The sequence below is a fragment of the Ischnura elegans genome, chromosome 12, assembly GCF_921293095.1.
Source record: "Ischnura elegans chromosome 12, ioIscEleg1.1, whole genome shotgun sequence".
NCBI classification, from domain to species: Eukaryota; Metazoa; Arthropoda; class Insecta; order Odonata; family Coenagrionidae; genus Ischnura; species Ischnura elegans.
The window spans coordinates 43188255-43260343 of record NC_060257.1 but is presented as its reverse complement, the minus strand read 5'-3'; the positions used below and the strand labels follow the sequence as shown (position 1 = coordinate 43260343).

Here is a 72089-nt window from a genome sequence, read left to right as displayed (position 1 = left end):
GTTGTCGTTTTCATTTAAATTGTTGTCTTTGTCATAGAAATTGGTGTCCTTGTCATTTAAAATGCGGTCCTTTTCATTTAAATTTTTGTCGTTGTCATTTAAATTGTTATCGTTGTCATTTAAATTGTTGTCTGTCGTTATCTTTTAAATTGTTGTCTGTCGTTGTCATTTAAATTGTTGCCTTTGTCATTTAAATAGTTGTCGTGTTCATTTAAATTTTTGTCGTTTTCATTTAAGGTGTTATCGTTGTCATTGAAATTGTTGTCTTTTTTATTTAAATTGTTGTTAGTCGTTGTCATTTAAATTATTGTCTGTCGTTGTCATTTTAATTGATGTCTTTCGTTGTCATTTACATTGTTGTCGTTGTCATTTCAATTGTTGTCATTGTCATTTACATTGTTGTCGTTGTCATTTAAATTGTTGTCCTTGTCATTGAAATTGTTGTCGTTGTCATTTAAATTGTTGTCGTTGTGATTTAATTTGTTATTCTTTGTCATTTAAATTGTTGTCGTTGTCATTTAAATTATTGATGTTGTCATTTAAATTGTTGACGTTGTCATTAAAATTGTTGTCTTTGTCATTTAAATTGTTGTCGTTGTCGTTTAAATTGTAGTCGTTGACCTTTAAATTGTTCTCGTTTTCATTAAAATTGTTGTCGTTGTCATTTAAATTGTTGTCGTGTTCATTTAAATTGTTGTCGTGTTCATTAACATTGTTGTCGTTGTCATTTAAATTGTTGTCGCTGTCATTGAAATTGTTGTCGTTGTGATTTAAATTGTAGTCGTTGTCATTTCAATCGTAGTCGTTGTCATTTAAATTGTTGTCGATGTCATTTACATTGTTGTCGTTGTCATTTATATTTTTGTCGTTATCATTTAAATTGTTGTCGTTGTCATTTACATAGTTCTCGTTGTCATTAAAATTGTTGTTTGTCGTTGTCATTTAAATTGATGTCTGACGCTGTCATTTAAATTTTTCTCTGTAGTTGGTATTTAAACTGTTGTCGTTTTCATTTAAATTGTTATCGTTGTCATTTAAATTGTTGTCGTTTTCATTTAAATTGTTGTCGTTGTCGTTTAAATTGTGGTCGTTTTCATTTAAATTGTTGTCGATTTTATTTAAATTGTTGTCTTTGTCATTGAAATTGCTGTCCTTGTCATTTAAAATGTTGTACTTTTCATTTAAATTGTTGTCGTTGTCATTTAAATTGTTGTGCTTGTCATTTAAATTGTTGTCGTTGTCATTAAAATTGTTGTCGTTGTCATTTAAATTGTTATCTGTCATTATCATTTAAATTGTTGTCTGTCCTTGTCATTTAAAATGTTGTCCTTTTCATTTAAATTGTTGTCGTTGTCATTTAAATTGTTGTGCTTGTCATTTAAATTTTTGTCGTTGTCATTTAAATTGTTGTCGTTGTCATTTAAATTGTTGGTTGTCGTTATCATTTAAATTGTTGTCTGTCGTTGTCATTTAAATTGTTGCTTTTTTCATTTAAATAGTTGTCGTGATCATTTAAATTGTTGTCGTTTTCATTTAAGGTGTTGTCGTTGTCATTTAAATAATTGTCCTTTTTATTTATATTCTTGTTAGTCGTTGTCATTTAAATTATTGTCTGTCGTTGTCATTTAAATTGATGTCTTTCGTTGTCATTTAAATTGTTGTCGTTGTCATTGCAATTGTTGTCATTGTCATTTACATTGTTATCGTTGTCATTTAAACTGTTGTCCTTATCATTGAAATTATTGTCGTTGTCATTTAAATTGTTGTCGTTGTGATGTAATTTGTTATTCGTTGTCATTTAAATTGTTGTCGTTGTCATTTAAATTATTTACGTTGTCATTTAAATTGTTGACGTTGTCATTTAAATTGTAGTCTATGTCATTTAAATTGTTGTCGTTGTCATTGAAATTGTTGTCGTTGACCTTAAAATTGTTCTCGTTTTCATTTAAATTGTTGTCGTTATCCATTAAATATTGTTCGTTTCATTTAAATTGTTGTCCTTGTCATTTAAATTGTTGTCGTTGTCATTTAAATTGTTGTATTTGTCATTTAATTTTTTGACGTTGTCATTGAACTTGCCGTCACTGTCATTTAAATTGTTGACGATGTCATTTAAATTGTTGAAGTTGTCATTTAAATTGTTTTCGTTTTCATTTAAATTGTGGTCGTTTTCATTTAAATTGTTGTCGTTTTCATTTAAATTGTTGTCTTTGTCATAGAAATTGGTGTCCTTGTCATTTAAAATGCGGTCCTTTTCATTTAAATTTTTGTCGTTGTCATTTAAATTGTTATCGTTGTCATTTAAATTGTTGTCTGTCGTTATCTTTTAAATTGTTGTCTGTCGTTGTCATTTAAATTGTTGCCTTTGTCATTTAAATAGTTGTCGTGTTCATTTAAATTTTTGTCGTTTTCATTTAAGGTGTTATCGTTGTCATTTAAATTGTTGTCTTTTTTATTTAAATTGTTGTTAGTCGTTGTCATTTAAATTATTGTCTGTCGTTGTCATTTTAATTGATGTCTTTCGTTGTCATTTACATTGTTGTCGTTGTCATTTCAATTGTTGTCATTGTCATTTACATTGTTGTCGTTGTCATTTAAATTGTTGTCCTTGTCATTGAAATTGGGTTCGTTGTCATTTAAATTGTTGTCGTTGTGATTTAATTTGTTATTCTTTGTCATTTAAATTGTTGTCGTTGTCATTTAAATTATTGATGTTGTCATTTAAATTGTTGACGTTGTCATTAAAATTGTTGTCTTTGTCATTTAAATTGTTGTCGTTGTCGTTTAAATTGTTGTCGTTGACCTTTAAATTGTTCTCGTTTTCATTTCAATTGTTGTCGTTGTCATTTAAATTGTTGTCGTGTTCATTAACATTGTTGTCGTTGTCATTTAAATTGTTGTCGCTGTCATTGAAATTGCTGTCGTTGTCATTTAAATTGTAGTCGTTGTCATTTCAATCGTAGTCGTCGTCATTTAAATTGTTGTCGATGTCATTTACATTGTTGTCGTTGTCATTTATATTGTTGTCGTTATCATTTAAATTGTTGTCGTTGTCATTTTCATAGTTCTCGTTGCCATTAAAATTGTTGTCTGTCGTTGTCATTTAAATTGATGTCTGACGCTGTCATTTAAATTTTTCTCTGTAGTTGGTATTTAAACTGTTGTCGTTGTCATTTAAATTGTTATCGTTGTCATTTAAATTGTTGTCGTTTTCATTTAAATTGTTGTCGTTGTCGTTTAAATTGTGGTCGTTTTCATTTATATTGTTGTCGATTTCATTTAAATTGTTGTCTTTGTCATTGAAATTGCTGTCCTTGTGATTTAAAATGTTGTACTTTTCATTTAAATTGTTGTCGTTGTCATTTAAATTGTTGTGCTTGTCATTTAAATTGTTGTCGTTGTCATTTAAATTGTTGTCGTTGTCATTTAAATTGTTATCTGTTATTATCATTTAAATTGTTGTCTGTCCTTGTAATTTAAAATGTTGTCCTTTTCATTTAAATTGTTGTCGTTGTCATTCAAATTGTTGTGCTTGTCATTTAAATTGTTGTCGTTGTCATTTAAATTGTTGTCGTTGTCATTTAAATTGTTGTCTGTCGTTGTCATTTAAATTGTTGCTTTTTTCATTTAAATAGTTGTCGTGTTCATTTAAATTGTTGTCGTTTTCATTTAAGGTGTTGTCGTTGTCATTTAAATAATTGTCCTTTTTATTTATATTCTTGTTAGTCGTTGTCATTTAAATTATTGTCTGTCGTTGTCATTTAAATTGATGTCTTTCGTTGTCATTTAAATTGTTGTCGTTGTCATTGCAATTGTTGTCATTGTCATTTACATTGTTATCGTTGTCATTTAAACTGTTGTCCTTATCATTGAAATTATTGTCGTTGTCATTTAAATTGTTGTCGTTGTGATTTAATTTGTTATTCGTTGTCATTTAAATTGTTGTCGTTGTCATTTAAATTATTTACGTTGTCATTTAAATTGTTGACGTTGTCATTTAAATTGTAGTCTATGTCATTTAAATTGTTGTCGTTGTCATTTAAATTGTTGTCGTTGACCTTAAAATTGTTCTCGTTTTCATTTAAATTGTTGTCGTTATCCATTAAATATTGTTCGTTTCATTTAAATTGTTGTCCTTGTCATTTAAATTTTTGTCGTTTGATTTAAATTGTTGTCGTTGTCATTTAAATTGTGGTTGTTATCATTGGAATTGTTGTCCTTGTCATTTAAATTGTTGTCGTTTTCATTTTAATTGTTGTCGTTGTCACTTAAGTTGTTGTCGTTGTCATTTAGATTGTTGTCCTTGTCATTTAAATTGTTGTCGTTGTCATTTAAATTGTAGTCGTTGTCATAAAAATTGTTGTCGTTGTCATTTAAAATGTAGTCGTTGCCGTTTAAATTGTTGTCGTTGTCATTTAAATTGTTGTCGGTGTCATGTAAATTGTTGTCGTATTCATTTAAATTGTTGTCGTTGTGATTTAAATTGTTGTTGTGTTCATTTAAATTGTTGTCGTTGTCATTTAAATTGTTGTCGTGTTCATGTAAATGGTTGTCGCATTCATTTAAATTGTTGTCGTTGTAATTTAAATTGTTGTCGTATTCATTTAAATTGTTGTTGTGTTCATTTAAATAATTGTCGTTGTCATTTAATTGTTGTCTGTCGTTGTCATTTAAATTGCTATCTGTCTCTGTTATTTAAATTGTTGTCTGTCGTTGTCACTTAAATAGTTGTCGTTGTCATTAAAATGTTGTCGTTGTCATTTAATTTGTAGTCGTTGTCATTTATATTGTTGTCGTTGTTATCTAAATTGTTGACGTTGTCATTTAAATTGTTGTCGTTGTCATTGATATTGTTGTCGTATTCATTTAAATTGTTGTCGTGTTCATATAAATTGTTGCCGTTGTCATTTAAATTGTTGTCGTGTTCATTTAAATTGTTCACGTTGTCATGTAAGTTGTTGACGTTGTCATTTAAATTTTTGTCGTTGTCATTTAAATTGTTGTCGTTGTCATTTAAATTGTTGTCGTTGTCCTTTAAATTGTTGTCGTTGTCATTTAAATTGTTGTCGTTATCATTTAAATTGTTGTCGCTGTCATTTAAATTGTTGTCGTTGTCATTTAAAAATATTTTCGTTGTCATTTAAATTGTTGTCGTTGTCATTTAAATTGTTGTCGTTGTCATTTAAATTTTTGTCGTTGTCATTTAACTTACCGTCACTGTCATTTAAATTGTTGTCGTTGACATTTATATTGTCGACGATGTCATTTAAATTGTTGACGTTGTCATTTAAAATGTTTTCGTTTTCATTTAAATTGTGGTCGTTTTCATTTAAATTGTTGTCGTTTTCATTTAAATATTTGTCTTTGTCATTGAAATTGCTTTCCTTGTCATTTAAAATGTTGTCCTTTTCATTTAAATTGTTGTCGTTGTCATTTAAATTGTTGTGCTTGTCATTTAAATTGTTGTCGTTGTCATTTAAATTGTTGTCTGTCGTTATCATTTAAATTGTTGTCGTTTTCATTTAAATTGTTGTCTTTGTTATTGAAATTGCTGTCCTTGTCATTTAAAATGTTGTCCTTTTCATTTAAATTGTTGTCCTTGTCATTTAAATTGTTGTGCTTGTCATTTTAAGTGTTGTCGTTTTCATTTAAGTTGTTGTCGTTGTCATCTAAATTGTTGGCTTTTTTATTTAAATTGTTGTCAGTCGTTGTCATTTAAATTATTGTATGTCGTTGTCATTTAAATTGATGTCTTTCGTTGTCATTTAAATTGTTGTCGTTGTCATTTCAATTGTTGTCATTGTCATTTACATTGTTGTCGTTGTCATTTAAATTGTTGTCCTTGTCATTTAAATTGTTGTCGTTGTGATTTAATTTGTTATTCGTTGTCATTTAAATTGTTGTCGTTGTCATTTAAATTATTGACGTTGTCATTTAAATTGTTGTCGTGTTCATTTAAATTTTTGTCGTTTTCATTTAAGGTGTTGTCGTTGTCATTTAAATTGTTGTCTTTTTTATTTAAATTGTTGTTAGTCGTTGTCATTTAAATTATTGGCGGTCGTTGTCATTTAAATTGATGTCTTTCGTTGTCATTTAAATTGTTGTCGTTGTCATTTCAATTGTTTTCATTGTCATTTACATTGTTGTCGTTGTCATTTAAATTGTTGTCCCTTACATTGAAATTGTTGTCGTTGTCATTTAAATTGTTGTCATTGTGATTTAATTTGTTATTCGTTGTCATTTAAATTGTTGTCGTTGTCATTAAATTATTGACGTTGTCATTTAAATTGTTGGCGTTGTCATTTAAGATGTTGTTGTTATTTAAATTGTTGTCGTTGTCATTTAAATTGTTGTCGTTGACCTTTAAATTGTTCTCGTTTTCATTTAAATTGTTGTCGTTATCATTTAAATTTTTGTCGTTTCATTTAAAATGTTTTCCTTGTCATTTCAATTGTTTTCGATGTCATTAAAATTGTTGTCGTTGTCATTTTAATTATTGTGATGTTCATTTAAATTGTTGTCGTGTTCATTAATATTGTTGTCGATGTCATTTAAATTGTGTTCGCAGTTATTGAAATTGTTGTCGTTGTCATTTAAATAATAGTCGGTGTCATTTCAATTGTGTAGTAATTGCTATGCATTTTAGAAAATAGCATCTTCATCCTCACAGCAATATCCCAAGAATGTCACCATGCCATATGTTAAACCCACACTTAAGAATAAACAATACACGAGGGATTCCCATTGTTCCATATCTTAAATGAAACATCAACAGAAAAACACCAGGCATCTCTGCCAAGGATTAAGTGCACAACCTTCTAATTCTACTGCAAAATTGCATGTCTGCTTCACTACATTGTGGAGATTCATCATGGCTGTGAACCATGCTCACCATCAGAAGGTATTAACATGTTCCATCACAAGGTAATAAGAACAAATTGCCTGAAAATGAAGAAATTAAAAAAATTGTAATCACTCAAAATATTGACGATGAATTTACTAGCAGAGAACTTGGCAAGTTTCACGTAATCACCCAACAACATAAGTATGGGAACAACTGCCAAAGAATCCATCGATAATAGTTCCTCTATTAGATTAATATGCCCAAAACGGTACGGCTACTGCATGAGGAATGCAGATATGTGGTCAAACGGGCGTGGAAATGAACCATTTATGTGTCACCTGCTAAAAAATTAAGAAATTTCTATTACTCCATTAAACTGCATCAAATATAAAAATGACAATAAAAAAGGAATGAGATAGTCAATCAAGTACATTAACCAAAACAAATTGAATATCAACCAAATATGACAGGATAATGAATAAAATACAACCAAAGATTATGTATAAAGCTGTGCCTCCTAAGATTCTTCACCCAAAATGGTATAAAAGGCAGATTGTCGATGCAGAATAATCCTTATTGTGAATGTCTCCCACCAGCAAAAGAAACCAAACAGGATACATCACTCCGACACCGATAACTCCGCCTATTAACAAAGAAAAATATCTGTTACTACAGAATTAAGCTACACAATAACCAAGCAAGATAATGACAACTAAGGACCTACGGAGTTCTAAACCATCATCTCATGTAAACACACAAAAAACAGCAACATTAAAAAATAAGTAAGCTGTATCAATACCACTTTCCACTCCCTATGTTTAAGTCATGTAATTCTCAGCTACGATACCAGAAGAAAATCATCCTCACAGAGAATGTTGGCCACCAGAATCAGAAGAACGATGATCCAATCGTGAGGTCCTTACTTCACCACCTATTAATGAAGATGTAAAAAGTTTCTGTAAGTCCATACATATAAACTGTAAGGGTGGATATTGATAAATCACAGGAAGCACTCACCAAGATTAAAAACCACCACTATTAACAGGAACATCCACTGAGATGCCAATCAACCAGTTCCACTTTCCATATTTATTTATGATACCAAGTCAGAAGAGAAACGCCTTGCAATATTAACAAATGATTAGTATTTCCCCAACTGCACTGATTTATCGGTACAATAATTTACAACCCAATCATAGTTAAATGCTACTCATTGCAGGATCACATGAGCACTGCGTCTTAACCGATTAATCTGATTTGCACATTTGATTGAATTGAACGACCTAAGTTTGGTCGCCATCTCCTTTGCATTATGAATGATCAAAGTATTAAAATTTCTCGCGCGCTTACAAGCAAATATTGGCGCTATGTCAAACTACAAAATCAACTGACTACGTTAACATCAACAATGAACTGATAGTAACGAAATTAACGTAAAGTATGCGAAAATCATTTCGCGCACCCTATTTGTGAATAAACAGTGATAAATGAGCTGCCCTTATGATTCAGCCCTGAAGATGAGTGCCGAGACGGTACTTGAAACGTTGGCCGATATAAAAACATTAACCCGGAGGGAATCCCGAGAAAAGTTTACCCACAGTGATAAATGAGGTTTTTAATGAGGTAAATCAACAATCAAGGGGATAGTGAGCCTATGTCACTAAATTTTCAGAATTTTTTCGAATACTTTCCCCAAATTCACGGTAAATAACGCAGAAGACGAAATTCGAGTGCAAGAATGGGAATTTATTTTTCTTTCCAATGTTATATGCTCCAACTATGTGCAACCATTATCACTAATTTAAATATGCAAAAGATAAGGTTGCAGTCGTTCATAACGAACTTTACCCGTGTTTCTTACGGAAAATATTCAGAGCCCATTCCAAGGCCACATGGGCCCTACCTCATAATATACTCACCTTTTAAACCTTCCCTGAACTTTCACACACCAACATTTTAAAGTCAAAATGAGCCAAATCGGTTCTCGAGTATTAGGGAGACTAAAGGACATCAATTAATTATTATAATCTATATCAGTAAATGTGACAATGCACCTCGTGCCACACAACATGGCGGCTAGCCGAATATTAAACATATCAACTTTCATTAATTTTAATGTCTCAAAATAAATCTGCTGTTTACATTAATTTTCCTTATTATCGGGAATTCAACAAAACTTAATAATAGTCCACAGAGTAAATAATAGCGTCGGAAGGATAACGGCCATGTTTCGTGAATATTTTCGTCCCGCACGAGGCGATTTGGGATAAACACTAAGGTAGGTACATTAGATAACGAATATTATCCTTAATGAGGTTAATGAGTAACACATGAAAATACATGTAAAAGGCAACCATAAGCGAATCGAATACACTACCGAATAAATGACAAAATCTAAGTCCTTTGGGACACGTGAAGACAATATGATAATGCCATAAAAATTAGCAGGGATACAAATTAATCAGTACTTACCTCAAACCGGTGAAAATGTACGCAGTTGAAAAAGCGATTGCAAGAACCGGCAAGCTCCAACAATGAGGATAAACACGATAAACACGTGCGGTGATCGTAACTTCGAAGGCAGGAGCCTTTCAGATTCGAGTTCTGGCACAAAGTGAAAGAGACGAAGCGGATGTTGCAAGGGGGAGGAAGGGCTCTTTTCCGGTATCGGCGTAGTCAGTGATATAATTATACTAATTAATGTCTAATTCGTGTTATACTACGACGAATTACCAATATAAAATTAGAAAATAATCAAATATACTGCCATGATCACTCGGTATCCGCATAATGCCTCTTGAAGATAATGTAATTTCGGAAAGGCGAAGTGCTGACCTCGGAAAGAAGCGGAAGTGGGTGGGGGTGAACACCCGAAAATTGACGAACCAAGGGAGAAGGGGGAGAGGGCGGCCATCTCCTTGGGGTCTCTTACCTGTCGTCAAGAGACAGTCTCCTGTGTGCTTGTAGGGTTGGAAGGTAAGTTTCAATGATTTTATTTGTACGATTCTTTATCCACTTGTTAATGAGAGAATCCATTAATTATACTATTTTCAAAGCTGGTTAAGTTCATGCTTATCATCGATTATCGGTAAATATATCCATGTAAAATATTTAGGTGGAACACGTTTTGTAACGTGCCTTTGTTGTTATTCATGTTTCATTTCATTCATTCATCGTATCCTTATAAATTTGCTGTTATCGCATTTTAAATTATCTCCGCTAATATACACTATCTCGATCATATCTAGTACGTGTTCAAGCAGTGTTTTTATTATCTCGGGTTCACAAAACAGTTTTCCCTAAGATCATTCCCCAACAACACACATTTGGATATACATATGCATATATATTGTATTTTCATGGGTCACATACATATATATTTTTGTTATGTATTACATCTGTAGTACATACGTATTATTGAATGTATTTCCTTTGTATTCATACATATGTAAAAGTGGCACTTGTTACACGATAAATACATTTGTATTTTTTGTGTATTTTTGAAATTTGGATACTTATGTAAATGTGGTCAAAAATACACAAAAATAAAAATGTATTTATCGTGTAAAACGTACCACTTTTACATATGTATGAATACAGAGGAAATACATATGTAAATGAGGTCAAAAATACACAAAATATACATTATGTATATTTCCTGTAATACTTGGGAGGTAGATTTTCGTGGCGTCTTGCGAAATGTTCATAAACATTTTTTCCAGAAATAATATGTTCACAGCAAACGCCAGATTTCCCTATTATAATGATCATTCATCCATTCGAATTTATACTCAGAAAGCTTAAAAATAAATCATATACTGGTCGATGTGAGCAAGGGTAGTAAATATGGCGGCTATTTATGTTAATTTGTAAATGCACGCGAAATACAGACGTATTACATATGTAAAATTCAGTTTCTATCCGCGAAATATACACATGGAAAAATGTTTCACAATACATGAAAAATACAAAACATAGTACTTGCACAGATCAAAAGTAAAAGCGAAGTTTGATTTTTTAAATAATATTTTAATGTAACTGTTTAGACAAAAAATTAAATTCTCAATTCCGCGGCTCACTGTCGCTAGGGAAGTGAGTGGGAGTGATACAGTTATAATCTCATTGACAGTAAACCTCGGCATTTCGTTCGAGACTACGAGAACGTGCTGTAGGAGGAACTCCGGCATCTACGCTAATAAACAAAAGGAAATCCGTTATTAACCAGCTACTGATGTATAGTTAATTTTATATTTGTTTGTATTATTATGCTTATTGGAAGAATTGACATAGTGTTTTAATCCTCGATAACCGGTGCGTGTGGATGGTGTGCTCAACCCGAAGCTATGTTTTGCTGGAAATGTGCTTCAATCCCACACGTTATTGCGATTCGTGCAAGCCAGCTCCAGCAGTTTCCTGTCACTGGATTATTAAGGTAAGGTATGATTTATCTTTTATTGTATTGTACGCCTACATAGACTACATTAATTATGTTATTTGAGTATATTTGGATACAACTATTGGCGCAATGTGGCCAACACATTGCGCCAATAGAGGTAATTATTTTGTTTATGTTTGGATATTGTTTTCCTTTTTTGTTGAGTTATGTATCGAGGAGACTAGTGTCCATTGAAGTTATATGGTAAAACATAGTAATGTCAATCTCGTACGTATAAATTAATAGATTATGCGTCGTATAGTAATTCCGTGCTTCGCGGCTGAAGTTACAATTTTTTCTTCTCTTAATTAAGAGCAGAAAAATTGTTCAAAGGAATGTTTTCGTTCACGTGTATGTTGTCTTATCGCTGTTTATTACCACAACCTACTGTATTGTAGTTCTTGCATTCCTAGTTATCCTATGCTTTAGTCATAACATCTTTGACCGTAGACTTATCAGCGTAGCCTTGTCACTAATAGATTCCTCGAGGTTCCGAGCGGTTTTGCCCTCTACTTCTAATTATTTAACGAACAAGAAGTATACCCAGCAGGCGACGATGTTTGGCCTGGCCTGGACAAGAGGAGAATGGATTACGGAAAAGACGACGAAGCAAAGCCAGAAGACCAGGTGGAATTGTTAATACCGAGGTAAGCTTTGAGGGAATTTTTTTTACCATAATGGAGAGGTTTCTTAAAGTTAAGCCTGAAATTATCGGTTATGTATGAAATTTATTTGTTTGAAAATTTGATATCACAAGTTTATATTTTTTTCTGTGTGAGTCATCCGCTACTAAATCATGGTACTAATATATTAGTATCATGTAATAAATAAGCATACCAATGGATTCACGTTTTCCTAGTTAATTTATATTTAAAAGTAGTCATATGAGCTTTTCTCATGTTTCTCATTCTTCTTAAGAGAAAGGCTATTAATTTTGTGAAATGAAAGCATATCCCCAAAATATATGATTTCGCAAAGAACAAGGTCAAATCTGTGCTAGCTGGGACCTCGACATAATTGGTAAATGAAAAAATTTAAAAATTATGTCTGGAATCTATCAGAGAAGCCAAACTTTCATTTGCATTCAGAATACAGAATTAGTACTAAAATTACAGACTTCACAGAATACTGACTGCCTATATGAATTGATAAAAATAAAATTGAAAGGCCTTGAGCTCCTATTCAGATCTTACAAAAAGATATATTTTTGCATGACTTTTAAACTTGACTTCTTCTTTTCTCCTTTCAGAAAGTGACTAATTGTGCAGAGTTGGTTTCCTGAATTCAGGTCTCTTCTTGTGCAATGGGCCAACATTTTTTTCTATTTTCCAACTCAAACCATTGTTTTTACTTGATTTATCTTTGTGCCATTTTTTTTAGCTAAGTTTCACCTACTGTTTGCTGGCCCCTAATGCTTGTTAGCAATATTCATGGCCACACTTGTTATTTGTGTGTATTATTTTCTTTTTCTTTTTGAATAAATGTTTTATTATCTGTATGTTCTGGTTTCCTTATATTTATTCATCTGTTTGATCCATATTGATATTAAGTGGATGTGGGTCAGAAAATCAATATGTATAATTCGTGTACTAGAGCCTGCAGATACACATGTATATTACATGTAAGGATATTCAGATTTCCAATTTGTAATACGTATGTATACATACATCCTGAGGGACTTTTGAGCCACTTTTACGTGAAATATACAGACGTAATACGATTGTATTCCATTGTATACATATGTATAATTCATGTATGGGTATTCAGATTTCCAATTTGTAATACGCACGAATACATACATCCATAGGGACTTTTGAACCACTTCTACGTGAAATATACCGATGTAATACGATCGTATTCCATCTTATGCATATGTATTTGGTCACATATTTTTTGTGTATTATTGATGTAATAGAAATGCCGTGTTATCTGGGTTGAAGTTTATAAACTTCTCAGTTCTCAAAATCATGACGTAAACAAACAAAAGTGCTAACCGATTTATAATATGCTTGATTTCACTTCGTAATGTAACTTATGGAACGGTAAAGCATGGAAATAACGTTCACCATGTATTTAAGTTAACTTCTAACAGCATTCTAATGCAATAGTAATGTATTTAAGTGTAAGAGTTAATCAAAAGTAGTTCACTAATTCGGTTACTCCTAAAATTAACCAAGTTAAAACGGTCATCTTCGGTGCTAAAACCGGCCCTGGGAGTATTTAGGGACTGCTAATGAGATAAATAGTCTTTATCTGGTTTAGTTGATGTTATCATCTTATCAATTATAACTCTCAACAAACTTAAGTTCAATGTTTTTTTTCAGCCTCTCTTATGAAATGGAACCCGACATCAGCAAGTAGTGTCGCCTTGGAGAGAGTGGAGAGGCAGCGGCTGTATCAAGCGGAGACCGCGTAAAGTATGCGGAGAGGAAGAATTCAACAACTCGTGATGTTTGTGTATTGACTTAATATTATGAAGAATAAATTTATAAATATCATGAAGTTGTCTATTCCATTTTGTTTTTCTGCCGTATTTCCACCTATGGTTCTCATTAAATGTATTATTTTGCTTTATTTTAATTGGATACGTCGGGTACTTATGTCATCGGAGAGTTTTCTTAAATAAAGGTGCGTAAAGTATTTTGAAATCTTAATTAATGGGCTGGTAGGGGCCCCGGCGTTTTTTGTAGGCTATTTCAAAGCCATCTATCGGAATTATTACGAAGTGGGTAATTTTTCTGGTTCTCCAGGTAGTTCCATTATCACACACGTGGAGGCGCCACATTTGCGCCTATATCATATTGGAACTGTTATAGGAGTCCTATAAGACCTCTTGTATGAGCTCCTTCAGAGTCGTGTGAGACCGCGAAAAGAATTCCTATACGAGTGCATATGACCTCACGGAGACATCATTATGAGGCCATTTGGGACTCTTTTGTAGGAGTCCTACAAATTCATCAGACTTCTATATGACCTCATGCATGAGTCATACGTGTTTACTGGGTACTACCTGATTTTAAGTTGTTTAGATGCCTATAGTCTGCTCTCCTCTTCTATCTGCGTTGTGATGTACCTACTTACCTTTTAAATGAAGGAAATATAAAATCTAACAGCTCTCTGCAGGCTTTTACTCTGTTGGAATAAACTTTGTATGGTTCACTAATATATTTAAAATAGTACCAAGTATCACATATATGTAAAAAAACACCCTATGCTTGATAAACCATCAAGCATAGGGTGCTTTTTTTCATGTCCTCCTGCCTCATATTCATCTTGCTCTTCAGACATGGTTAGTAGCCTTTTCCGCAGATAATGTTTATACTTTCTTTGAGAAAATAGCGGGGATCTCTAACTTGTGACATTAATTAATTAAGTTTTCTCTGATTTGGCATCTCGGTTGGGCTTTTCATTGTCAATTTGTGAATTTTTTTTGAGGTGAAGAAGTATAATGGAGGATTGCCAATAACAACTAATTTACAGTAATGTTAGAATTCCATTAGGTTAAAAACTTTTTCAAGCAAACAATTCTCTGTATGGATCACTTACTGTAAAGTCTGAATCATACGAGCATTTCTTCCATCCCTTCCGAGGGACAGCTTCTGCAATTGCTCCAATGATAGCGGAAAAAATGACTACTTCACACGATAATTTTCCGCGATGGCTCGAGGGATGGAAATCCCATCCCTTTTTCCATCACTCGGTGCGACCTTATTCCACAGCAGAAACCATCGCTGACACCTTCCTTTATACAATCAGAGCGCACAGTCACTTACAGTGGTAGCAACTCCACACTTACAAGGAGACTTTGCCTAACTGATGTCAAGAAAGAAGATGAAACCTTTTTTATTTGAAAGTAGACACTTAGATAGGAAAACAGTTGAAGGGTTTTGTCCAAATACGCCCGGGTTTGAGAGAAAAAAGCATTTAAAAATTGAAAAATATGGTCACGTTGAATTTAATTTTAAAAATTTCGCCTATTGTTTAAAAGCGATTTGGCCAAGTGGTAGCGTGCCGCGCTTCTGGTGTGAAAGTTCAGGGTTCGAGACTCGGTGAGAGTAAATTTTTTCCACTCTGCCACCTCCTCCGTTTTTTGTAATCCGTTCCATCCTCTTCTAATTTGTTCATTTAGGACGTTTTACATTTTTTTACTTGACTGTTGTTTGAGAATAAGCCCGAAACTGACATTTTTGTCGCTAGCTAACCCTTACTTCGAATTATTCTTTCCGTGCCAAGATTCATGAAAGCATGCTCTCCTGCAGGAGTGGTAAAACTGTGGTGCTGGCTTCGAAGTGAAGGGAGCTCATTTCCAAAGCAAAAGATTTTAAGCATATTGTCTCTGGAGAGTCTCCCAGGTTCCTGCTGTTGTAGCATTTAGAATATACAACAATTTTCACTCGTCTACCTGTATGATCAATTTGGAGTATTCCAAGTGCTAAACGTCGCTATTGCTCTTCTGACTGTTGTTGCTCTCCTGTAGTCTATTTTATACCTTGGTAGTCGTCAGGAAAAGTCATTGCCCTTATAACTTAATTTATTTTGCTGAATAACTTTTGCCGCATGTATTTTGTTGCCAAGAACCTATTCAAGCGAATTCGATTTACCGGAGATATTGAGTTCAAAGTTAAAAGGCTAAACTTTTTGTGTATAATAGAATTTTGGAAATGAAGAAAGAAATTTTGTCCTCGACACCTGAATAGTTGAAGGGCAAGACGATTAGAACGAAGTTTTTTCAACACATAGTAACCTGGATAGGAGGTTTAAGTACCATCTATATTTTTTGTTGGAATAGTAAGTCTCCATAAAGCCATTTTTGGGCACCCTTGCCGACCATTATTCCCTACTCCTCTTGCCCTAACCGATCGATGTGCGAGGTATGCTTTCCTCCCACAAACTTACTCTCCTCTCATTGTCAGAGTTCTTATTTCCGCGTATTTAGGTGCCTAGAGATTTTAAACAAGCTGTATAAGCTGGGGAACGAATTGTCGTTACATGTGAACTTTTAATTACCTGGAATATACTACTCGGCCAACTTAAAATTGGTTCATGGCCTGCACCCGTTGAGGTCGATGTCCATATGATAGCAATGTTTTTAGTTTGGCTTGTCGGCTCGTCCCTTCCCTTTTCTTTTTTCATGGCCTCGGCAGACTCCCATTTTCCTACACTTATTTTTCTTTTTCCCGTAGCACGATATTATTCGGTTTTCTCTTGCTTTCATTAGATCTTATGCCCACGAGAAATCTCTGTCGCGTAAAGGACCATGAATTGGAGGAAATACCTCCATAATATAAAGCACAAATATATAAAGTTGAATAATCTGAAATTGCGACTGCCTTCTCCAATTTTTCATTAATTATTTATTACTTCGCCTCTTAACAGTAATTTGGATGATTATTGTAATAAAACAAGAAAAGCAATTAATTGAAAAGCACCATGCTCTTTCTATAAAACTTCTACCTGAGCATTCGCCATTGTGTTTCTTTATATCTTCAAGGAAACATATTCCCCTTAACTTTTTTAAACAATTCAATTCTCTACTAACTTCGAGGCATATCATGCATACCTCAGCATATCATTGAACGCTGGTTAGGACAACTGATGATGCACGATTGAATGGATTTTTAGTCCATCCTCATGTGAGAATATCTCTCTTTTCCCTTGAAGGAGGAAGGTGCAGTTCTGGTTTCGTGTAATAAACTGCTTTATTTTCTTGTAAAAATATACATAGCACGGTTGGCTTACGGATGTGCACTTCGGTGGTATAGTTTTTACGCTGTATATCGGTTCTCCTTCCCCTTCGATAAATAGTTCATCATAAATGGCACTATTTTTTTGTCCCCCACAAATCAATAAGCAATAAAAATGTATTGTTTTTAACACATGGCCGGAGAGTATTTTTAAAAAATTTGAAATACAACCCAATCGTAAGTTTTCCAGATTTAGAATACACAACAGAAGCATTTAAAAATTAACTCTCCAGTTTCCTCGCTCACTTGCGGACCAAAAACACCTCCAGGTTCTGATAAGCACAATAAAAACTTTAGGAAGCAGCTTTCCTGCGCTGTATATGAGTGTATTACTTTGATCACGCTCCCAAGAGCAACCTGAACAATATTCTCCCTTTCTTGATCGCGTTCTCTTTATATCCACCTCTACGGACACCAGGTCTGATCTGTATTAATTACGAAATCTATTGCATTTGGAGATTGGACTTTTTGTTTGCTTCTGAAACGTCATTGCCGATTGCAATATTTCTTCAGCACACGCTTGCTCGCCCGCTGATACATATTTTGTTAATTTACGTTGCACGATTCGGTGTCTCTTCTTAAAAGATGCAACCCATGAAGCACCAACAGGGAATTCAAATCCTGGAGATATGTGCTGAAATCACGCATAAATAGGATATTCTTGTAAAGTCCGAGTCATCAGCGGCTCATTGCTGTTCCTGGCTTCGACAAAGTGATCGTATACCCATCTGTCGATCATTTCAAGCTTGTCGAGTTTCGTTCCCCCTGATTTTATATCTTTCTCCCGTATGTAACCGGGGAGACTCTCCGGAGACAACATGCTTAAAATCTTTTGCTTTGGAAATGAGTTCCCTTCACTTCGAAGCCAGCACCACAGTTTTACCACTCCTGCAGGAGAGCATGCTTTCATGAATCTTGGCACGGAAAGAATAATTCGAAGTAAGGGTTAGCTAGCGACAAAAATGTCAGTTTAGGGCTTATTCTCAAACAACAGTCAAGTAAAAAAAATGTAAAACGTCCTAAATGAACAAATTAGAAGAGGATGGAACGGATTACAAAAAACGGAGGAGGTGGCAGAGTGGAAAAAATTTACTCTCACCGAGTCTCGAACCCTGAACTTTCACACCAGAAGCGCGGCACGCTACCACTTGGCCAAATCGCTTTTAAACAATAGGCGAAATTTTTAAAATTAAATTCAACGTGACCATATTTTTCAATTTTTAAATGCTTTTTTCTCTCAAACCCGGGCGTATTTGGACAAAACCCTTCAACTGTTTTCCTATCTAAGTGTCTACTTTCAAATAAAAAAGGTTTCATCTTCTTTCTTGACATCAGTTAGGCAAAGTCTCCTTGTTAGCTATTATTTGATTGACAGTTGTAAATATGGAAAGTGATGGAGTAAGCGATGGTGGAAATGACCATGTGAATCAGAAAATGACGGGTCGAGCGATCACACTTTTGGTCCCAGAAAACCTATCGTTGGAGCTATCATTCCGAGGGATGGAGAAAAATGATTGCTGGCTTAACAATATTCAATGGCTACCCATTCATTCACATTAAAATAGGGAAGCAAACACTGGTCGAGGTGAATGAATTCTGTTATATTGGAAGCAGAATCATTAGCGACGGGAGAAGCAGGAAATTAGCAGCATAATAGCCCAAGCGAAGAGAGCATTCCACTAAAAGAGAGACCTGCTTACAGCGGGAAATTTAAATATGGAAGTAAAGAAACAATTTATACCCTACCGGATTTTTTTTATGGAATACCCCTCAATAAAAGACCTCATCACGCTTGAATCCTCGGATTTTATTATCTTCTCAATTTTTCCTGAAATTACGAGGGGGAGCATGGTATCCTCCTCTAAAACGCTTCCCCAATTAACCATGAAGGCAAATGATGTCTTACAATTCCACACAAATATTTTAGAGTAAGATCTGGGATTCACAACGCCATACTAGCACGCAAATGAAGGCAATCGTAAAAAAATACAGCGGAACTTGATGAAATTTATACAAAAATTAGTTTGGGTGACCGATTTTGAACTATCGGGAAAATTATAGTGACATTTTAGGGATGCGCATTATCAAATTCAATTTTTTTCATGCCCTTAGCAACTGCAATCATCATCAGAAGTCAACAATCCCAAGATTGAGCTGACGCTGCTCTACACACCTCCCTCCTATCTACTAGCTTTTTCATAACGACATATTTCTTCTCTTTCACATCCTTTATAATCAGTCCTATACAACTCATTCGGGGCAGTCCCTTGACCTTCTTCCTTTACACCTGTATCTCAACCATTGTTTTCATCAGGCCATTATGTGGGACATGCGGGTCTCATCTGGCTATTGTGTCTCATTACTAGAGATTCGTAAAAATTGCAAATGCGATAAATGCGAATATAGATGCGATGTGCGCAAATAAATGCGACATAGATGCGATGACTGGACTTTTATGATATTTTTACACAAATTTGCCTTTTCGACGGCCAAATTCGTACATATTGTGCCGAGCGCAGTTTAAATGCTCCGCCGACGCTCACCGCTTAAAGCATGTGAGGGACTGGCCAGCTGAGAGTTGGCTGGGACTCTACGTGGCCGCGAACTACAAGTGGGCGCGGGCAAACTACACCTCCGCCACTATATGTGTTATTCCTTAATTTGTTATTGTTATACAACAAAATCATTTAAATTATTCTGTATTTTATCATATAACTGTGTTTCACTACATTTTATCGTTATCTGCCTCATTATGAAAATAAAAAATAGACGCTACAAAATACGATAGACTGTTATTAACCCTAGAGTGGTGACGTGAATTTTTTGTTCACGAGTGGTGACGTCGGTCTCCTGGACCGATGTGGTCTCTTATGCTGTTTGGAAGATTAATTGAGTTAAATTACCTTGAATTGGCTTCATAACACGATATTGTATTGCTAATTTTAAATATTTATTTGACATTTTCATTACATACACAATTTTTTTCAACTTTTATTCATTTTTATGTTGAAGAACAGGAAGAAATATTTATACATCGGCATCTTTTCAGTAGTGCACAAAAAAACTGACACACAGCATTAATAAACAATAGGGTTAATTTTAATTACATGCCATACATCAAAAACATATTCAAACATACATAATCAGGAATCTGAATTTTTGGCATAACACCTTTCACATAGCAAGGTTACGTGTTCAAGGCAGAGAAATGAGTTGCAAATTTTACAAGAGTATCGTGTTTTACGATTCCTCTTACTGTCACAATATTTGCAGCGCCCAATCTGCCCTTTAGTAGGATTAGGAGGGAATTCTGATGGCTTAATGGTTAGTAGTTCATTTACCCGTAAACGAGTGATTCGTGGTATGTTTTCCATAGATGCACGATTCCTAAGATGTTTTTCGATCAGGGAAAATGCAATTCCTTCAATAAATTTACGCCGTACAAGGCTTTCTTTATTATTGTTTATAGTGTATATTACTTGAGAGTTTATTGTTGATATATTTAATAATGAATAAAACACGACCATTTGCCAACGCCTTGTTGGTCTAGCGCAATTGTAGTTAGCACATAACCTATCCACTACATCTACTCCACCTTTTGTGCTGTTATAGGTCAAAATGATATCAGGTTTTTTAGTTATTGCATCCACTTGGTCATAGTCGTGCATGCTTGAAATCAAAAGAACATTTTTTCCTTTTCTGGGGACATACGAAACTAATGTACAATTTTTCCTAAAACCAAACAGACATGATTTCACTTTACGTCCCTTTTCTTGAACGAATTCTGGTGGTAAGCCGCGTTTATTTTTTCTGATTGTGCCCACTGAAGTCAGCTGATAGACATTCAGCAGTCTCTCAAGAAGCTCAATGCTAGTGAACCAGTTGTCCATGGTAACATTACGGTTAGTGTAATAAATTGGCTTACACAAGCGTTCAACCACGGCAAATGCTCTATTGTCCATTGAATACGGTCCTTCGGGTTGTTTTCCAACGTAAACCTCTAAGTTGGACGTGTAATGCATTTTTGCATTGCAGAGGGCAAATATTTTTATTCCATATTTGGCGGGTTTATTTGGTATATACTGACGAAACCCACAGCGACCTCTAAATGCCTCCAACTTCTCGTCTATGGTAACCTGGGCAGATAAGCTGAAATTATTTTTGCAGTTTTCAACAAACAAATCAAATATCTCTCGCACGGGGGCAAGCTTATCAACTTTACGTCTTTCATTTCTAGTTTCTTTGTCATCAAAAGTTAGATGACGCAACAGAAATCGGAAACGCTGAAGTGACATGACAAGACGAAATATTTCAATTGAATTGCCTTTGGTACTGAAGAGGTCTTCGGCGTTTTGGTGATTACTTTTATTGATACCACAAAGCAGCAGCAATCCCATTAGTGCTTCAATTTCATGAACATTAGTAGGTCTTGCGTACGTGCTACGCCCGTAATTAGGAGAAACCTTATCAATGACTTTGTTAGTACAATCGGTAATCATATTTATTATTGAACTATCAAAAAAACATCGCCATGATTCTATAGCACTTGTTATTCCTTTCGTTTTCCCTCTAGGCCCAGGTAATTGTGTAATTATATTTTTTGAACGCGTTCTTACGCTTTGTTTTGGTGCCTTCTTTCTCCATATGGTGGTCCCATCTTTCCCGGTGAAGATATCATCCTCTTTCATTGCTTCTCCGTCGTCCATGTCCCAGTCTTGCTCCGAGTCACTGCTCTCTTCTCGCACCTCCAAAAGATCTTCTTCGTCATCGTCATCAAAATGCAGGGACTCTTGTGGTTCTCTCTCTACTTCGGACAGCAACCGTGACACCCGCTGTTGTTCCTCTTCATAACTCATCACTCCTACTAATTTCAGTAATAAAAACATATTTAGAGGAAAATTGGATGCAACATATGGAAGAGTAATATACAGCATGAGGTATAAAAATTCAAAGGTAAAATAGCTGCGTAGCGTACTCACCAAGTTAGATAAGTGCAGTCTGAGCTGTCGCAAGAGTTGCAAAAGGAGATTCACAGAAAAGAGTAGATGGGCAGATTTTACCCTGTCGAGATGATGATAAAATTATAAGTTATTACATATAATGCCATTCATCTCGTTCAGTTATTATGAACCAGAGAAAAGTACTAACCAAAATAAATTAATTATTTGCGTGGAGATAATAAGCAATTTCCAATGAATGCACTTCAAAATATATAACGTACCTGTTAGTGTCGTTTTGCTTGGATGTTTTTCCTGGACAGCGGGGTCGTTCCACAAGCAGGTCTAACAACTGCGCGCACACAGTGACTGACTCGTGGAAAAAGGATTCCTTGGCCTTATATAGGGTACATGTAACTTCCAAGACTTGAAATTTGAATCCAAGGGATGGTGAAAGCGTCATCATTGTAATCTATTCTCATGATACATCAATGTTACACTTTCGGTCTGTGAGACCGGGCGTCACCACTCCGGCAACAAAGTAAAATTTCAGAGCATGAGTGGTGACGCGCGGTCTCGCAGACCGAAAGTAGCAATAAGTATCAAATTACTCTGACGAAGTGATTTTTTCGGTCATGTATCGGAAGAGCAGCGTGAAATAGGAAGCTACTGAAAAGCATTAACTGTAACATTATATACTTCGCTTGAGACACCGATGAGAATTAATCTTCGGTCTGTGAGACCGGGCGTCACCACTCTAGGGTTAAAAGTGCGATAAAATAAAAATGAAAGTGCGATTTTCACGTATCTCTACTCATTGCTAATTGTTAGTTATCCTTTGTTTTACTTAAGGTTTTTTGATGGGGTCTCCACTCTTCCCAGTACATCCGCATTACTTACTCGATCGATCCGTAATATAGTTTATTCTGAAAATGTGCTTTTTTGATTTTAAAGGAAAATTATAATAAGTTTGAATAGAAGTCGTTTTTATTTCTCCTAAATGGATTACATGTTTCAATATTTTTTCTTCATTGATCAAGTTTTTAAGGTTCTCTTCTACTTATGTCGCATTCGATTTAAGCAACAAGGGGTGGCGTTTTTAGAAAAAGTGATAAAATTAAATTAAAAATTGAGAATAACATTTTTTTTGTTTATTTTATATACGTTACATTACACGTCTTAATTTGGATTTAGCCGTGGCTCTTATTCTATGTGATATTTTATCCAATCAACGAAGGTGTACACTCTAGTATAACCATCGGGTCCAACGCCGCAACCACGGTTGTTGACGAAAGCGGATATTCCTGCCAAGGCTTGCTCCAAAGTAAACTCATCAACTTGGTAGAACGAAACAAGTGGTCCACCTGAGTCGCCCTGAATAAAAAGAAGAGAAAGTTTATCAATTCATCAAATCCAAGTCTTGCGAAATTGGCGAAATTTTGCCTTCATTGGCACTTAAAGGGACTATATTTTCAAATTTTATAAAAAATTCGATCAAATTCTTCGTTGATGTTTACAATAAGAGAATAAAAAAATCCAGAGTACCGAGAAATTTGGTATATGACGCGCCCATCGATTTTGATCAAGTGGTGACCTTTTTACTTCTTCATTTAACTGATATGATGTGATGTCTTTGCGTATATGTGGTGGCAGGGGCGGATCCAGGATTTCTTTCTGGGGGGGGGGGGGGGCACAAGCAAGGCCGTGTCCAGAATTTTGTTCTGGGGGGGGGGGGGCACAAGGATACCTCGTGATACAAAACGAACACAATGATATTGGGACTTTATTAAAATCTGCCATATTTTTTAAGGGTCTGGGGGGGGGGTTACGTGCCCCTGTCCCCCCCCCCTAGATCCGACTATGTGTGGTGGTTCATCTTTAGCGCAAGTGGAAACTGCCATGCTAATAGTAATATAAAAATATTCCGTAGCACAAATAAATCCATGTTTAATAGTCCATAGTAAAATTATTCATAAGTCTTTAGGACTAACCGTATAGATCAATGTTATTATTTCAATCTCTGTAGAGTTAAAATCTGGTTTCAGAATTTCAAGGGCAATTCCAGTTCAAGAATAATCCAATCCGCAATTTTGTGACTTGAAAGCAATCAAATATTTTCAAAATGTCTAGAACTTGTGAGCATTATAGTTAAAGTGTTATATTAAATTATAACACAAGGTAAAATTTATGTTTCATTAAAATCCTTCTATTACTCCTTTGTTACCTTAACTTTTATGTTATTCCAATAGTGCGTAATAAACCGCGTAGTAATGTTCCACAAAAGCTTTAATTGTTTCTATCCAGGGTTTTGACTCGCATATAGTCATTATCAAGGTGTCTGACTATACTGAAATTTTTGTGGAAGATTACAAAGTGATTTATTTCGCAATATACAAGGGCGGTTTCTTTTCAACCTCCGATCGCTCATCAATATCACCATACAAGTGACTGGCGGGTACTGCGCGGATAGGGCAACTGCACGTCCTCCGTACCACACGCTTAAGTCATTTCTGACCGTAAGTTGCTAGTTTAATGTTAGCAGCAACTCCTTTAACTACACTGCCTCATTTAATTCTCCCGCCAGGTGTGCACTGAGGAGAGACAGCCAGAAAACACGCCGAACGGCTTCAGCATTGACATGTCTTGATCTTAATGCCGATATAGGAGAATTTTTTTAATGCACTGTGGATAGGCAATGAAAAATTACGCCCATTCCCATTCAAAACAAAAGAAGAGACATGATGACTTCTTGAAATGTTCTGATCCATGATAACGCCCGTTATCTCACCGCTGATGCAGCCCAGCTGCTCCATAAGCAATTTCAATGGGACATTTTAAATCACCCGCCCTGCAATGCAGTCACCTTTACAGAAAAAGGCGTCCACATTCAGCATCCAACAACTACAACGTGAGTAAACCCTCTATTGACTCAGTGAATTCCCTTCGAATTTCCGCCAAAAAATGACTCGCACCTCCGCAGACCCTAGTATTCACGGGAGCGTCTGGAGCGAGGCGGGAAACGGGTGTGTGACGCTCGTCTGTGGCGCTCCGAAGCATTGGTAGCGTTCAATGGACCGCATCCAATGCCGAGTGACTTCCATCTTTACGCGGAAATGAAGAAGCGGCTAGGAGGGAACCGTTTTCAAACGGACAATGAGCTTGAGTAGAAAGGCAAAATTTATTGGCAGTCATTGGCGGCAACATCCTATGAAGAAGGTTATGTTTATCCACAGGCACGACCAATTCCTCAATCACCGAGACCATTATGTTGAAAGAATACCACAAGTGTGCTCAAAATTTGTCTGTAAAATAATTTTTAATCAATCACTTCGTCTTATATGTTCATGACCCTTCGGAGATTGAAAAAAAACGTCCTTCGTAAATCAATTTCTGTACCTAACTCAGTTATGAAAAAATCACTTGTAACCCTAGGCTTCTAAAATATTCACTAGAAGTAATGGAAATGGCAAAACAACGTTTGCCGGGTCAGCTGGTAATCTATAAATATTTTTTATATATTACTCTCATACAGTACCCCTACGAGCATGTTGTTATCCGGCTGAAATGAAACCGTAACTTTTCTCAGATCCCTGGTGATGCCAGGTTTTTAAACAAAAGTCGTGATATTTTACACAGGCTTCAAAATTGTACTTTTTTCTAATTGTATCGCAGATACAAACTATTTATGTACTCACATAGCAACTTCCCTCATCACCACCACGCGGCATTGTACAAAGAAGGGAGTCGGTAATCAAATCCCCGTAGACCGTTTTGCACTCATCATTTGCTATGAAGTTCACATCAGCGTAGCGAAGTATGGGCGACAATTCACCATCTACAACAAAGAAAATGAGTGTCTAATTAAATGGAATGAACCCAATTTTTGTTAGGAAATAGGCATTCTTTTTTTTTGGAGAAAAATTGTTAATATTTTAATTAGAGATGGGTCGAATAGCAGATTTCTCGAACTCGAATATCGAATTCGAATATTAAATCATTGCTCGAATATTCGAATACCTCGAATACTAAACGATGAATGCAGGAATGTTTGACTCGGTTGCCTATGCCATGAAATGCTTAAAAAAAGTCAGAAATGCGTCGCGTTTGGTCCTGTTCTTTTTTAAATTACGCGCACATTACTAATATTTCAATCCAACAAAGGTGTAATATCAATTGCCGAAAGTCATTGTTAGACACCTTTTTGGCTAATAGGTGATTCATGCGGCAGTTGGCCTCCAGAAACTGGAAACTTAGAAGCAGTTAGGCTGAAAAAGGTCAGAGGGTGAGAAAAGGGGGGGGGGGGGCGCGAAACTCATCTCTTTTGTTCTCGTGTAACTTGATATTTTTTTCGAAGCTAAGGTCTTCGTAATATGATCCCTGCGCGAGCTGGGACCTTTTTTATTTCGGAGAGGAGGAAAGCCTCAGAGGGGGGCTAGTGCTGAATGGAGGGGGATAGCAGATCTTGGGAAATGCGCTAATACAACTATCCCACGGTACTCATGCAGCAGTTGACCTCCAGAAATGGGGAACTTCGAAGCAGGTAGGCAGAAAAAGGTCAGTAGGCTAGAAAAGGGGGGCGTGAGACACGTCTTTATTGTTCTCGTGTGACTTGATATTTTTTTCGAAGCTGAGGTTTTCGTAATACGCTCCCTGCGCGAGCGAGGATCTTTTGTTTGATTTCGGGGAAGAGGAAAGCGTCAGAGTGGGTGAGGCGAGTGCTGAATGGAGGGGGATAGCAGATCGTGGGAAATGCGCCAATGTTACAATGTTACTATCCCACGGCACTGAGTTTCTCCCTATGGTAGTTTCATCTCCTGGAAAAGATTCAAACTAAGTGCCTGCCCTCATTAGCCATAAATGACACATGGTAAACACTTCGTCTCATTTATACGAGACCTGCGCGAGCTGGGGCCTTTTGTTTGATTTCGAAGAGGAGGAAAGCGTCGGAGGAGGGGCGGAGGGCTGATGGATAGAGGGGGAAGCGGATTTTGGGAATTGTGCTCCGTAGTTACTATCCCACGGCACTGAGGTTTTCCTGGTGGGGGAAACCAGGGATTTTCGGATTTTTTCACCCGGATAAATTTAGGTTCCCCACGTCGAACTCTTTTCACCGCTCTAACCCGCGAATTTGATGTAGTTCGTCAACTTGCCTAGAACGGCGCTGCATGCACTAAAATACTAGTGTTCTCTACATTTTTCCGAGTCAACTTCCAACGGCGTGCGTGCGACAGTGTACGACGCGAAATTCAAATTATTCGAGGCATTCGAGGCGGTACTTTTCGCATAACAATTCGAGACCTCGAATATCGAATACTTTCTAGTATTCGAGGTATTCGAGTATTCGCGGATACTATTCGCACATCTCTAATTTTAATGCATCACTTCATTAGCGTCTATGAGGACTAATGTACAAGGGCGTATAGAAAAGTTAAAGTCTATTAAAAGTCTATTTGGCAGATAGGGGAATGCTCGGCAGATATGCAGGGTAGGTGGGAAATAAAATACCACTCGCGGATCAAAACGGAACCCAAAATCCAGGCGTGTCTGTTCCCACATTGGCGACGTACTGGTCAGCGTCTGTTGTTTATGTGAGGACCGGCTGCATTATAAACCTGGGTGTAGGTATAAAAAGCTACACCCGTACGTTTTGGATATGGAGAATTTGGATTTGCCTCGGAAAGGGTCGCTGCCTGGGGTTCGCCAGGGCAGGTCTGGAGCTGGTGCTGGACCTGACAGCATACGGGCCACCAGTGATGAGAATGCGCTGTGGCAGGCGCTCATCGGGACACCCAAAAATACTACTGCCACCGAAATTGAGGGAAACCAACAACCACTTACCCCTCCTGCTGAAGGTGCTTTGCCTGATAGAACTCAAGTAACCACAAAAGCAGGTAGACCGAGGCAACGCATTGAATAGACTACTAGCCTCAATGAAGAAGTCATGCGTTGCTACTACATCAGTACTAAAATGGAGACCAATTTGATAAGATATAGATCCAGGATGCTACAGTTACAAACGCACCCTCGCAATTGGCCGGTAGAGTCTCGGAACGGAACCTAGCAGATAGGAGAAGAGCAATAGTTACGCGTAACCTTCTCTCCAATCTTGAGCTTAATAGAATCGAAGCACAAATCGAAAGAGATAACGCGAATCAGGAAAATGTGAGCACAACATAGGGTAACAACACCTTGATCGAATCGATCGATCGTCGGACACTAATGTTCCTCTGTTTTCAATATTTCAAAACCTATGGAGAATAAATCACCAAGACCAAATAATACCCCGTTTTGGAAATAAATAGTGATAAGTATAGCATTAAAGGTTATATTAACGAATACTAAAGCTATTTAAAGAATTCTATGGTTTTACGATGAGTGAGAATGATCAACAAATGTTGATTGTATGCAACCCGCGTGACACAAAAAATGTCTGCCTAGGGTATGGCGCGCTCACTCTTGGGGCCGTATCTCGGGAACCACTGGTCGCAATTGAAAAATATTTCAGGATAATCATGCCAATTGTCCATTGTATCGTTAGTTACCATAGAATATCAGTTGGAAAAACCAGCGCCTTCTTATTGTCATTCATATCCAAAAAACAGCCGAAAATACCAAAATTTCTAAACTTTTAGTGCGATGCGGCACGTTTTCCCGTGATCCAATTGCAATAATATTTTACAAACTTTATACTTCACGACCCCTTATTAAATAAAAAATATTTAATAAGGGGTCGTGAAATAAGGGGTCAATATTTAAAAAATAGGATCTCACAACAATAAGCATCAATTAAGACCAAAATTCAAATTTGTGCATTAGCAGATCATGCAATTACAAACAGTCACTCATTTCGTTTCGAAGAGGCCAAAATTTTAGATACAGAACGAGTTTTATCAAATCCCCTACTCCCTCTCAGTCCGCGCCCATCGCATCTGCAACAATTCATCATCTCTTCAAAGAGCCACACAGAACCTCCACCATGCTCTCCTCAAACGAGAGTATCCAGAATCCCTGCTTAAAAAGAAAATACTCTCTCCCTCCGAACAGTACACCCCACGCACCAAAAAAGAACAAACCAGAAAACTCAATCTCACCACCACATTCTTCCCTGGCACTCAAAAAATTAAAAAAATATTAAAAGATCTGTACCCCATCATCAGCAAAAACAAAACCACAGCTGCTCTTCTTCCATCCTGCCCCTCCATTGCCTACAGAAGAGCACCTAACTTAGGTAATATTTTAAAATCCACCCGCCCCCTCCTCCGACACACACTCCCCCCACTCTCTTCCCTTACTCCATGCAACCGCCCCCGTTGCAAGTGCTTCCCTCTGCTACGCAACACCACTTCACCTGTCATCAATAGATCCTCTTCCATACCGTCTTGTACTTCCTTCAACGTTGTCTACAAGCTACTTTGCAATTTTTGCCCCTCGTACTACATAGGAGAATGCACCACACCCATATCCATCCGAATGAACAACCACAGACACTCCTGCAAAACCCCCCCCTTTCATGAACCCGTCCCCATTAACACCGCCTCACACAATAGTTCCTTCGATAAATGCTTTTCCCTAACCATCATTGAAATTCTGCCAGAAAAGGCAACCATCATCGAGGTGAGAACGAGGGAAATGGCACATATTTGGGTTGAAAAGGCGTTTGAAACGCCCGGGCTAAACATTGCCCACTAATAGTCAAAGCAAACCCTACCCTCCCTTCCCCCCTCTCCCCTTCCCCTTCTTCCACCCCCACTACTTCACCAAGGAGAGCTTCTGGAGGATCGGCCTGCAGCAGTTCACCTTCAGCACTGACGATAGCGGGTCAACCCACTGAAACGTTTGCAAGCTTCTTTGTGAGTGTCCTTTTCTATGTGTTCCTATGTTTTTTATTAGTTGATTGAAGGTTTCGCGGCTCATGATGATTAAAAATAAGTTACATACGGGTGTATGCCGCGTGTCGTGATGGAGATAGCCCCGACGTTTCGCGACCGACTGCTGGTTACTCTTTCAAGGGAATAATGTTATTAAACAACATTTAACAACATGTTATTAAAGTTGTTAAACAACATGCTGTTACATCCTTATGAATCTTAGGCAGGCCATAAGGTCGTGGAGGTTTAGGAGCCGACTGGATTAATGATCGTCTCTCCTCTTGAGGTATTATCGAATGCTTCATGAGGTCCTTGATGTTCCTCTGGATTTTTGCCGTAGGATCTGAGTTAAGTTTTTGTAGGTCTTTTTAGGTTTTTTTGTAGGTCTAAGTCTTTTTATATAAGGATCGCAGATCTGCACATCATTTGGACCCGAAGACGAGAGCTGGAACGGGCCCATGTAGATCCATGAAGATCCACCTGCAGGAGCACAAGAGGGCCACACAGAACAAGAAATTCGACCTCTCAGCAGTTGCCGAGCATGAATGGAGTGAGCCTGGGCATAATATATTATTTGACGAAGCGAAAATTATCGCAAAGGAAAAGAGGTATTACACCAGGCTGATAAGGGAGGCAATAGAGATCATCATAACGTCCAAAAATTTCAATAGAGAAGACGGATACAATATAACCAACGCTTGGAAGAAAGCAGCACTTCGACCTGAAGACGCCTGGTGGAAGCCTGGCGAAACTGTCGTCACCTCTGACAACGAAACGCGGCGATAACCCGGAAAATGGAGAAATCCACAAAATCTTTTCACTCTCACGTATTTCACTCCCTTTCACATATTTCTTTAACAATTACATGTATATTATTCGTAGTTTTCCTATTCCATTCTTGCCATTTACTCGTCCTTTGCAGGTAATATATTAATTTAATTAAATACATGTTTTATGCTTCTGATAGTAAGATAATCTCTAAACACCACCCGTATTGCAGAGAAGTTTCTCGGGTTTTCCACCGGTTGATGTTGTCCATGTCTCCCTACATTTCGAGCAGCGACTTGCTGATCTTCCGAAGACCCCCTGAGGAATGAGATCATTCGGAAGATCCCCTGAGGATGATCAGCATGTCGCTGCTCGAAACGCCGGAAGACATGGTCAACATCAACCGGTTGAAAACCCGAGAAACCTTTCTGCACCTGAGATGCCTGGAAAACCTAAGACCGTACACCACCCGTATTGATTTGATATTCGTCACTGGTCAGCCTTCCTAAGATTGGTTTGGCGCAGCTCTCCACTCAATTATCCTATGAGCTTTTCTTTTCACACCTACGCATTCATTCTCTTTCACATCGTTCTATCTGCTCCATATATTTTGTTCTTCCCTTTCCGTTCTTGCCATCCAATTGTCCCTCGACGATTGTCCTCATCACTCAATCATCAGGGCCACGGTCTTAGAATATGAGAAGGTCTGGAAACTACCTTCTCTATGTCAATTCACCAGGCTGTTATGTCTCATTAGGCAATTATGTCTCATTTTCCTCTGCAGTTCTGGAATATGTACAGTTATTTTTTGTTTAGTTTTTAATTTTAGTTATATTCTATTTAAGACCAAAATCTTAGGGCACATATGCTCACGATTTGCATTTTTAGATGTATTTACATTTCATAATGCCAACCAATAACCAATGATGAATTTTACTTTGAGAATTATGCACACGAATTAAGCTGATTTTTATGAAATATATGCTTTTCCATGGGATAATTGATAACAAAATTTCGGTGTGAGCAAAATGCATTACGCCAAAAATCCCCCTGAAGCATATTTCTGGCTACATGCCTAATTATCTTCATTTATCATTTTTCTTCGATGATACAGAAGTACGCATCGAAAAGCTCCGCCGTAATTTAGCTTATTCTAAGAATTTTCTTATTTTTTTTTGTTCTGAGTTTAAAACAATAATAAAAGAATTTATGGTAGAATTAGTTATTATTTCGCCAAATTGGATAAGATTTTTCAATAGGTTTGTTTCAGTGTTCAAGTGTTTAAGCTCCTCTTCAAGTCACGTAGCATTCCTATTCAGCTACAAAGGGTGGAATTTTAGAGAAAGTAATTAAAAAATAAAAAGAAATTTTTTATCTAATTTACATAGGTTACAGTACATGTAAGAATCTATATCTCGCCGTGGTTCTTATGTTAAGTGATTGTTTATCCAATCAACGAAGGTGGACACTCTGGTATATCCATCAGGTCCAACGCCGCAACCACGGTTGTTCACGAAAGAAGATATTCCTGCCAAGGCCTCGAATATCTGGTCACCAGAGCGGAAAGACGCAAGAAGTGGTCCACCTGAGTCGCCCTGAATAAAAAAAGAAAAAGTTTACTATCAATAGGGTAGTTTCCTTCATCAAAGAAAAAGAAATGCATTGATTGCTATTCGTTACCCACCATTAGGGTTTTTATAATATACAAATTATTTGCTTTTAGAAATACCAGTTTAAACGAATGGCGACGTCAAAAAGCAATTTGAAAAAAGGCCAGATTGGCGCCCATGCGATTCCACTCCACGTGACGTCACAGGGACCTAGAATCCACACGAAAGGAAAGGAGTTTTACATCGTCTGAGGTCACCAATGCATGCATGAGGCACAGAGCTCAGGGAACATGTCTTAATAATCACCTGCTAAAACTGCTTAGTTCGGAAAGTTTCCTTCGTTTGATAGGGTATTAATAATCCTTAATTTAGCCAAGTGCTACCTGCTAGCAGGGTAATCTGCTACCTGCTAGCAGCCTGCATAGTATCAGCGCTCAAAGCCTCGCCCCAAGGTCACCTCACACGGCGACAGCGGGAACCAGAGTGACATGACACTGGCTTTTCCCATCATTCCTACTTAGCCGTCGCGTTTTCGCGCGTTTGAAATTTTTCACTTTTCATTTAATCGCGAAAAATAGATATCGTCATTTAAGAATCTGAGAGCGTGAAATGCGTACCTCAGGAGTAATAATCTTTCGATTTAGGCAATAAAAAATGATAGGACACCACCCTATTCACTAATTCCTAGTCTGTAGATGGCGAAATTTTGCCTTCATTGGCACTTAATGGGACTATATTTTCAAATTTTATAAAAACTTCGATGAAATACTTCGTTAATGTTTAAAATAAGAGAATAAAAAAATCCAGAGTACCGAGAAATTTTGTATAAGATCTCGATTTTGTTCAAGTGGTGACATTTTTACTTCTTCATTTTATGGCGTATATATGGTGGTTCATCTTTAGTGGAAGTGGAATCTGCCATGATAATACTAATTAAGATATTTAAATAATGCGAAATAAATCACTTATTCATGCTATCACAAAAAAATTAATGCTCCGACCCAGGGTTTTGACTGGTGTACAGTCATCATCAAAGTATCTGACAATCTACTAGTCGAGAACCTCGGTTGGAACATTAAAATTTTTTGTGGGACATCAAAAAGTGATTTATTTCGCACTATAGATACGTGGTTTCACAAGCCTGAAAACTTAAATACATACAAGGTGTGATGAAAAAAAGACTGGACTGATTTTTTTTCTGCGCAAACCGTTCAACGAATCAAAGAGAAGGGAAGTGCGCCAGATTGCGACGTATCTGACGACTAAGACGAGAGGTGTTGCGTTTGTTTACGTAAAGTAGTTACTTAGCAACAGTGGAAACGAGACCCCAGGGCGGGCTCGCAAGATTACACTCCTTGGGTAGGGTCTATAAGCGCGAGCTTTTCACACCTGCACCCAGAAGGGTGAGGACGGGAAGGAGAAAGGAAGGAGGCGCCGCACAGTGCGCTGAAATCGAAAAAAGCTGGACAAAACCTCGAAAATGGTTTTTTTGAGAATGGAAGTTGAAACTTTGCGCAGTTGTTGCCAACACATTAGTGCATTTTTTGACGCAAAATATTTTTCATAGGCTAATTTTTTATATAAAATATATAGCCTCAAAGTTGAACAAATTTGGCGCAAATTGCCCGCTTTGAATTTTTTTCGAAATTCAGCATGTTTAAACTAATGTCACACCTTTAGTAATAATTCAATAGCAACAAAAATTTATACAATTGTTTAACGGTTTATTATCATCGATTATCATTAACTTTCACGACTTAGTTGTTGTATTTGTGACCAATACGATAGAAAATGGCGGACCCTGTTTTTCATCGAATTTTTGTGTTTATGTAGGATTTTAAAAAAAGGATCTCCGAGTTACCTCGAGATATTTACACCACATATACAAAAAAATATATAGATTATGATAACCGGAAGTACAGCTGCAACCTCCTGCGACGCCGAAATTAAGATCGATTTTTCGAGCGTGCGGCACCGCCCGGAGCTGGCTTCTGCCCACGGGAATTGCCGTACTCGACGGATGTTTGATAGTGAATCATTTTAAGCAAATTTATTGTATAAAAGCTATGATATATTATTACTACATTTATTTTCCTTTTGTTGTAACCTGATTTCTTTACTGTCTTGTAATATTTATCGTCGATGCAGTGCAAAATGTCGGACGCTAATTTCAGTAACATTTTTGCCCGAGTGTGGCTGTATAAAAAGGAGGACACCGAGTTGCTCTCAGATATTTACATCGTAATTGTATCAAGCCTTTCAGAGTCTTCATCCACAGAAATAATATGCGACCGTTCGCAACAAACTTTATAAAATCGATGTTTTTACCATGCCGCGCAGTCCGCGGCTGCTCCCTGGGCGCATGGAACGTTTTTTGTCTTTCACATCCACAGACCCCGACCATGCAAAATTGGTGTACGATTTGGTGCGGGAAAATCGCCGTTTAAATGTGAGGGAGGTAGCCAGAGAAGTAAACATTAGTTTTGGATCCTGTCTGATAACTTTAGAAGACATTTTGGGCATGACGTGCGACGCACTTTTCACGGATCCCTAGTGATGCCCAGTTTAAAAAACTTAAGTCGCCATATTTTACACAGGAAAAAATTGTTCTTTTTTCAAAGTGTACCGCAGATACAAACTATTTATATACTCACATAGCAACTTCCCTCCACATTACTATCCGGCAAAGTACAAAGAAGGGAGTCGGTAATCAAATCCCCGTAAACCGTTTTGCACTCATCATTTGTTATGACGTCCACAAAAGCATAGCGAAGTATGGGCGACAATTCACCATCTGTAACAAAGAAAATGGATTACTAATTTAATGGACAGAACCCAAATTTTGTGACTAAAGAGCAAGTTTTATTTTATTTATTTTTTTTCTGTAGAAACGTTGATTATATTTATTTAACAGTAATCTATTAGGGTATATGAGGATCCATGTAGTTCTTATTTGCCAATGAACTCGGGAAAGCAACACATCTTATCCATACTCCAATCCAAAAAGTATTTAGGAAACGCTCAGTATCATGACTAGCCAAAATTACCCTGAAAATAATATATATGACCACGCAAGATTATACATCCACTTAAAAATGATGCGTACACAACTAGTTCTATTTTTTTCTACTTGCCTCACATAAAATAATAACAATACTCATTATTATAGTATTCCACCGATTAAGGTAGGTCTCCATGGAGTAGGTACTAAGGAAGTAAACGGGGAGCCTCCCTTTCCTTCCAGCACTGCCTTCTTCAATTCACTATAAGGCCTACTCCCTTTCAATCTATCTAAAAATCCTATTCTCTTCCTTCTCATCTCTCGTTTACCTAACATTCTACCATCTAACACTGTTTTCAACATCCCCTCCCCGCTAAGTACTCCCTCCATCCATATCTTCTGTCTCCTCTTGTATCTCATCTAAAAGCTGCCTCTCCTCACCCACCGTGTCCAGCACTTCGTCGTTCCTCTTTCTCTCCGTCCATTTCACCTTCTCCATTCTTCTCCATACCCACATCTTGAAAGCCTCCAAATATGTTCTTTCGTCATCTTACTTTAGTGTCCACGTTTCCGCACCGTCGTGAGCTACACTCCAGATCAAACTCTTCACTAACCTTTTCTTTAAACTCTTACATAATGATCCTCTCAGAAGCTCCTTCCTGTTCATGAACGCCTCCTTTGCTAGTGCAATTCGCTTCCTCATGTCCTTGCTACTGTGTCCGTTTTCCTCTTCTGTGCTGTCCAAACAGATATGTATACCCTCCCGCTGCTATCCAATTCTTAACTCACTTGTGTATGAATTTTTTGTGGTTATATTCTGAAGAGTTTTTATGGACACTTATTACTTACCATCATAAGTGCGACCCCAACCACTAACAATTGCAGTTTTTTCGATTCCATCAGGAAATGGAGGAAGACCAATGCTCTGAATATTATCTGAAAATCGAAAAATCAACAATGGGAAACATTAAAAAAGTTTTCCAGAACTACCCTACAACCCATTTTGTACGTAATCATAAATTGACTTATTGGTTCTAAGAAAAGCATGTGGAATACCTCATGGAAGTTTATGTTCCGATTTGATTGAATTTGAACTTACCACCAAAAGTCAGGGAATACGGAAGACGGATCAGGGCAATGTCATAGCTGAAACCATTGTTATAATTCTCGTGAATGATGGCCTCGTTTGAAACCAGACTTTGCTTCGGACTTGCGTCCCTCTCCAGTCTAATGTCACCCACGTAAACGGTGTACGTCCTTCCACTAGAAAATAATTATCGTATGGATTAATCGTGTTTTTGGGAGTATCCACGGCAGAAAAAAATGCATAAGACCCATAAATGAATTGCGTATGAAAGAGGATTCAGATTAGGGTACTTCGAATGAGCTTTTTGAAATGAATCACGTATTATTGACAGTACATGTAGAACAAAACCTCAACCAATGATATTTTTGGTGTATAATAGAGGAATTAACATATTTTTGAAAAACTTTTTCTTTGAATGCAACTAACCCTATGTGCCGAAATGACGAGTCTAGCTTGTCATCAACTTCCAATGCCCAGCCGCGCAATGACGAGTATAGCTGAACATCATATTTTTATAATTTTAGAACTATTTAGGCGAATAATATCAATATTTCGAAAATTTAACAATGTTACAACATTAATAATGTACATAAAGAACCCATGTTTTATGAAGCATGATGCATTGGAAATAAAAAAAATAATTTTACACGAGTAGCGATAGCTGTGTTTTCGATGCATTTAACTGGATAATAAACAATGTGAAATAATGAAAATGTTAGCGGATAGGAGAGAGGAATGGAGAGCTGCGTCAAAGCAATCTTAGGATTGTTGACTTATGATGATGATGCTGGTGAAATAAACATCGCTTTTTATTTCAGTGTTCTACGTTGATTACAAACTACACAATATCATTGCACCAACAACCGTTCCGTTTTAAAAGAACCATAGGAAAAATAAATAGAGTATAGGCGCACGATATTCAGAAAATGAACCGAAGTGGAAGAGTTTAAAATCAGCTTGAATACACCTTTTAATTTTACAGAAGCAATGTATGGCGACTGGAAAGGAATCAGAAAGGAAGAAACGCTATTGCAAGAAGAGCGATGCCCGTTCATTCGGATGCACAGGGGAGTGGTGGATAGGCCGATGTAAAAAGCGGGACATTTCTGGTAAAACAGTATCTACACAATGTTTTTGTTGTGCAGGAAATGTCAGACACTGAGGGGAGAGGGAAGGCACGGAGGTTCTGGGTTCGAGTCCCAGTCAGGCCGCATTTTTACCCTCTGATTTCTGGATTTTTCCATCTACCACAGCACCGTTGTCCTCGTCCTTTTCCCATTATGTGTTCCTATCCCTTTCTTTCCTTACCTATGAATTTATTTGTAAAAGACGAAAAACTTTGTAAAATCCACACACAGCTCATTATTTAAAAAAATGTTTACTCACCTGTCTGCACATGTTGCTGTGGTGAGTACATAAGATTCGTGTATAATTGTTGCTCCGCAGAAATCCCTATTATCAATGTGCAACCCTGCCTGGTATGGGAATTGTCCAGGAGATGCCTCTAGGCCCCCAGAAATTTTTGGCCTGATGACTCTGTTCCCTATTAAGACAAAAATACGAATTCAGGGCAAAGCATGGAAAAGACAGAAAGATGAATTAACCGAGAGATGAAGTGGTCATTTAAGTCGCAACGATGCAAAAAAATCAATTTCGCCCGATTAATAGTTATAGCGGCATCGGATGAAATCAAGTGAAGTACTCGAGCTACCTATTGTGTACGCAAAATAATCGCCCAAAAATATTAAAAAAAAAGAAAAATTAATTAGAAATGAAATGTGAGCACAAGTTTGCACTTCAGCAGAATGAAACGTCAACAATGATTTTTTTAAAGATATTTACAATAGTCCACTTCACTAGTTTTAACACTGCTTCCAACCTTTGTACACTGAACTGTTGACGACACAGCTTGACTAAATATTAATAATAATAATAATAATAATAATAAAATGCCTTTATTCGGGCAAGGTTGAGACTGGAAAGTCCCCTCTTCCACCTAACCCATCGATAACGTCAATGCAAGCATATCATAAAATATTAGACAAACGTTTACAGTACCAAGAATATACAATATACACTGTTTGTGAAATGTCAAAAAAATATAAACAACTATACGTGACATTTTTGTGTAAAAAAGATTTAAGTTTGTGGGAAAAAACATGAGGATAAGGGTGTAATATCCTTCAGCGAAAAAACCCATTGCAAGAAAACGCCCACACAAGAAGGGGGCGTGAAAAACCTGCGAAAACCTACTGAGTGAAAGCTAATGTCATTTTACATGCAAAATACAACATGGTTCATGAGATACATAGGATACACAAATATTACACATGCAATTTACCGTGAAATGTTTCAATAACGACACATAAGAATCCATTTTTCTTTAGATAATTGAAAGTGCGTATTTCAAAGAATATGCCACCGAAGTTTCATCAATTTCTTGTATCTTTTATCGAGGCACTCTACTTTCAAACGTAATTTCAGCGTGTGGCGTAGATGGAAATTTTATTAAGGTGTTGAAGTAAATAGAAACAAAACCACCGGAGTACATTATAAATATCTTTGCGGCTATGAAGGAGGCACAACTTTTTTTTAATGCGAGGAAAATTAATAGTGAAGTTATTTCCTAATGCAAACATAATATTTATGTACTACTCACCGTTTTTCAGGCCCTCAACCTTGCCAAGTTTGTGCAGTGTGTTCAAACGCACTGGAGTTTCGAAGCTGTTTGCCTGTTGGAGGAAATTAGAGTCTCATGTAAATATTTTTATGTAAAGTATCATTTCATCTTGCACACTATTACAAAATGCGTAGAAAGAGAAGAAATACGTAGGTGTGGACAAAATAAGTTAAGAGAAGAATTGAGTTGAGAGCTGCGTAAAACCAATCTTAAGGCCGCTATGCACGGTGAATGATCATGCGCAGGATCATGCTGCATGATCATGCGAATGAAATCATACGCCGCGTATAGTGGAATAATTCACGAACATTCATGCATGATCATTGAGTGCAAAGTAGAACATGTTCTATTTTGCCCGCATGAACCTGCGAATGATCACGTGATCATTCAGAAGGATCATTCGCATGATCATTCACCATGCATAGCGGCCTTTAGAAAGTTGACCAGTGACGATTATCAAATCAATACGGGTGTTGTTTAGTGACAATCTTACTACTAGCAACATCAAATATCTACGTAATTAAATCCATATTTCACCCGCGAAGGACAAGTAGATTGCAGGAATGAAGTATGCAATCAGCGAAAAATGTATGCGGAACTGGTAAAGAAAGATGTGAAAGAGAAGAAATACGTAAGAGTGAAAAGATTAGCTGACGAGAGAATCCTTCAGAGAACTGCGTCAAATCAATCTTAGGAATTCCTGACCAGAGGAGATTATCAAGTCAACTGATTTTCTAACTATCAGCAACATTAAAAACGTATGTAATTAAAGTCAAACTTTACCTGCGTGCAGGCAAAGGCAGCGATGGCCAAAATTGCGAGCAATAGCTTCATGTCCACGGTGTTCAGTAGTTACTTCGGAAAGTATATCCGAAACTCCTCATGCAGAGCTTATATATGCGGAATGAGGTGATAAAAATGCATGAAGATTATTTTCGAAAGATCTGTTGATTGCTAAAAACTTATCAGGCCTTGATACTGTTGTTATTGGATCTGTAATTGATCTCCATTCCGAAACATCAATTCTCATGTGGTTGGGGGAAAATAAGGTCCTACAATGAGGATTTTTCCTCATCTGTAATCTTATCAAAAGTTCAAAATATCAATACGGATTAATTTATGGGATTATAAAATGGCATCATCGTGAAAAATTATTATCATTCCAATCAAGATTATCCTCTAATGATTGTGTGATATGTACGATTAGTGAAAAAATATTCGATGAAGCTTGTTTTAATATCTTAATTCTGGAGTGGAGACTGATTTTTCTCAAAACGGTGCGACTATTGTTTCTATAGACGCTAAGACCCGTAAGTCCCCGTAATTGATCTCATATAGTAGGGGAAAAATAAGATCTCGACTTGGGAAGATTCAACACTTCGTCAGGCGTAATATTGAAATCACTGAATTCACGCACAGATGAGAAAAAACATTATTAACTCTTAGTATGGCTCAGTGGCACACCTTTAAAGTTTAACGCACCATTATTAGTGTAGACCAGTGGTTCCCAAAGTGGGCGCTACCGCCTCCTGGGGGGCGTTGCTGTAGTTTATGGGGGCGAAAAGTGTCAAATGGGCGGCAGGGGGGCGCCGGAGGGTCCTCACAATGTGACAAATGCGAAGGTTCCGTAACCTTCATTTTTTCTTCGATTTCAAATTTCCCTTCTAAAGTTTACTTTGTTTCCCGCATCTGGAGTAATTAAAACCATGTGTTTTCTTACATTTTAAAGTAAGAACGGTTGAAAAATGTTTCTAAGGCTCTCTTGCACAAGGGAAACTAAACATATGTCGCCGAGAGCTTTATCAAATTCCCTCCCTGCTTGAACTAGAAGAGCAAGCTGGTTTATGCGATGATGATTTGAGCGTCTTTTACAACCATTTAGCTACCTTACATAAAAATATGACGCAAAGATGTGATGATCTTCTTTTGTTGGAAATTCCAGACTGGGGGATATATCCGTTTGTAGAAAGTTGGGTATTAGAGGAAGACTTAATTGGACTACAATCATCATCATCATCACTGGTCAACATTCCTAGGATTGGTTTGACGCAGCTCTCCACTCAGTTCTCCTATCAGCTAATTATTTTCACACCTACGTAATTCTTCTCTTTCACATCTCTCTTTACTTGTTCCATATATTTTGTCCGAGGTCTTCCTTTTCCATTCTTGCCTTCCACTTGCCCTTCGATGATTGTCTTCATCAGGCCATCATGTCTCAAGATGTGGCCTATAAGGTTGTTCCGTCTTCTTATTAAGGTTTTCATGAGGCTTCTCTTCTCTCCTACCCTTCTTAGGACTTCCTGGACTACAATCGAACATTGAATTGAAACCAAAGTTTAAGATAAATTATCAAGAGTTTTGGCTACGGAGGGAGATTTCCAATTGTTATCCTGCATTATGGATGGTGGTTAAAAACTCCTCCTTGCATTTCCTACTTCATATTTGATGGAACGTGGTAAAGTTAAAGGACAGTAAATGTTTTTAAACGACATTATAAAAAAAGACAACGTCACAGAGACATATATCGATAATCTAGGAGTTCGTTGTGTATTCCGACAATCTACCGATTCGATCGATGGATTTTTCTTCCTCATAGGAAAATCCACTAGGATTGGCAGTATATTAATTGCGTATGCTTGGTTTCGCTGTTAGTAGGGCTCGCCCGTCTTGTGACGGTGCGGGATTCCTCGTCCCTTCCCTTCCTTCCCTATCCCCTCCCCGAAGGCGTCGTCGGGCTCTCATCGCGGCGGCGCCTCCTTCCTTGTTCCCTCCCGTCCTTCCCCTCCTGTGGGCGGAGGAAAAAAGCTCGCGCTTAGAATCCCTGCCCCAGGAGTGGAACCCGCGAGCCCTCCCCAAGGGTTTCGTTTCCATTTTAAGAAGGTCTATCTTTTGTTGGAATGCTCTCTTCGCTTGGGCCATTCCTCTGATAATTTATATCTGGCTTCTCTCGTCGCTAGTGATCCTGCTTCCTATGTAACAGAATTCGTCTTGCTCCACCAGCGTTTGCTTCCCCATTTTAATTTTAGCCCTGACTTTTCCTCTTTCGCTGCATAAAATGCATAAATAAACATAAATATTAATTTTGTAATTAATTCTTGATTGCGGAGCCCGAAGTCGTTTCATTTCTAGAGGCAATTCAAATGGTCTTTATGTTCTATTAATTTATCTCAGCATTTACTAATAAAAGTAACCTTTATCTAAGACATCTTAATTTCGTTACTATGATATGTTTCTATTTTTGGGCTGAAGATCTTCCATAGCATTAATCTTTTTGGAATAGTCAAAAAATACTAATGGGAAATAACATATTAACCCGTTCTAACCGCTTCTGGGAGAAGTTAAACTTCAAGGCTTCTATGTAGAATCTGAGTTTTTCCCGGCGTATGCTCTGCAGGAATATTTCTCGGGTTTCCCACCGGGTGTCGTATCGGGTTGTAGTTCCCAACGTTTCCATGACTAAGTCCAGGGAGTATACAGCATCCCATGTGAATGTGGCCACGTTTACATTGGGGAAACAGGCCGCACCACAGAAAAAAGGCTGACGGAACACGAACGATGCATACGCTTGTTCCATCCTCTGAAATCAGCGGTAGCAGAGCATTGCCTGGACTTCGGTCTCCGAATGGATTTTAAAAGTACCAAAGTGCTATGCCGCACAGACAACTACTGGGATCGAATTGTCAAAGAAGCCATACAAATCAACATACACCGAAAGAACCTAAACAGAGACAAAGGCTTCCAGTTAAGTAATACGTGGAAGTCAGTGATCAATCACTATAAATCACCCCAATTCAGAAAGGACCAATCAGGGCCCACTTGAACGGCCCTCATGAGTATAAATACCGGAGAAAAAACTTGGCTCAACATTAACCCCTGATGACGATGACGGACTTAGTCATGGAAACGTTGGGAACTACAACCCGATACGACACCCGGTGGGAAACCCGAGAAATATTCCTTCAAGGCTTCTAATTTAAAACTGTAAAAAAATTATACGATTTCATAGTTATTGCGGTTGATACATATTTCGCCACTTAACACATAAAATGCTGGCCCGGTTTGCATTAAAGTTGTCAAAATCGGCCGTTAAAATAAGAAAGAAAAATAGAGAGAGGTTTTCGTGCCATAACTTCCGTTCAAATACTGCTATTTTCATAGGGCACAAACGGTTCGAAAGAGGGAAGCTTGCTGAAGGCCATACACATAATTGGAAGACACGGAAATGGATATTTGTCATGTACGGAGGGAGAGAAAGAGCTCCCGGCCCGACCGCCAGAGCCGTGCTACGGAGCACGTATCACGGCTTGGATGGGACCACATCAATTGACGTGCACCGCGCTGGATGTGTTAACTTTAGAGCACGAAAGAACACCTTGCTTAAACCTTGTTTAAACCTTTGTATTTCCTGAATAGAACTGGAAAAGTATACATTTTTGATGTTCATTAGATGAAAATTGGGGTTAAAATGGATTCATTAACATCTACGTAATAGGGTAGTTTCCTTCATCAAAGAAAACAAAAGGCAATAATTGCGATTCTTTACCCACCATTAGTGTATTCATAATATACAAATTATTTCGTTTTATAAATGCCGGTTTGGACGAATGGCAATGGTCCATTTTTATCCTCATTTGAAAAGGACCAGATTGGCGCCCATGCGATGCCACTCCACGTGACGTCACAGGGACCTTGTTTCTATAGGAGAAGATAGGAACTATACATCGTCTGAGGTTACCAATGCATGCATGAGGCGCAGAGCTCAGGGAAACATGTCTTAATAATCACTTATTAAAACTGGCTAAGGTCGGAAAGTTTTCTTCGTTTGATAAGGTATTAATAATCCTTATTTAAGCCAAGCGCTACCAGCCAGCAGGGAACTAGGCTACCCGCTGGCTGCCTGCGACGTATCAGCGCTAAGCCTCGCCTCAAGGTCACCTCACCGGGCGGAGGGGGAACCAGAAATACGACGTACGGAGATATTTCCCATCATTCCTACTTACGCGTCGCGTTTTCGCGCGCTTGAAAATTTTCACTTTTCATTTAATCGCAAAAATAGATATTGTCATTTAAAAATCTAAAAGCGTGAAATACGTACTCCAGGAGTAATGATCTTTCGATTTAGGCAATAAAAAAATAATAGGAAACCACCCTATACCATGCTAGCTACCACTGGGGTGTTTAAGGGGGTTAATTAATCACCAGCATGCAAGGGAATATCCACATGCACACTACATAGTCCAAAAAACGTCACGCATACTAACAAATTATACTACAACATTAGAAATTAAACATGACTCAAGCAATGTCCTAATAATAGGAATTTACAGGCCGCCACACATGAACAAGAAGGAATTCACCTATAGTCCGGATTCATTCCTTAGTAATAGACAAGAAAATAAGGTAATTCTGCTTGGTCACCTTAACTTGAACCTGAGATCACATAAAGACACAAATGTCACTGCATATAAAAATGTACTTGCTAACTATGGATTTAATTCCCACATAAATAAGGGTACAAGAGCAGAAATCAAAAAGCATAAAGTTACAACATCATGCATAGACCACATCAACATGAAGGTCTATCTATCCAAAATAGAAGGTTTCATTAATAAGACAAATATATCTGATCATTTCCCTGTTGGTGTATTCATTTACACTAATGAGGACATACCTGGAAACAATTTAATAACAATTACTGCAAGCCTCTGCAACTGGAGGGTAACGCAGGCAATAGGAAGGATTAATTGGTCAAAATTACTTACACTCGATGATCCAGACTCTATTTATCAACAGCACTGTGAAAAATTAAACATCATATATTCCACTGCTAAAATGAAAAAGAAAAATTTGGTAGAAAAAATATACAAGCTTCCTTGGATAAATAATGTCATTTATTTGGAAATACAGAGGAGGGACCTCCTATTCAAAAAATGGAAATCTAATCCAACTAACCAAATGCATAAAAATAATTACAAACTGCAAAGAAATAAGGTGACATCATTGATAAGGCGGTCCAAAATTTCCTATGTTCGTTCACAACTAACACAAAGCAAGGAAGACATTAGGAAAACTTGGCAATTAATTAATAAACTTCGGGGGATAACCAGGAAAACAAGTATTGATATGCATATCAAAACAAATTTTAAGGACAGAAATTTGAGTGATGTCTGTGGACTTTTGCATCACAGTTCACCAATAACGTAAAAAAAATATTGCCCAAATGTTCACAACCCCTTCTTAATTCGGGAAATACAAGAACCGTCACATCCACCTTCTTCTTGTTGCCGGCAACCTAACTTAATACTTATTGTCTTTTTATGTAAAACGTCCGATCTTTAGGTTAAAAGTGGCACCTGCTGACAAACCTTGTATGGCTTAGCTAGACCCTATCATTTTTACCATGCGTGTTAATCCGAATTTTGCATATATATACTTTTGTCTAACGATATATAATATTTATGATAATGTAATGTGTAAATATCTAGTAATAAAGAATTTCCTTTAAAAAAACATTCATCCAAAGGCAAAACTTGACCACTATATTAAGGTAATCAGTCAATAAAGCTAGAGAACACAATACAAGGTGTTGGACATGATAATAAATTCAGAAACATGCATTAAGGTTAGAAGGCTACAATACAAGTCATCAACACTATTTGTGAGTTCTAACGCTGCCGTTATAGTCTCTTATTGATCGTGAAGAAAAGACATTCTGAAGCTGTCTGTTCTACAGTCTATCTCCCTTATTTTATTTAAATGATCTGAAACCTATTATGGGTTAAGTGCATTAACTTTTCATTGGCAGAATGGAAGAAAAATTTGCGCCTATTCCAGAACTGAGCTGCTGAAATAAGCCTCACTGAATATTTATCACTACATGTCAAATATTAATTCATTTGAAGACAATCTTGATTGAAATGATAATTATTTTTCACGCTAATGCCAATTGATAATGCCATAAATTAAGCCATATTGATAATAATTTGAACCTTGGATAAGATTACGGACGAGGAAAAATCATCAAGTGAGACGAGATTGGTAACACTTATTGAATCTTATGCAAGAGTCTTAAATCTTCCCAATTTGACACCTTATTTTTCCCCTGCCACATGAAAATCGACTCTTCGGATTGGAGATCAATTACACGTCTAACAATAAGAGTATTAACTCCTGATAAGTTTTTAGCAATCACCAGATCCTTTGTAAATGATCTTCGTGGATTTTTTATCATCTCATTCCGCATATATAAGCGCTGCCTGAGGATTTTCGGATAGACTTTCCGAAGCGACTACTGAACATCGTTGACATGAAGCTATTGCTCGCATCTTTGGCCCTCACAGCTTTTGTCTGCACGCAGGTAAAATATTAATTTTATTACATATGCATTTAATTTTGCTCACAATTAGATAATCACTTGACTTGATAATCTCTGCTGGTTAGCAATCCTAAGATTGAATTATTACGGAGGCTTCCGCGGTGAGTTGATTGGTGATGGTTTTCCGGGTTTACACCGCGTTGATTCATGTTTTTGCGGACGACAGTTTCGGGCGCGTTCCAGCTCCCGTCTTCGGGTCCAAATGATGTGCTGATCTGCGATCCTTATATACACATATCTATGTATCATAAAGTCCCCTAACGACCACTCATTCATTCATTATTCATTCACTCATACAAATGTTTGGGGTGAACGAGACGAGATACGGCAAAAAGTCTAATGAAGACCCCCTCTAAAATTGTCTGAAACCCCAGGAAAAATTATTAATAATTATAAATTAATATAAATAATAATTATTAAATTAATATAAATAAAGATAAAGGAATTAAAACGAAACTCTGATAAATATAAGGAAGGAAATCTGCATTTGAGGGATCTAGATGTTTGCCCGATGTATGATAAACCACAAGAACACGCTACTTCATACACTCCTTCATAGGTATCGGATGGATGACGATCTTTTTCACTCCGGAGGAGGTCAGCGGTCTTCTTCAAACTTTTAAATCGCGTCTGAACGTCATGTTTGGCGAGAACTCTAGCAATTCTTTCCGACGTTCCAGCCACGTATTGCAAGAGAGCATGTGCCTTTGCCTTTTGCTGGTCTTCCTTTGCAGTGTCCAAGGCCACATCTCTTTTCTCTTCTTCCTTTCGCGCGATTTTTTTAATCAGTACCCGATCGTAGCCATTTTCTTGGAGCGTGGTAAGGAGGTGTTGTTTCTCTCTAGCGAGCCAATCTGTATCCGATATGAAATATGCCCTATAATATAGGGTTTTAATGACTGATGCTTTTTGACTGGGATGATGGTGTGATTTGGCATTCAAATAGCGATCAGTATGCGTTTTCTTACGATAGACTGAAGGTCCCAATGTGCCATCTGATTTCTTCTTGACGAGAACGTCCAAGAAGGGAAGTTGGTTATTTTCTTCCATTTCCATAGTGAACTGGATGGAATTATTTTGGCTATTAAGATGTTCAAGGAATCTTTTCAGTTTATCTGTCCCATGAGGCCATATGACGAAGGTATCGTCAACATATCTCACGGAGAGTTTCGGCTTCATAGGGAAAGAAACCAGGGCTTTTCGTTCAAATTCTTCTATATAAAGATCTGCGACGACAGGTGATAAAGGAGAACCCATGGATGCCCCTTCCGTTTGTTCATATAGATTTCCCTCCTCAAGAGAAATAACAATTACGAAGGCAAAACTCCACCATTTTCGGAATGTCTTTCGGAAGGCCTTTTGCTGTCGGAGTCTTAATGACTTCGATGGCATCTTCAATAGGTATTTTGGTGAACAAAGAAACCACGTCAAAAATAACAAGGAGATCCTCTTCCGTAATCTTGTATTCCTTTATAATTTTCATGAAATGGGAGGAGTTCTTCACATAGGTGGCAGTTACGCCTGAGAATGGCCGAAGGCTATGGGCAAGATACTTGCAAGCTTATGTGTAGGTGAATCAATGGCACTTACAATAGGTCGGAGTGGTATCCCATCCTTATGAATCTTAGGCAGGCCATAAGGTCGTGGAGGTTTAGGAGCCGACTGGATTAATGATCGTCTCTCCTCTTGAGGTATTAACGAATGCTTCATGAGGTCCTTGATGTTCCTCCGGATTTTTGCCGTAGGATCTGAGTTAAGTTTTTGTAGGTCTTTTTAGGTTTTTTTGTAGGTCTAAGTCTTTTTATATAAGGATCGCAGATCTGCACATCATTTGGACCCGAAGACGGGAGCTGGAACGCGCCCATGCAGATCCATGAAGATCCGCCTGCAGGAGCACAAGAGGGCCACACAGAACAAGAAATTCGACCTCTCAGCAGTTGCCGAGCATGAATGGAGTGATCCTGGGCATAATATAATATTTGACGAAGCGAAAATTATCGCAAAAGAAAAGAGGTATTACCCCAGGCTGATAAGGGAGGCAATAGAGATCATCAAAACGTCCAAAAATTTCAATAGAGAAGACGGATACAATATAACCAACGCCTGGAAGAAAGCAGCACTTCGACCTGAAGACGCCTAGTGGAATCCTGGTGAAACTGTCGTCACCTTTGACAACTAAACGCGGCGATAACCCGGAAAATGGAGAAATCCACAAAATCTTTTCACTCTCACGTATTTCACCCCCATTCACATATTTCTTTAACAATTACATGCATGTTATTCGTAGTTTTCCTTTTTCATTCTTGCCATCTACTTGTCCTTTGCAGGTAATATATTAATTTAATTAAATACATGTTTTATGCTTCTGATAGTAAGACTATCTCTAAACACCACCCGTATTGCAGAGAAGTTTCTCGGGTTTTCCACCGGTTGATGTTGTCCATGTCTCCCTACATTTCGAGCAGCGACTTGCTGATCTTCCGAAGACCCCCTGAGGAATGAGATCATTCGGAAGATCCCCTGAGGATGATCAGCATGTCGCTGCTCGAAACGCCGGAAGACATGGTCAACATCAACCGGTTGAAAACCCGAGAAACCTTTCTGCACCTGATACGCCTGGAAAACCTAAGACCGTACACCACCCGTATTGATTTGATATTCGTCACTGGTCAGCCTTCCTAAGATTGGTTTGACGCAGCTCTCCACTCAATTATCCTATGAGCTTTTCTTTTCACACCTACGCATTTATTCTCTTTCACATCGTTCTTTATCTGCTCCATATATTTTGTTCTTCCCTTTCCGTTCTTGCCATCCAATTGTCCCTCGACGATTATCCTCATCACTCAATCATCAGGGCCACGGTCTTAGAATATGAGAAGGTCTGGAAACTACCTTCTCCATGTCAATTCACCAGGCTGTTATGTCTCATTAGGCAATTATGTCTCATTTTCCTCTGCAGTCTTGGAACATGTACAGATATTTTTGTTTAGTTTTTAATTTTATTTGTATTCTATTTAAGACCAAAATCTTAGGGCACATATGCTCACGATTTGCATTTTTAGATGTATTTACATTTCATAATGCCAACCAATTACCAATGATGAATTTTACTTTGAGAATTATGCACACGAATTAAGCTGTTTTTATGAAATATATGCTTTTCCATCGGATAATTGATAACAAAATTTCGGTGTGAGCAAAATGCATTACGCCAAATGTCCCCCTGAAGCATATTTCTGGCTACATGCCTAATTATCCTCATTTATCATTTTTCGTCGATGATACAGAAGTACGCATCGAAAAGCTCCGCCGCAATTTAGCTTATTCTAAGAATTTTCTTATTTTTTGTTCTGGGGTTTAAAATAATAATAAAAGAATTTATGGTAGAATTCGTTTTTATTTCGCCAAAATGTATAAGATTTTTCAATAGGTTTGTTTCAGTGATGAAGTATTTAAGCTCCTCTTCAATTCATGTAGCATTCCAATTCAGCTGCAAAGGGTGGAATTTTCAGAGAAAGTAATTAAAACAAAAAAATTTTTTTGTCTAATTTACATAGGTTACAGTACACGTAAGAATCTAAATCTCTTCGTGGTTCTTATGTTAAGTGTTTTTGTATCCAATCAACGAAGGTGTAAACTCTGGTATATCCATCAGGTCCAACGCCGCAACCACGGTTGTTCACGAAAGAAGATATTCCTGCCAAGGCCTGGTACGCCTCGTCACCAACATGGTAACCCGCAACAAGTGGTCCACCTGAGTCGCCCTAAATAAAAAAAATAAATAGTTTACTATCAATAGGGTAGTTTCCTTCATCAAAGAAAAAGAAATGCTATTCGTTACCCACCAATAGGGTTTTCATAATATACAAATTATTTGCTTTTAGAAATCCCAGTTTAAACGAATGGCAACGTCAAAAAGCAATTTGAAAAATGCCAGATTGGCGCCCATGCGATTTCACTCCACGTGACGTCACAGGGACCTAGATTCTACACGAGAGGATAGGAGTTTTACATCGTCTGAGATTACCAATTCATGTATCAGGCCCAGAGCTCAGGAAAACATGTCTTAATAATCACCTGCTAAAACTGCCTAAGTTCAGAAAGTTTCCTTCGTTTGATAGGGTATTAATAATCCTTAATTTAGCCAAGCGGTACATGTTAGCAGGGTAATCTGCTACCTGCTAGCATACGGCGTCGTATCAGCGCTCAAAGCCTCGCCCTAAGGACATCACACGGGCTTTTCCCATCATTCCTACTTAGCCGTCGCGTTTTTGCGCGCTTGAAAATTTACACTTTTCATTTAATCGCGAAAAATAGATATCGTCATTTAAAAATATGAGAGCGTGAAATGCGTACTCCAGGAGTAATAATCTTTCGATTTAGGCATATAAAAAATGTTATAACACCACCCTATTCACTAATTCCCAGTCTGTAGATGGCGAAATTTTGCCTTCATTGGCTTCGCTTCACTTAATGGGGCTATATTTTCAAATTTTATAAAAACTTCGATAAAATACTTCGTTGGTGTTTAAAATAAGAGAGTAAAAAATTCCGAGAAATTTTGTAATAGACCTCGATTTTGTTCGCGTGTTGACATTTTTACTTCTTCATTTTATGACGTATATATGGTGGTTCATCTTTAGTGGAAGTGGAATCTGCTATGATAATACTAATGAAGATATTGAGGTAATGCGAAATAAATCACTTAGTAATGCTAAAACAAAAATATTAATGCTCCGACCCAGGGTTTTGACAAGTGTAGAGTCATTATCAAGGTATCTGACAATCTACTAGTCTAAAACTTCGGTTGGAACATTAAAATATTTTGTGGAACATCAAAAAGCGATTTGTTTCGCACTATAGATATGTGGTTCCACAAGCCTGAACACAGGGATACATAGAAAAAAAACCGGACTGATTTTTTTTCTGCGCAAACCGTTCAACGAATCGAAAAGAAACGAAGTGCGCCAGATTGCGACGTATCTGACGATCAAGACGAGAGGTGTTACGTTTGTTTACGTCGAGTGGTTACTTAGCAACAGCGGTACGCGTCCTTAACCTGTTCGTCGCCACGTGCAACGGCAGCAATGACGGAGCCAAAACAGAGGTGGGAAAATTGTGGCCTTCATGCATTGCATATGCATTTCTTCGCCTGATAATGCGACATGTAATGGCCGCGAAAGATCGCGTGTCAAAGCGCAAGACGCATCGACTCCCGAAAGTCATTGACAACAATGCATCTCGCTGCAAAATCCTACGTTCCAGGGTACACTTGTCTCATTAAATCTATATATATAAACGAAAGTCGAAAATCGTGTTAGTTAGAACACTTATAACTCGAGACAGGCTGCACCGATTTTAATGAAATTAGGTTCTTTGGATTCGTCTCAGCCCCGAGTAACACATAGGACATTAAAAAAGGATAATTTCACAACAAAAATTCATCTCTTAGGCATAGGTTTTTAGGAGTTAGTAACGCAACAGCAATTGATAGGTCGGTGAAAACTACAAATTAAATTACTTGCTTTGTTTTTTTCCAATTTAATAACACAAATTCGTCACAACATAATATTGTAATTACTAAATATATTCAAAATATTGAAATTGTATTTAAAAAATGTGATTCTAGATAATTGTAAGCCCAGCTCAAGTTGACACTTCACTACCATGTTTGTGAACAAATCTCCAAGCAATTGTTGACAAACGGTAATGTCCGTGTACTCTGCATGAGTTCAAATCTTTTAACTGTGTATTGCACAAAGACGAAGTCCCCAACTATCTATCTGAATATTTAAAGTCCTTGGACGTACCTGGCATACCACGGCACGATTTACAACTAAAGGTAGGCTCTGTGTTCATGATCTTTGGAAACCTAAACCAACCAAAACTATCCAACGGAACGTGTCTGTTTATTAAAAAAACTGATAATGAATGTGATTCACGCGACTATACTCAAAGGAAAATTCAAAGATGAGGAAGTTCTTAATCCGAAGATTCCATGATGCCAACTTATATGCCCTTTTGAGCTTAAACATATTCAATATCCAATTTGTGTTGCATTCTTGATAACGATTAACAAATCGCATGGTCACTGGTCAGTCTTTCAGTTTTTGCTATGTTTGTTCTCATGTGCCAATAAAAACCCATGATTTTCTCATGGTAAATAATATGCGGTATGTTAACGAGTCGGTAAACCATCCGCTGTATTTCTTCCTTCGCTTCGAGAGCGCAGCTAGGAATTAAGGATAGGGGGGTTTTTGGCGCAGCTAATACTACGGATCTGTAGAGTATGGAAAATTCGCTAAGGTAAGCGAGAGGTGAGGGGGCCATCCCCCAGACATTTTTAAGATAAATGGTTCAAAATAGTGGGTTTTGCGGCTGTGTGAATAGTTAAATACGTTTCGTTTGTTACTCATCCGTTCCCCTAATATTAGTAACAAAAGTTTTTATTAAAAAATTCTCTCAGCTCTTGGGGGATTTTAACCACCAAAAACCCCCCTCGCTGCGTCATTGCTTCGCTTCGCTATATTTATTTAGCTTCATCCGCTTTATCTTGCGCATGATATCAAAACAAAAACTGTTGTTTATCAGAAGGTGCTTGACGAAAGACATTAAACCCTAATGTGTAGGGCACACAGTGGTGCGTTTACGCATGCAGCACGTTTGCGCAGTGGATTTTTTCCAAACAGAGATACTATAATTGGCGCGCCTAAAGTCATTTGATACCAATGCTGCTTCATATGGGCTTTTCTTACACAATTTTGAGCATCAGTCAAGCGTCGGTCTGGCGTTTTGTTAACCTGCCCCGTGAGACGGGCCAAGTTTACGCAACGGACTTGGACCTAAAAAAACATTTTTACGGTTAATAACACAAATAGCCAACAACTCAATCCGTATAATTTTTATTTAAATTACTGCTTTATAAAACCACAAATACCCAAAATTTCTTAAGCTAATTTGATACTCATTCACTTAGTTTTATTGAATTTGTATCCTTATTTTATTATTATAAATCAAACATGATTACAAACGATACAGCCGCTCTTGATTTATAAATGGTGTATCTATACTGTAAGTTCATTGAATGTTAGGCGGTACGAAGTTCGCCGGGTCAGCTACTTGATTATATATTTAAATGTGCTAGAAAATAGAAATCTAACCAGTGCTGTAGTTGGGGAAAAAATTAGAATTAATTAAAAATTAGAAAAAATTCCAAAGTCCATACGACTTCATCAATCCGTTGGAGTTACGGTATTTGGAGGTCCTGTGGACAGGAACTGGGCCGTGATGCTCAATGAAAAACAGAATTTAATGCCGGCGTTCCCAATGTTTTCGCAGAATAATGTATAGATATTTTTATATGACACTCTCATACCGTGCTCCTTCGAACATATTGCTATCCGGCTGAAATGAAACAATAACTTTTCAGAGATCCCTGGCGATGCCCAGTTTTTAAAACTAAAGTCGCGATATTTAACAAAGGCAAAAATTGTACTTTTTTCAAACTGTACCGCAGATACAAACTATTTATGTACTCACATAGCAACTTCCCTCATCACCACCACGCGGCATAGTACAAAGAAGGGAGTCGGTAATCAAATCCCCGTAGACCGTTTTGCACTCATCATTTGTTATGACGTCCACTTCAGCATAGCGAAGTGTGGGCGACAATTCACCATCTGTAACAAAGAAAATGGATTACTAATTTAATGGACAGAACTCAAATTTTGTGACTAAGAAGCCAGTTTTATTAATTTTTTCTGGAGAACCGTTAATTATATTTATTTAACAGTAATCTAATAGGGTATATGAGGATCAATGTAGTTCTTATTTGCCAACGAACTCGGGAAAGAAACACATATTATTCATACTCAAAGCCAAAAAGTATTAAAAAACATTCATTATCATGAGTAACCAAAATTACGCTGAAAACAATATATACGACAACGTAAGATTATGTAAACACTTAAAAATGATGCGTACACAATAATAGTTCTACTTTTTTCTACTTTCCTCACATAAAATAATAATTATTATTTTTATAGTATTCTACCGATTATGGTAGGTTTCAATGGAGTAATAAGGAAGTATGTAGTATGCTGACGACATTGTGTTAGTGAGTGTTCATAAAATTTTTTTGAAACATGCGATAATAGGATGCAAATAGACGTTAATATGTTAAATATTTGGTCACATGACAATAATTTAATTATGAATAAAGATAAAACGTACGTCGATTATGCATTTATCCTCAATGAGTAAAATGAACAACGAGGTAAATGTAAAAATCCATTCCCACAAATGTATTCATGATAATAATATTGATCTTGTTGATAACTGCAACTGTCCTTTATTGGACCAGGTAGAAAAGTACACTTCCCTTGGTGTGATCATTGATTAGCACTTCAAATTTCTTCTTCACATTAACAAAATTGATAAAAAATTAAGAACTGTGGGTTATCAAATGTTTATGATCAGAAAAATTTTACCTGCAAAGACCAAATTAATTATTTATTTTGCAACGGCTGAGAACATACTGAGATATGGAATCACAGTTTGGTGAATGGCCTATAATACACTGTTAAATACAATAATCCTATTCTCTTCCTTCCTCTCCTTCGTTTACCTAACATTCTATCCAACACCTTTTTCAACATCCCTTCCCCGCTAAGTACTCCCTCCATCAATATCTTCTCTGTACTCCGAATCTCATCTAAAATATGCCTATCCTCGCCAACCATATCCAGCATTTCGTCGTTCATTTTATTCTCCGTCCATTTCACCCTCTCCATTCTTCTCCATACCCACATCTCGAACGCTTGCAATCTTCTCTCGTCTTTTTTCCTCAATGTCCACGTTTCTGCACTGTAGAGCGCTAGACTCCAGATCAAACTCTTCACTAACCTTTTCTTTAAACTCTTACATAATGATCCTCTCAGAAGCTCTTTCCTGCTCATGAACGCCTCCTTTGCTAGTGCAATTCGCTTCCTCATGTCCTTGCTACTGTGTCCGTTTTCCTCTATTGTGCTGTCCAAACAGATAAATTGCCCTACCTTCTCAAGTTTTTCTCCACCTACTTTTATCTTGAGTCTGACATTCGCGATGCTTTACAAAACCGCATTACCATGGTCTTCTTGTAATTAATCCTCATCCCATACTCCTCGCACTGCTCGCCTAACGCATCCACTAGAGCCTGCAGTCCACTCGCTGAATGGCTAATCAGCGCCTGATCATCCGCGAACCTGACCGATTTATACATCATTCCTCCTACTTTCACTCCAGCTTCCAACTCGTCCCACGCTTCCCTTACCATCTTCTCGGCGTATACGTTTAAAAGCAGCGGCGAAAGAGGGTAACCTTGCCTCACACCTCGGCCAATGCTTGCCCATATAACATATTTCTCAACATTCTTATGAAAAATTTCGACAACAATAATTGACTTATATATTTATTGAATGCTTAGAAAAGAATATTGCGTTAATATTTTTCCTTTGATAACAGGCAGTTAATGGTGTTTTACCCCTCACCCAGTAGCTGGAGTGTTGGTAGCAATTACGAAGGGTTTGCCGTTGACGCTCTACGCATAACATCCATCCTTCTCCGTTTACAAACATTTTGAGAGTTTCGCGGCCCTAGCGCCACAATTGCCCTACTCCGCAGCGACACCATCATATTTGAGCTGCATACTCTCTCGCTGCTATCCAATTCTAAACTCAAGTGTGTAGAAATTCTTATCAGTTATATCCTCAAGAGCTTTTGTGAACATGTATTACTTACCATCATAAGTGCGACCCCAACCACTTACAGTTGCAACATGTTCGTAATTGTCAGGTACTGGAGGAGGACCAATGCCATGAAGATTAACTGAAAATTGCAAAATCAACAATGAGAAACATTAAAAAGGTTTTCCAGAACTACCCTACAACTCATTAGGTACGTAATCATGAATTGACGTACTGGTTCTAAGGAAAGCATGTGGAATAACTCATGGTACTTAATGCTTCGATTTGATTGAATTTGAACTTACTGTCAAAAGTCAGGGAATACGGAAGATGGATCAGGGCAATGTCATAGCTGAAACCATTCGGGTCATACTGCTCGTGGATGATGGCCTCGTTTGAAACCAGACTTTGCTGCGGACTTGCCTCCCTCTCCAGCCTAATGTCACCCACGTAAACGGTGTACGTTCGTCCACTAGAAAAGAATGGTCGTATAGATAAAACGTATTTTTGGGAGTATCCATGGCAGAAAAAAATGCATAAGTAATGCATAAATGAATTGCGAATGACTGAGAATTCAGATTATGGTACTTTGGATGAGCTTTTTGGAATGAATCACGTATTATTGCCATTACATGTAGAACAAATCCTCAACTAATGTTTACTCACCTGTCTGCACATGTTGCTGTAGTGAGTACATAAGATTCGTGTATAATTGTTGCTCCGCAGAAATCCCTATTATCAATGTGCAACCCTGCCTGGTATGGGAATTGTCCAGGAGATGCCTCTAGGCCCCCAGAAATTTTCGGCCTGATGACTCTGTTCCCTATTAAGACAAAAATACGAATTTAGGGCAAAACATGGAAAACACAAAAAGATGAATAAACCGAGAGACGAGTTGGTCATTTCTGTCGCCACAATGCTAAAAAATCAATTTTGGTCGATGGTTAAAGCGGCATAGGCTGAAGTCAGGTTGAGTATTTGAGCTACCTATTATTTACGCAAAAGTGTCGCCAAAAATTTAAACAAAAGAAAAATTAAGTAGGAATGAAATGTGAGTGAGATTTTGCACCTCAGCACAACGCAAACATCGAAAATGATTTTAAAAGGTATTTACAGTAGTCAACTTCGCTAGTTTCAACACGGCTTCCAACCTTTTACACTGAACTGTTTGACGACACACCTTGAACAAATATTCGCCATCTAACTGATTAATCCTAAATAAATATGTTTATTTCTAAACAGAGGATACATAATATATATAGAAAAAGTGTGAAACTAAATATATTTGCGTAATTTAGGCGAAATGGTTTTCGTTTTGCGACGTTGGCACCAGAGATCTCGGCGGCCACAATGCCAGTGACAGGCAGTTTTTCGCAAATATTTTTCTTATTTTATCATGGACATATACTTTCCCGTTCATATTTAGATTTGTCACAAACGTTTTCTCGTAATGAGTGCCGTCTAAATAACATCTTGTAACAAACATCTTAACTATATCGAAGAACCGTTTTTATCCATAAGAGCCCATGTTAAATTATCCTAAATTTACCGTGAAATGTTTCAATAACGGCACATAAGAATCCATTTTTCTTTGGATAATTGAAAGTGCGTATTTCAAAGAATATGTCACCGAAGTTTCATCAATTTCTTGTATCTTTTATCGAGGCACTCTAACTACTTTAAAACGTAATTTCAGCGAGTGGCGTAGAAGGACTTTCATTAAGGCGTTGAAATAAATAGAAACAAAGCCACTGGAGTTCATTATAAATATCTTTGCGGCTATGAAGGAGGCACAACTTTTTTTTAATGCGAGGAAAATTATTAGTGAAGTTATTTCCTAATGCAAACATAATATTTATGTAATACTCACCGTTTTTCAGGCCCTCAACCTTGGCAAGTTTGTTCAGTGTGGTCAAACGCACTGGAGTTTCGAAGCTGTTTGCCTGTTGGAGGAAATTAGAGTCTCATGTAAATATTTTTATGTAAATTATCATTTCATTTTGCACATTATTACAAAATGCACTACGGTAGGATTGGTATTCCAAATATTAGACTGTAAAGTAACCTCAGCGTGTTTCTGTTACGCTCTGCTTCTGCTGGATAGCGCTTTATTATCATACCATAGAATTATCAAGATTGAAACCAGTCTTCATTAACTTTAGTCTACAAATAGCCTTCATTTAATTATGGCAGGAGAAGAAAATCATTCAGACTATGAGTGAGAATAAATATGTTAGGGCTAAATTAATATTTCGTGTCTCGCTGTAATTGCCTTGAAGAACCTGATACGACCATCACTGAGGCGAAAAGGAATAGTTGATAAAAATTAATAATTTAACGTGCGCAATTGATTACAATTGACGTGAAATCCAGGTTTGAGCATTTTAAAAGTTACAATTGGGAGGTTATCCGTGACATAATTATGGAATCTCATAATGAAGCGCTTTAGATTATTTATTTACCATATACACATATGAAAAGGATCCATTGATTAAAGTTATCAATGTGTGTGATGGTTATGAATAATTTTTAACTTAGCATAGCAATATATGCTATAACACGTTATTGTATTCCAAATATCAGATTGTAAAGTAATCTCAGCGTGTATCTATGATGCACTGTGTCGTCTCACTAATCCCTAGATCTATCAAGAATGACACTAGTCTTCATTCTATGGCTATGGAAAAAACCATTCAGACTACCACTCAAAATAAAAGATTACGGAAGGCTCGATTCAGTTTTTCGTGTCTCGGTGTCATTGATCTTCCATGAAACTGACGGGACGAAAATTTATGCATGAAATATATCAGTTCTATAAATATATAGGCTAAATAATTCAGGTAAGAAAAAATAATAATATAACTCAGTAATCATATTCATGGTTGAAATAAATTTTAATGGTTAATTTATGGGATTATAAAATGGTATCATTTTGAAAAAATAAGCGCCGGCCTAATGGAACAACCTTATAGGTCATGTCTAAGGCGCGATGGCCCGATGAAGACAATCGTCGAGGGACAATGAGATGGCAAGAACGGAACAGGAAGACCTCGAATGAAGCATATGGAACAGATGAAGAAGGATATAAAAGAGAAGAAATACGTAGGTGTGAAAAAGATAAGTTAAGAGAAGAATTGATTAGAGAGCTGCGTAAAACCAATCTTAAGGCCGCTATGCACGGTGAATGACCATGCGCAAGATCATGCTGCATGATCACGCGAATGAAATCATTCGCCGCGTATAACGGAAAAATTCGCGAATTAACTTTCATGCGCATGATCATTGAGTGTAAATTAGAACAGGACAATATTTCGCCAACGTTCCAGTTGGCTTCCTCAGGTCCACTGAAGTGTCGATGTCTGAAGTTGTTCATCTTATATACATATCCGTATCAAAGAAGGCCGCTACAACCCGAGAATAATCAGGGAGGCAATTGAAATAGCCAAAATAACAAAGAACTTCAAACGTGAAGACGGCTACAATCTCGCCAGCGCGTGGAAAAGGGTCTTCAAAGATCCTGACCAATCAGGGCACACCTCCACAAAAAAGGCGGTAAACGGGGTGTATATGAGATGAACAACTTTCTGCATCGACACTTCAGTGGACCTGAGGAAGCCAACTGGAACGTTGGCGAAATTCTGTCCTACAAAATGGATAAACGCGGAAGAATACCCGAAATTATCACTAAATATCACGGGTCAACTTTCCAAAGGCCGCCATGCACGGTGAACTATCCCCGCGGAAGTCTACTTGGAAAAGTTGACCAGTGACGATTATCAAATCAAGACGGGTGGTTTTAGTGATAATCTAACAACTAGCAACATCAAATATCTATGTAGTTAAATCCATATTTTACCCGCGAAGGACAAGTAGACTGCAAGAATGAAATAGTCGCCTCATGCACGGCTATCCGACGCCGCACGAACCTGAAAGTTTTTTCTCACCATTTCGCACACTTCGAGACCACGAACGTTAGACCACATTTGGAATACGCTGCCAGTGTTTGGGACCCTCATGAAAAAGGCTTAATAACAGAGTTAGAACGCGTGCAAAGAAGAGCTGCCAGGTATGTGAAAGGTCGTTACGATAGTCTTGTTAGTGTACCTGACCTCTTAGATAAACTCGGATGGGAATCTCTATCGGACCGTAGATTGAAAAATAGACTAAACCTTTTAGATAAATTCAAGAGCAGTGTCTTTTCTGACGAAGTTAACCATATCTTGCGGACGCCAACGTACTACGGAAGATCAGATCATATAAATAAAATAAGAGAGATAGATTGCAGAGCAGACAGATTCCGAATGTCATTTTTTCCACGATCAATAAGAGATTATAACGGCAGCAATAGAACTCGTAAATAGATTGCATGACTTGTAGTGTAGCCTACTAACCTATGTAAAACTTAATGCATGTTTCTGAATTTCTATTCTATATTCTATTTCTAACAGCTTATAGTAGTATAGTTTGTTATTACACGGGACGTTTTTTGGACGGTGTGGTGTGCATGTGGGAGTCCAAATGCATGCTGCATGCTAGTGATTGATCACCCCCTGCCAAACACCCTAGAGGTGGCTCGCAGGGTATTAAGTAGATGTAGATGAACCTTTAAATGGGATCATTACAAAAAAATAATCGCCGTCCAAATGGAACAACCTTATAGGTCTTATCTTAAGCCGCGATGGCCTGATGAAGATAATCGTCGAGGAAAAAGGAGATAGCAAGAACGGAAAAGGAAGACCTCGAATAAGATATGTGGAACAGGCAATGAAAGATGTGGAAGAGAAGAAATACGGTGATATGAAAAAATAAGCTGATGGAATAATGGAGTGGAGAGCTTCGTCAAACCAGTCTTATAAAGTTGGCCAGTGACGATTATCAAATCAATGCTGGTGTTGTTTAGTGACAATCTTCTACTAGTAACATCAAATATCTACGTAATTAAATTCATATTTCACCCGCGAAGTACAAGTATATGGAAAGAATGATATAGGAAAATTACGAACAATATATATGGGACTGGTAAAAAAAGATGTGAAAGAGAAGAAATACGTAAGAGTGAAAAGATAAGCTGACGAGAGACTTCTTCAGAGAAATGCGTCAAATCAATCTTAGGATTTTTTTAACCAGCGGTGATTAACAAGTCAAGTTATTTTCTATCTATCAGCAACATTAAAAACGTATGTAATAAAATTAATATTTTACCTGCGTGCAGACAAAAGCAGCGAGGGCCAAAGATGCGAGCAATAGCTTCATGTCCACGGTGTTCAGTAGTCACTTCGGAAAGTCTATCCGAAACTCCTCAGGCAGAGCTTATATATGCGGAATGAGGCGATAAAAAATGTATGAAGATTATTTTCGAAAGATCTGTTGATTGCTAAAAACTTATCAGGCCTTAATACTATTGTTGTTGGATCTGTAATTGATCTTTATTCCAAAGCATCAATTCTCATGTGGTTGGGGAAAAATAAGGTCCTAAAATGATGACTTTTCCTCATCTGTAATCTTATCAAAGCTTCAAAATATCAATACGGATTAACTTATGGGATTATAAAATGTCATCAGCGTGAAAAATTATTATCATTCTAATCAAGATCGCCTAAGCCAGGCGACGTCGCCAGCGACGAACCTGGCTACCCAGCTTGTCGTGGTCATTGATTCTTATGGGCCTTATTACACGAGGGTAGCCAGCGACGTAGCCACACTTTGGCGACTGACTGGCTACCGAGCCCCTTGCCACTGGCTACCCATACTGGCGACGCTGCGTTGTAGCATACGGAGCTTATTACACGAGGTCGCCAGGCTACTCGGTCAGTACATCTCGCTTTGTACTGCTCACTGTTGTGAGTAGGTGAGTTGTTCAGTATGTCCACGCCAGTTGAGAAAATGCCAACATATACTGATTCAGTGGAAGGGATACGCGGAGAGAAGAAGAAAAAAGAAGAGCCGCAGAAAGACGACCAAAAGAAAAAGCATGAAGAGCTCGTGAAAAAGTGCCAGAAGTTGGCCGACACAAAATTAAGATAACGTTACCACTCACACAACGCATTCCACTATAGTTCACAGCAAACTGAGAGAAATGGAAAAATTATGGCTACTGAACTGGCTACATAACTGGCTACTAGGTTTGGAAGCCAGCGACGTCGCCACACTTTGGCGACTGACTGGCTACCGAGCCCCGTCGCCACTCCGGTCGCCAATGGCTACCCATACTGGCGACGCTGCGTTGTAGCATACGGAGCTTATTACACGAGGTCGCCAGGCTACTCGGTCAGTACACCCAACGCCACCTAAAGTAAAAGGCCTGAGGACTTCTGTTGTGTGACGTCACTTAGCGGAGGCCAATTTTTACTTGTAGTCAAGGGGACTCCGTGTTATATTCATGCTTGAATTAACGCGAGTTCAAGGGCGAAAGTGATATAGTTGCACGTTGATTTAAGTTAGTCGAAGTTGTTAATTGCCGTGCTTTCCGGAAATTTCTTTAAAATTCACCGGAAGTTAATCTAGAAAATGGTTAATAATTGTTGTGTGCCTCATTACCGAAGAAATTATGTGGGCGGTGAAAAAGTTTCGGTGTTTCGATTCCCAGATGATGAGCTGCTGAAGATGAAGTGGACAAGAAGCATTCATAGGACTAACTTTACTCCTACTACCTATTCCAGAGTAAGTACTATTGCTTTCTACTATAGTATGTAATAGTTAAACTTAATAACTTCACCTAACAGTAATTAAAATTCCCTGGAAAAAGTTCAAAAATGGGTTTGATACATTCTTCTGTTTTAGGAAATATTTTAATTCGTGCTTATGCCGAACGTATATGTTATTGTGCTTGAATTTTTTACATACGTTTGTTATATAATAATTTACCGCCAACTTCAAGTGTCCTTTTGTAGTGTTATGTGCGTTGAGTATGTGTGCATCGAGTAAGGTGGTGAAAGTTATTAAATTACACATGGGTCTTGGATATCGAAAAGGGTCTATCTCGCGCTTGTTTTCAATTATCTCGCAAAAAATGAGCACTGCCTGATTTAAGTTCCCTGTTAATGAATGAAATGTCCATCTATTTTGCTGCGTCGTGGTATAATTTATGTTTTTGTATCTCACCGCAAGTGGGCCACAGCTCTTATGATGGCAGAAGTGGAGAGAATTCTACTAAAACAATTTCCTAGATGAGACATTATTTTCGAAATTCACAATTCGTGCATCGTAATTAGTTGGAAGATAACCATCTCTCTCTATTAACGATAAAAATTTTGATATTTATAGGTGTGCATCAAACATTTCATGTCTGAGGATGTTTTGTGGGAGACATCTATGTTTGATGAGAGCACAGGGAAGTTGATCACGGTAAAGCTTCCAGCGCCGAGGCTGAGAGAAGGGGCGGTACCATCAGTATTCCCCGAACGTCCATCATGTACTTCAGTGAACGCTCGCTTGGAGCCTGAAGAGAAGAGAAGAAAGAAGGAAATGGAGCAACTGGAGAAGTGCATTAGAGATAGTATAGAAGAAAGAAGGCTGTACGAGGAGGCAAGGAGCTTCAAAACATTGGGTGATTGTTTTGAGAAGCTCCAAAAGTGCGTGTATTTTGGGGACTTTTCCTTTATTAAAAAAAAAGACAAATTGCTTCTTTGCCATATTATCGCAGATCCGTTTTCAGTAATGAAAGCATGTGTCATTATTGATCGGGATTTAATGTTAAATGTGTTCATGGACCACGCTGAACTGAAAAAGATTGGTAATTTCATCTTCCCAATGTATGTGAAAGACACCAATACTGTAAATGAGGTATTAGCAGGGCTAACAACGTTAATAAGTGACAAACCTCTCCCCAATTCTTCTATGGTGGATAAATTGGGGGTAATTTTGCAGCTCTTGGACTCTTTGAACGCCTCTGATGATTTTGTTGACACAGTCAATTTCTTAACTGAGAAGATTAAGCTCATGATGAGTAGTAAACATTCTTATCGTTATCGGAGTGAAACTTTTGTTTTTTGCAGTATTTTCTTTACAATATCTCCCCATGCTTATAAGTTTGTCAGAAGTTCCGATATGTTTCAACTCCCACATCCCCCCACCATCCGCCAAGTGTGCGCCAGTTATAATTTAAGCCCTCAACGAGATTTGACTCACAATTTAGCATACTCCAAAACTGTTTTCTCTACTCTCAAGATCAATGAAAGACATGTGGTGCTCATGATGGATGAAATTAATGTAAAATCTTAAGTTGACTACAAGGGTGGTAGCATTGTAGGCATAAGTCAAAACTCCCCTTGTGTTGTCAAAACGGCTTATGTATTCATGGTGTCTAGTCTAATGTCCTCTTTCAAAGAAGTAGTGTACATACTTCCTGTGAGTAAATTCTCGGCTGATGAATTATTCGCCCACACTAAAAACATAATTGTGGCATTAGAAGGTATTGGATATAGAATTGTGCCTGGTTTCAGACAACAACTCTATCAATATGAGGGCTGTGTCAAAATTTTCTTTCCCCAACAAATTAAGTATTGTGTACCCCAGCCCCTATTATAAGTCAAGGCCATTATTTTTTTTTATTTGACTCTGTGCACATTCTGAAGTGCATAAGAAATAATTGGCTTAACCAAGGCAATGGACACCAATTTTTTTACCCCAATTTCGATGATGCTTGCAAGCCAAAGGAAATAGCTTCTTTCAGTACTGTTCGTGAATTATATTTCCTTGAGTGTGGTGACATTGTGAGGTATGGGCATTCATTAACCATTAAAACACTCTATCCATCAAATTTAGAGCGACAAAATGTGAACCTTTCTCTCCAAGTTTTTAACGAGAATGTGGTGAACACGCTTACCTTTTTGGGGAGAAGCAAGCAACTGGAGAATTCCTTAGGAACTGCGGCCTTTATTAAGATTATTACCAACTGGTGGAAGTTAGTCAATTTCAAGACACCTTACAAAGGTTTAAGGTTAAGAGATGCTTAGCAAAAGCCATTAACTTTGGGGTGTGAAGGAATGAAATTGTTATAGAGTGTTTTTGAGTGGGCTGATAGGTTGAGTGAGAGTGGTTGTGGTAATCTATCACGTGAAACAAGGACTACCTTCATGCATACCACCCATTGGTACCACCCATGACCTTCTTAAGGCAGGACCTTACACAATAACCCGCAATGTATGATAGCCCGCAATGTATGATGCTCTAATTGAGTTGGCCTCATATTGCATTAATGAGTTGGGTATGGAGTATATGTTGCCAGGAAAATTCCAGACAAATGCTCTAGAGGCTCGCTTTGGTTTCTACAGGCGGCTGTCAGGCTCAAACTATCATGTATCCATTCGACAACTCTATGAGTCTGAAACCAAATTAAGGCTACAAACGTGCCTGCCGTTACGATTAAAGTCACAGGCTTGTGAGAGTATTTTGATTGATTCGGTTGATGATGGTGATGATGATATCATTGATATGGATGGCTCTGAGTCAGGGTCGTTCATCCATTTCAAGATTTTTGTTGAACCGCATGACATTAATGGTGTTAGCTCTCATGTACCGGTGCTATCATACATTGCGGGTTATTGTGTACGGTCCTACCTTAAGAAGGTCAACTGCTCCTCATGTAAGGATTTTTTTTTTCAAAAGACCTTATGTTGGAGGATAATAACAATGATGATTTTATTAAGTGTCTGAGCCGTGGAGGTCTTTTTTTCCGCATGAAGTCTCGTTAAATGCTGTTTTGTTGTGTTTAGTAAAATAGTTAGTGGCCCTTTGGAAGAGAAGTTCCTTATGGAAGCAAATCAAAGAACTGTTCTATTTAGCGTAACTATGAATGCATTGATAATGAGTGACTTTTTTAGTGATGAAGGCTGTCCTGATGGCCATCACATGTCAAGTGGAATTAAAAAAATTGTATATGTTGCATGTAACATGTTTTTGAAGAACTACAGCCGTAAATTAAGTGATGCTTGTAGTAAACCTGGATTTAGCAGGAAAATTGTAACTCTAATAAAGCGAAAAAAATACTTGTTTAACCATTTTTAAGCATTAAAAATATGTTTTATTGCATTGGATGTGAATTATAATGAGATTGAAAGGGGTAAACCTATCTTGTTAATCACATCTAAGACAAGTAACAGGTATCACCATCCGTTTCCATTGGTCTGCTGCAGCATTCTACTTCATCCTCCAGTCGCGTCACTGAGATAGGAACTATGATTCTGCCACGTATGCAATTTCTTATAACATATGATGAAGTTTCAATCTTCATTTCTAATTCAAGTTAAAACTTTTATTTCATACAAGTTCTGCATTCAATGCTAATTTTGCCATTGAAATTTTTGGCCTTTTACTCATTCTATAATAGAGAGAATGGAATAAGTAAAATGCCGAATGCCAATGTTAGAATAGAAAGCCTATAGAATAACATCTTGCGCATCAAAATTTGGTGGTAGTGTGTCCTTAATATCTGGTTAGCTTTTGGTACTCTGTACGTCGAGATACGTATCACTTTAACTCACGAAATGATTTAATGTGTGACGCACCTCTCGCTAGAATGAACTCACGTCAGAATCAATATAATATGGAATATAATAGTTAGTATATAATATGGAAGTGAATGGGCATTTGATCTTCGATGTAATTGTATTACAATTTTTAGCGTAAAGTACTGCAATCGTTCTTTCTGAATGACAGTTTCCTCGAACCCAATGTTCATTATCCAACATCGTAGACGATTTGCCTCTGAAGTGCGTTTTTCTCCCTCGTTTATAGCGCAATGCCTCCGAAGGCGATTTCGGCCTCCGCGTGATGACGTCACAGCGAAGTACTCAGGCTTTTTACTTTAGGTGGCGTTGGTACACCTCGCTTGGTACTGCTCACTGTTGTGTTGTGTTCTGTTGTGAGTGCGAGGATTCTCAACAAACACAGTTTTGGGACCTTGTGTTGTTCGACTGAACTAAACATTTGAAATAGAACAAAAGGATAGTGTATAATTTTTTTAAGTTGCTTAAATAACTTTAATAAATATTGCTTAATGTAATGGTTGCTTAATTGTCTGAGTCCCTTTCATACAATTTCATTCTGGTAAATATGTCATAACATAGGGCAATATTAAGAAAGCTGCTTAACAATTTCAATTATTATGTAACTAAAAGGCGTACCTTGAAGTGATCACAAGCTTCTCTTCGGGTGTAATACATTTTCTGGATTTTTCTGGATACATTTATGGGATTATGAAATGGCATCAGCGTGAAAAATTATTACCATTTCAATCATGATTATCCTCTAACGAATATGTGACACAGGGGCGCTGATAGTAATTAAGGCCTGGGGGACGGGGGGGGGGGGGTTAAGGTGCAACTAATATCGGGGTGTGTGGGGGTGTGGAATACCCACCAGGATAAGCGGTAGGTGCGAGATTAATAAATTGCGGAATTATAAGATAAACGGTTCAAAATGGTGAGTTTTGAGGCTTCATCACCGCCCACTAGGATTGGCAGTATATTAATTGCGTATGTTTGGTTTCGCTGTTAGTAGGGCTCGCCCGCCTTGTGACGGAGCGGGATTCCTCGTCCCTTCTCTTCCTTCCCTATCCCCTCCCTGAAGGCGTCGTCGGGCTCTCATCGTGGCGGCGCCTCCTTCCTTGTTCCTTCCCGTCCTCCCCCTCCTGTGGGCAGAGGAAAAAAGCTCGCGCTAAGAATCCCTGCCCCAGGAGTGTAACCCGCGAGCCCGCCCCAAGGGTTTCGTTTCCATTGTAAGATGGTCTATCATTTGGTGGAATGCTCTCTTCGCTTGGGCCATTCCGCTGATAATTTATATCTGGCTTCTCTCGTCGCTAGTGATCCTGCTTCCTATGTAACAGAATTCGTCCACCTCCACCAGCGTTTGCTTCCCCATTTTAATTTTAGTCCTGACTTTTCCTCTTCCGCTGCATAAAATGCATAAATAAACATAAATATTAATTTTGTAATAATTCTTGATTGCGGAGCCCGAAGTCGTTTCATTTCTAGAGGCAATTCAAATGGTCTTTATGTGCTATTAATTTATCTCAGCATTTACTAATAAAAGTAACCTTTATCTAAGACATCTTAATTTCGTTACTATGATATGTTTCTATTTTTGGGCTGAAGATCTTCCATAGCATTAATCTTTTTGGAATAGTCAAAAAATACTAATGGGAAATAACATATTAACCCGTTCTAACTGCTTCTGGGAGAAGTTAAACTTCAAGGCTTCTATGTAGAATCTGAGTTTTTCCCGGCGTATGCTCTGCAGGAATATGTCTCGGGTTTCCCACCGGGTATCGTATCGGGTTGTAGTTCCCAACGTTTCCATGACTAAGTCCAGGGAGTATACAGCATCCCATGTGAATGTGGCCACGTTTACATTGGGGAAACAGGCCGCACCATAGAAAAAAGGCTGACGGAACACGAACGATGCATACGCTTGTTCCACCCTCTGAAATCAGCGGTAGCAGAGCATTGCCTGAACCTCGGTCACCGAGTGGATTTTAAAAGTACCAAAGTGCTATGCCGCACAGACAACTACTGGGATCGAATTGTCAAAGAAGCCATACAAATCAACATACACCGAAAGAACCTAAACAGAGACAAAGGCTTCCAGTTAAGTAATACGTGGAAGTCAGTGATCAATCACTATAAATCACCCCAATTCAGAAAGGACCAATCAGGGCCCACTTGAACGGCCCTCATGAGTATAAATATCGGAGAAAAAACTTGGCTCAACATTAACCCCTGATGACGATGACGGACTTAGTCATGGAAACGTTGGGAACTACAACCCGATACGACACCCGGTGGGAAACCCGAGAAATATTCCTTCAAGGCTTCTAATTTAAATCTGTAAAAAAATTATACGATTTCATAGTGATTGCGGTTGATACATATTTCGCCACTTAACACCTAAAATGCGGGCCCAGTTTGCATTAAAGTTGTAAAAATCGGCCGTTAAAATAAGAAAGAAAAATAGAGAGAAGTTTTCGCGCCATAACTTCCGTTCAAATACTGCTATTTTCATACGGCACAAACGGTTCGAAAGAGGGAAGCTTGCTGAAGGCCATACACATGATTGGAAGACACGGAAATGGATATTTGTCATGTACGGAGGGAGAGAAAGAGCTCCCGGCCCGACCGCCAGAGCCGTGCTACGGAGTACGTATCACGGCTTGGATGGGACCACGTCAATTGACGTGCACCGCGCTGGATGTGTTAACTTTAGAGCACGAAAGAACACCTTGTTTAAACCTTGTTTAAACCTTTGTATTTCCTGAATAGAACTGGAAAAGTATGCATTTTTGATGTTCATTAGATGAAAAAATAGGTTAAAATGGATTCATTAACATCTACGTAATAGGGTAGTTTCCTTCATCAAAGAAAACAAAAGGCAATAATTGCGATTCGTTACCCACCATTACTGTATTCATAATATACAAATTATTTCGTTTTATAAATGCCGGTTTGGACGAATGGCAATGGTCCATTTTTATCCTCATTTGAAAAGGACCAGATTGGCGCCCATGCGATGCCACTCCACGTGACGTCACAGGGACCTTGTTTCTATAGGAGAAGATAGGAACTATACATCGTCTGAGGTTACCAATGCATGCATGAGGCGCAGAGCTCAGGGAAACATGTCTTAATAATCACTTATTAAAACTGGCTAAGGTCGGAAAGTTTTCTTCGTTTGATAAGGTATTAATAATCCTTATTTAAGCCAAGCGCTACCAGCCAGCAGGGTACTAGGCTACCCGCTGGCTGCCTGCGACGTATCAGCGCTAAGCCTCGCCTCAAGGTCACCTCACCGGGCGGAAGGGGAACCAGAAATACGACGTACGGAGATATTCCTCATCATTCCTACTTACGCGTCGCGTTTTCGCGCGCTTGAAAATTTTCACTTTTCATTTAATCGCAAAAAATAGATATTGTCATTTAAAAATCTGAAAGCGTGAAATACGTACTCCAGGAGTAATAATCTTTCGATTTCGTTATCGTTAATTTTCTTATTACTTTATTCTAATTGTATTTTGTATGCTTTAAAGATTGTTTATGCACACATGGACAAATGTGTCTATGAAAGACTCATAGAAGAGCCTCTTTTGTTTTGTTCAAAGGTTACAAGAATGTACTGCCGAGCATTGCCATATTTTATGTAATGGCAACCCCTATTCAAGACATGTCTTAAGGGGTGTCTATTTCACTGGTTATGTATGTACATGTAGTAATATTTTGGGGCAGTGGAATAAATATCTTTATCTTTATCTTATCTTTATTTAGGCAATAAAAAAATAATAGGAAACCACCCTATACCATGCTAGCTACCACTGGGGTGTTTAAGGGGGTTAATCAATCACCAGCATGCAGCATGCAAGGGAATATCCACATGCACACTACATAGTCCAAAAAACGTCACGCATACTAACAAATTATACTACAACATTAGAAATTAAACATAACTCAAGCAATGTCCTAATAATAGGAATTTACAGGCCGCCACACATGAACAAGAAGGAATTCACCTATAGTCTGGATTCATTCCTTAGTAATTGACAAGAAAATAAGGTAATTCTGCTTGGTGACCTTAACTTGAACCTGAGATCACATAAAGACACAAATGTCACTGCATATAAAAATGTACTTGCTAACTATGAATTTAATTCCCACATAAATAAGGGTACAAGAGCAGAAATCAAAAAGCATAAAGTTACAACATCATGCATAGACCACATCAACATGAAGGTCTATCTATCCAAAATAGAAGGTTTCATTATTAAGACAAATATATCTGATCATTTCCCTGTTTGTGTATTCATTTACACTAATAAGGACATACCTGAAAACAATTTAATAACAATTACTGCAAGCCTCTGCAACTGGAGGGTAACGCAGGCAATAGGAAGGATTAATTGATCAAAATTATTTACACTCGATGATCCAGACTCTATTTATCAACAGCTGTGTGAAAAATTAAACATCATATATTCCACTGCTAAAGTGAAAAAGAAAAATTTGGTAGAAAAAATATACAAGCTTCCTTGGATAAATAATGTCATTTATTTGGAAATACAGAGGAGGGACCTCCTATTCAAAAAATGGAAATCTAATCCAACTAACCAAATACATAAAAATAATTACAAACTGCAAAGAAATAAGGTGACATCATTGATAAGGCGGTCCAAAATTTCCTTTGTTCGTTCACAACTAACACAAAGCAAGGAAGACATTAGGAAAACTTGGCAATTAATTAATAAACTTCGGGGGATAACCAGAAAAACAAGTATTGATATGTATATCAAAACAAATTTTAAGGACAGCAATTTGAGTGATGTTTGTGAAGCTTTTGCATCACAGTTCATCAATAACGTAAAAAATATATTGCCTAAATGTTCACAACCCCTTCTTAATTCGGGAAATATAAGAACCGTCACATCCACCTTCTTCTTGTTGCCGGCAACCTAACCTAATACTTATTGTCTTTTTATGTAAAAAGTCCGATCTTTAGGTTAAAAGTGGCACCTGCTGACAAGCCTTGTATGGCTTAGCGGGACCCTATCATTTTTACCATGCATGTTAATCCGAATTTTGCATATATATATACTTTTGTCTATCGATATATAATATTTATGATAATGTAATGTGTAAATATCTAGGAATAAAGAATTTCCTTAAAAAAAACATTCATCCAAAGGCAAAACTTGACCACTATTAATTAAGGTAATCAGTCCATAAAGCTAGAGCACACAAAACAAGGTGTTGGAAATGATAATAAATTCAGAAACATGCATTAAGGTTAGAAAGGTTACAATACAAGTCATCAACACTATTTGTGAGTTCTAACGCTGCCGTTATAGTCTCTTATTGATCGTGAAGAAAAGACATTCTGAATCTGTCTATTCTACAGTCTATCTCCTTTATTTTATTTAAATGATCTGAAACCTATTAAGGGTTAAGTACATTAACTTTTCATTGGCAGAACGGAAGAAAAATTTGTGTCTATTCCAGAACTGAGCTGCTGAAATAAGCCTCACTGAATATTTATC

General features: G+C 37.7%; 4 protein-coding genes across 5 annotated transcripts; 1 reads left to right on the top strand and 3 right to left on the bottom strand.

Moving 5' to 3' along the window:
* Positions 1-20037: 20037 nt before the first annotated feature.
* LOC124169372 (piggyBac transposable element-derived protein 4-like) lies at positions 20038-22717 on the bottom strand. Its single transcript, XM_046547963.1, has 2 exons — positions 22245-22717; positions 20038-22084 (listed from the first exon to the last, which is right to left on the bottom strand). Exons 1-2 carry the CDS (start codon positions 22424-22426, stop codon positions 20167-20169), a joined length of 2100 nt encoding a protein of 699 aa, XP_046403919.1. The 5' UTR covers positions 22427-22717; the 3' UTR covers positions 20038-20166.
* Positions 22718-23089: 372 nt separating this feature from the next.
* Positions 23090-39858, bottom strand: LOC124169205 (brachyurin-like). Of its 2 annotated transcripts, none has more exons than XM_046547720.1 (7): positions 39758-39858; positions 38954-39026; positions 37681-37837; positions 36307-36470; positions 36057-36143; positions 25656-25795; positions 23090-23334 (listed from the first exon to the last, which is right to left on the bottom strand). In XM_046547720.1, the coding sequence occupies exons 1-7, from the start codon at positions 39806-39808 to the stop codon at positions 23164-23166; spliced, it is 843 nt and encodes a 280-aa protein (XP_046403676.1). In that variant the 5' UTR covers positions 39809-39858; the 3' UTR covers positions 23090-23163. The 2 variants fall into 2 exon arrangements, with proteins under 2 accessions (XP_046403676.1, XP_046403677.1); XM_046547721.1 differs by lacking the exons at positions 23090-23334; positions 25656-25795 and adding exons at positions 31951-32191; positions 34861-35000.
* A 9868-nt stretch (positions 39859-49726) lies between these two features.
* On the bottom strand, positions 49727-61475 carry LOC124169206 (brachyurin-like). Its single transcript, XM_046547722.1, has 7 exons — positions 61274-61475; positions 57942-58014; positions 56738-56894; positions 56377-56543; positions 56127-56213; positions 53889-54028; positions 49727-50113 (listed from the first exon to the last, which is right to left on the bottom strand). Exons 1-7 carry the CDS (start codon positions 61322-61324, stop codon positions 49946-49948), a joined length of 843 nt encoding a protein of 280 aa, XP_046403678.1. The 5' UTR covers positions 61325-61475; the 3' UTR covers positions 49727-49945.
* Positions 61476-62578: 1103 nt separating this feature from the next.
* LOC124168671 lies at positions 62579-64291 on the top strand. Its single transcript, XM_046546936.1, has 2 exons — positions 62579-62731; positions 63335-64291. Exons 1-2 carry the CDS (start codon positions 62579-62581, stop codon positions 64289-64291), a joined length of 1110 nt encoding a protein of 369 aa, XP_046402892.1.
* Positions 64292-72089: the final 7798 nt, after the last annotated feature.

Coding starts and splice junctions, on each gene's coding strand:
- LOC124169206 (XM_046547722.1), bottom strand. CDS start 61,324: ATGAAGCTATTGCTCGCATCTTTGGCCCTCGCTGCTTTTGTCTGCACG. Junction 56,544..56,737: donor ACAGCAACATGTGCAGACAG/GTGAGTAAACAT, acceptor ATTCTTTTCTAG/TGGACGAACGTACACCGTTT. Junction 56,214..56,376: donor GTATTCCCTGACTTTTGACA/GTAAGTTCAAAT, acceptor TGCAATTTTCAG/TTAATCTTCATGGCATTGGT.
- LOC124168671 (XM_046546936.1), top strand. CDS start 62,579: ATGGTTAATAATTGTTGTGTGCCTCATTACCGAAGAAATTATGTGGGC. Junction 62,732..63,334: donor CTCCTACTACCTATTCCAGA/GTAAGTACTATT, acceptor TGATATTTATAG/GTGTGCATCAAACATTTCAT.
- LOC124169372 (XM_046547963.1), bottom strand. CDS start 22,426: ATGATGACGCTTTCACCATCCCTTGGATTCAAATTTCAAGTCTTGGAA. Junction 22,085..22,244: donor AAGCAAAACGACACTAACAG/GTACGTTATATA, acceptor TCATCTCGACAG/GGTAAAATCTGCCCATCTAC.
- LOC124169205 (XM_046547720.1), bottom strand. CDS start 39,808: ATGAAGCTATTGCTCGCAATTTTGGCCATCGCTGCCTTTGCCTGCACG. Junction 36,144..36,306: donor GTATTCCCTGACTTTTGGTG/GTAAGTTCAAAT, acceptor TTCGATTTTCAG/ATAATATTCAGAGCATTGGT. Junction 23,335..25,655: donor GTGATGAGGGAAGTTGCTAT/GTGAGTACATAA, acceptor CTTTTTATTCAG/GGCGACTCAGGTGGACCACT.